Source organism: Cetorhinus maximus, chromosome 21 (genome assembly GCF_964194155.1).
Source record: "Cetorhinus maximus chromosome 21, sCetMax3.hap1.1, whole genome shotgun sequence".
In the NCBI taxonomy this organism is placed as follows: Eukaryota; Metazoa; Chordata; class Chondrichthyes; order Lamniformes; family Cetorhinidae; genus Cetorhinus; species Cetorhinus maximus.
The window spans coordinates 60909346-60981434 of record NC_135899.1 but is presented as its reverse complement, the minus strand read 5'-3'; the positions used below and the strand labels follow the sequence as shown (position 1 = coordinate 60981434).

At 43.7% G+C, this 72089-nt stretch overlaps 1 protein-coding gene across 1 annotated transcript; it reads right to left on the bottom strand.

Moving 5' to 3' along the window:
• Positions 1-17259: 17259 nt before the first annotated feature.
• On the bottom strand, positions 17260-27024 carry LOC144695899 (gap junction alpha-4 protein-like). The gene is made up of 2 exons (XM_078566976.1): positions 26901-27024; positions 17260-21076 (listed from the first exon to the last, which is right to left on the bottom strand). The coding sequence occupies exon 2, from the start codon at positions 21058-21060 to the stop codon at positions 19987-19989; it is 1074 nt and encodes a 357-aa protein (XP_078423102.1). The 5' UTR covers positions 21061-21076; positions 26901-27024; the 3' UTR covers positions 17260-19986.
• Positions 27025-72089: the final 45065 nt, after the last annotated feature.

Sequence of the window (72089 nt, the reverse complement as noted above, 5' to 3'; positions counted from 1 at the left end):
AGAGGAGCATTGTGCCCAAAAAAGGCCCAACATAGTCAACGTGAAGGCAGACCAATGGCCTTTCTGGGGTACAGTGGAGCAGAAGGGGGCAATTTCTGCACCTGTTGGCACTGTATGCAGCTCTTGACCAAGTTTTCGATTTCTGTGTCCATCCCTGGCTACCATAAGTAGCTGCAAGCCAACATTTTCATTCTAGATGTGCCAGGGTGAGCACTATCCAATTCGGTCAGTAACGGTTGTATTCCTCTTGAAGGCAAAATGATTCTTGCTCCCACAGCAAGATGCCACCCTGGCAGGTGAGCTCGTATCTCTTATTGAAATAGGGCTTTATTTCATCTGACTTTGGCTCGTTAGATACCGTCCCTGCAGGACTTGTTCCCTGATGTGAGACAAAACTGGATCACGGTCTGTCCACTCTCTTATTTGTTTGGCATGTACTGGTGACGAATCCAGAAAATTTAATAACAAGACAAGTTCTTGAGGAATGGAGATGTACACATTATTGTCTTTTAGAGGTAACTGGCTCAGTGCGTCGGCATTTGCAATCTGGCTCCCCAGCTGGTGGATAAAAGTATATTCCTAAACAGCTAGAATCAGTGCCCACTTTGGATGCGTGCCGAGGCAATTGGGGGCATTGCCTTATCTTCCCTGAACAAGCCCAGTAGTGGCTTGTGATCGGACATGGTGGTGTAGTGGTGACCATAGATGTATTGGTGGAACTTCTTAATGCCAGATACAACGGATAAGCCTCCTTTCTCTATTTGCGAGTATCTTCGCTCTGCCACCCTGAGTGTCCTTGAGACGTGACCAATGGGCCGTTCGGAGCCATCCGCCATCCAGTGGGACAGTGCTGCCCCTACTCCGTAAGGAGACGCATCACAGATTAAAATTAATTCTTTCTTTGGGTCGAAATGTACCAACATGGCCGATAAACATAGCAATTGCTTTATTGTCGTAAAAGCCTGTTGTTGTGGAGCTTGCCAATTCCACCTGTGGTTGTTCTTGAGTAACCCATATAATAGAGCCAGTACTGTCGACAAATTTGGGAGAAAACGGCCATGGTAGTTAGTCATTCCCAAGAAGGACTTGAGTTCTATGGCTTTTTTTGGTGTTGGCACCTCACGAATGGCTTTCACCTTGTCTTCTGCTGGGTGAAGGCCCTGCAAGTTAACCCTATAACCCAGGTAAACCACTTCTTTTGTTTGGAAGATACATTTTTCTTTTTTCAAACGTAACCTGACTTGTGAGAAATGCTTAAATACCTCTTCCAGGCTAGCCAGTGTTCTTCATCAGTCAGTCCTGTTACGAGGACATCATCAAGATAAACCACCACATGGGGTAGACCTTGAACTAAATTTTCCATAGTCCGTTGGAAAATGGCACATGAGATGCCTGATGAGACTCCGAAGGGTAACCTAGTATATTGGTATAACCCCCTATGTGTGTTGATAGTCACAAAATCCCGAGAGGCCTTTTCCAGCTCGACTTACTGGTAGGCGTGGCTCATGTCGAGTTTCATATATGCGGTTCCTCCTACCAGCTTGGGGTACAATTCATCGATTTTTGGTGTAGGATGCCTGTCAAGTCTGGCCACTTAGTTAACGGTCAACTTGTAGTCTCCGCACATTCGCACACTCTGGTCAGGCTTTGGTACTGGAACAATGGGTGCTGCCCATTCAGAAAATTGTACAGGTTGTAAGACTCCCAATCTTTCCAGCCTGCCCAATTCAATATCAACTTTCTCTTGTGACGCACAGGGGATTGGCCTCACCTTCAAGTATCTGGGGGGTTGCCCCAGGATCCATGTGGATTTTAGCTTGCAGCCCCCGAATCTTTCCAAGCTCTTCCCTGAACACAGAGGCATATTTCTGTAATAATTCTTGCAGATCTTTCATTCTGAGTTGAAAATTCTCGGTCCACTCCAACTTTATTTCCTTAAGTCAGTTTTGACCAAATAGACTTGGACCCTCCACCCCACCGTAACCACTATCAGGGGTAAATTAATAGACTGGCTTCCATACTGTACTGGAACCTTGCATATACCTCTTACACGTATGTCTTCACCAATATACGTCTTTAATTTAGCACCTGAGTTTTCCAGCTTTAGTGAGTGGCCTCCTCCATTCAGATTTGAATGTATGTTCCCCTATAACTGTTGTGTATGGCCCTGTACCCACCTCTATTTGGATGGGTTTTCCGTTGACTTCCGCTGTCATGTAGATTGGAGCAGAGTTTCTGCACCATTTCTAACCGGTACCTCCCTCCTGATGAGATGGACGGCGCCATTTTGCATACCCTTGATTGCTTCTGAATCCCTGACTGCGCTCTCCATTGCAAGCGCCAACTTCAGCACCTCGCTGAAGTCTAAACTCGTTTCTGACAGCAATGAATGGCATCTTCGTTAATTCCACACACTAATTGGTCCCTTAACATGTCGTTAATCGGCCTCCCGAACTCACAGTGCGTTGTCAGTTGTTTCAAGGCGCTACATAGCAAGCGACTGTCTCTCCAGGGGCATGACACCTCGAATTAAATTTTAAACGCTGCATTGTTACCGAGGGTTTCAGCTCAAAGTGGCTTTTCACAAGATTTACCAACTCATCAAAGCTCTTGGAATCTGGGGTTTTAGGTGCCGTTAGACTACAAATTAGGCCGTATTTACTGCCACATTTCGATAAGAGGGTCGCCTACCTCTACTCCTCTCCCGATATGTCGTTGGCCAAAAAGAAGAACGCGAGGTGTTCAATATAACGTGACCAGTCATCGGTGGTCTGATCAAACGGTGTGATACGGACAAACTGTGGCATATTGGACAGAGATAACGTCAAAGACTATGGTGACAGCTGTACTTACACTTGGCCTGTAAGGCACGGCTGATTCACCTCAGGGGAATTTTCGCGACTTTCCTTGGTGTCATCGACTGGTCGTATTTTGCTTCATCGCTAGTTGTTACATTCCTTCTGTTGGGTCACTTTGCTCGTGAACACTGTTGCACGCCTATCTACTAGTGGGTGAGTTGGCAAACAATATACTACAGATGCAGAGACCAATGTAAGATGAAGCAAACGCTGCTTACTTACACAAGTAACAGGGCACAAACACCTGTGTGCTTCCCCAACTAGACCCTATTCTAAACTACTGATTAACCTTGTAGCCCGTGCTACACAGCAATTGGGTAATACAGTCACGTGGTCAATCTGCTCACATCCTCTTAAAGGTGTATTGCACCTCAGATTACCACAGTCAGCCAACTTCTGCACCTGCACAAAACTGGCTGGGAGGTGGAGTAGAGGGAGAAGGGTAAATAGATCCAGGGGGCAAGTGTGGATTGACAGCAGGCTGGAGTTTGAATGCCCCCTTAAGGCCTGCTTGTTAGGTTACTCAGCATATGGTACAACTAAGACTAGCAGGCAAAGCACATTATAGGTAAAAAGGACACAGAATCACATGAAAAACATTTACAAGGATGGTACCAGAACTGAGAAATTATTGGGTATTGGAAAAGTTTGAACAGGCTGGGGCTTTTTTTCTTTAGAAAAGCGAAGGCTTAGAGGTGACCTGGTAGAGATCTTTCATATTATGAACGGGCTGGACAGGGTAGAATTGGACTAAATGTTTCCAGGTATAGGAGAATCAAAAACTACGGACCATCAATACAAGATAATTATGGATAAATTGAATAAGTGACGAAGGAGAAATGTCTTTACTGAGAGAGAGGTTAGACTGTAGAACTCAATACCACAGGTAGAACTTGAGGCAAGCCCGATAAAAGGAATAGAAAATTATGCTGAAAGACTAAGATGCAATGGATAGAAAGGGGGGCAGGGGTTGGGGGGGTGGTGTGGGTGGAGGAACTCATTTGTTATAGAAACCCTGCACAAATTGTTGGAGCGAATAGCCTGTTTTGATGCTTTATATGTAATTTCATTTAGGGTCCTGCAACTAGTGTAAGGCCAATATTTGCATAGCCTCCTGCCTGTTTCAGACAGGAGTGTTAGGCACACATTCAAATGTCTGTGAGAATTAAACCTGGCAAGCAGCCAATATACCTCCATCAGTTGGCTACCCAGCTGCCAATCAACAATATACAAGATGTTTGAACTTTGCAAGGGGAGGTGGTGGCATAGTGGTATTGTCACTGGGCTAATATCCCAGGTTAATTTTTTTTATTATTCAGTCATGGGATGTGGGCATCACTGGCTATGCCAGCAACTATTACCCACATCAGAATTCCACCACATCAGATGGTAAAATTGAATTCAATAAAAATCTGGAATTGAAAGTCTGATGATGACCACAAAACCATTGCTGGTTGTCAGGAAAAACCCATCTGGTTCACTAATGTCCTTTAGAGAAGGAAGACTGCTGTCCTTATCTGGCCTGGCCTACATGTGACTCCAGACCCATAGCAATGTGGTTGACTCTTAAATGCTCTCTGAACATGGACAATTAGGGATGAGCAATGAATGCTGTCCTACATCCCATGAATGAATTAAAAAAAGCTGAGTGTCTGGCTGCTTTTTCAGGTAGCTGTTTGTATTGGACTGAAAATCATTTTTGGAATTGGAAAACATCTTTATTATGAGGCTCTGTATGAGAAAACCCTCATTTTTAAACCAGTGCAACCTTGAAGAAAAGAAGCCAATGGCACAATGCTTCAGATATAACTTTCATCTTTGCCACACTTGTTTCGGATTGCGGACGTCCGCAGATAGCTGGATGTCCTTGCATGCCAGTAACCCAGGAAACCATTTTGCTTGTCTGCATGGAGAAATGGAGCCTTCAAGCAAACTATAACTAGACAATATGGCAGCCAATCATTGTAACCCTGTAATACACCAGGTAACAACATGGGGTGATGTCACTGGATTGGTAGTCCAGAGACCTAGATTAATGCTCTGAAGGCATGGGTTTGAATCCCACCATAGTAGTTGGCAGAGTTTAAATTCAAGCAAATCTGGAATACAAGGCTGGTATCACTAATGGTAACCATGAAACTATCATTGATTGTTGTATAAACCAATCTGGTTCACAAATGCCCTTTAGGGTTGGAAATTTGCTGTCTTTACACATGACTCCAGACCCATAGCAATGTGGTTAACTCTTAACTGCCCTCTGAAATAGACTAGCAAACCATTCAAATGGAGGGTTAACAAAAATAGCCTTGTCAGTGATGCTCACATCCCATGAAAGAGTAAAGAAGAAAATACCAGGTAGTGTACAAAAGAAACTTTTCACTCAGTGAAATGTATCGTCACATAACAATTATCAGAGTATCATAAGTTACTAAAGAAAATAGCATTGTAGGACATATAACCTAGTAAAAAGGTAAAATATCTTTCTGTGAAACATATTTCCTGTTATGTGAGAAGGTGTTAGGTTTTATTTTCATTTGAAATCCCTGGTTCACGTCAAAACATTACAAAGGTCTTCTTCTTCAAGCGATGTGAAGTAGGGAAATTTGGCTGGAGTAATGGAAATTCTGAGATTCAACAGCTAAAATCTCCTAAAATGGGGAGGGGGGTGGGGAATAACATTGAAAAGTGGATAAGTTATAAAAAGACTGCTTTGCTATGTTCTGACCTGTTACTAATGGGCCCAGGTAATTGACTATTGAAGAGTTACACATGCACAGCTTGTGATGTGATAGAAATTCCTTGATGTTTTATAACTTTACGTGCACTCACTGATTGCTTCACCCAGTATAATGAACTGTGCGTTATGGTGTGCTTACTGTAATTGTGGAAAATATTAATCAATCATTCAACCAAAGGTAACTAGTTGGCAATTTAGCTCATTTATAGAATGCTTTTATTAATTATAATGACTGTTATTACATGTAGTTATTTCCATGGTTTATGTGGGTACATTTATTAATGAGAAACATGTGATACTCAAGTGGCTGTAAATGTGGCCAAACATGAGGAAATTGCAGAATTTGTTTATACCTTTGGACATATTCTCAATCCCAGTCTTGCCATTTCAAACTATAATCATCAAGACTTAGGCACATAGGAATAGAGGTTGGCCATTCAGCATCTTGATTTTGTTCCATCATGCAATTAGGTCATGGTTGATTTGTATCTTAACTTCATCTACCTGCATTTGCTCCATAACCTTTAATATCCTTGTCTAACACAGATCCATCCACCTCCATTTGATATTTTTAATTGACCCAGTAGTGCCCAGTATGAATACAATGCTTCAGATGGGTTCGAGCCAGAGCTCTGTACAGGAGTAACATAGCTTCCACTCCTTTGCATTCTAGCTCTCTTGAGATAAAGGCCAACATTCCATTAGCCTTTTAAATTAATCATTGTACCTGTCCACTAGCAGTCAGTGGTTTCTGTACTTGGGCCCCTAAATCTTTCTACTCATCCACAGTTCCTAGCTTCTTGTAATTGAGAAAATCTATCTTTCATAGAGCCAAAGTGGACGACCTCTTCCCAGATTATGATTTGCCTTTGCCCACTCGTTTAACCTGTCTGCACCCTTTGCAAATTTCTGCTCCAATCTACATTATTTGCCGTGCTACCTAGCTCAGTGTCATCAATGAACTTACTTACATGACTCTACACTCATAGGGAAGAATTTTCCCCCCCTTTGGGGGGAAAGTTGATGAGCGGGCGCATGTGGGCGCGCTTCCGATCAGCGCCTCCGATCGGAGGTGCGGCGCCAATTTACGTGAGCGGGCCAATTAAGGCCGCCCAGTGTGATGTCCACAGGAAAGCACTATGCGCTCCCTGTACGGGTGGGGGGTAATGCCTAAAATTGAGAGTGTGCTCTTTCGCGCATGCACACGAAAGAGCGCACTCATCTCCCTGAGGCTAAGTGCTGCCTCAGGGAGATCGCCTCTACTTTCAAACATATTAAAAATAGAAAAAAAAAAATTCCTTTACATGTCCCCTCATGTGACAATGTCACATGAGTTGGGACATGTTCATAATTTCCAAAAAAAACTTTATTAAAATTTTAAAAACCCTACATGAAACCTCATCCTGCCTGTGGATGAAGCTTCATGTTTTTTCCACTTCCCGCTGGGGCTCCTGGCCTGCCCACCAATCTTAAGTTTTAGTTTAACTTAACTTTAGTTGATCTATCAATGGCCTCAATTGGCCATTGACAGGTCGGCGGGTGCGCAGCTGATTTTGCTGCGCCCCCGCCTTCCTGAAAATTTAAATGGGGCGGGGGACATCAGGAGTTCAGCCCGATGTCACTGTGCGTCATTTTATGCGTCGGCGAGTGGGCCCCACCCCCGCTCGCCGACGGTAAAGTCCTGCCCACAAAGTTAGAATGATAGAATACCAGGAGGGAATGAGGCCATTCAGCCCATTGTGCTTGTATCTGTTCTTCGTTTGTCCTATCCAGTTAAACTCCCTTGCACTTTCCTCATTACCCTGTAATTTTTTTCCCCTTCAAGTACTTATCTGATTTTGAATGTTACTATTCTGCTTCTATCAGTCCTTCAGGCAGTGCATTCCAGATCACAGCTACTTGTTCTGTAAAAACAAGTTTCCTCATGTTGCCTCTGTTTCTTTTGCCAATCACCTAAAATCTGTGTGGGGTCTTCAGTGCTCATCACAAGAGTGGCTCGGTAGCACAACTATTGACCGAGCTGGCCGAGTCCTGAAAGACATATCTGCCAGGCTGGGCCTGCAGCAGGTGGTGAGAAAACCAACAAGAGGGAAAAATCTACCAGACCTTGTCCTCACCAATCTAACTGTCTTAGATGCATTTGTCCATGACAACATAGGTAGAAGAGGCCACTGCACCGTCCTTGTGAAGACAAAGTCTTGCCTTCACATTGAGCATATTCTCTGTTATATTGCTTGGTACTACCACTGTGCTAAATGTGATAGATTCAGAATAGATCTAGCAGGTCAAAACTGGACATTCATGAGCACTGTGGGTCATCAGCAGCAGCAGAATTACACATTCTGTAACCTGATGGCCTGGCATATCCCTCCTCTATCATTACAATCCAGCCAGGGGATCAACCCTGGTTCAATGAAGGTTGCAGGAGGGCATGACAGGAGCAGCACCAGGCATATCTAAAAACTAGGTGTCAACCTGGTGATGCTACAACCTGCTTGCCGAAGTAGAAGCAGCAAGCCATAGACAAAGCTAAACGATCCCACAATCAACGGATCAGGTCAAAGCTCTGTAGTCCTGTCACCTCCAGTCTTGAACCCTGGTAGCTAACTAAACAACTACGGGAGGAGGAGACCCCACAAATATCCCCAACCTCAATGATGGGGGAGCCCAGCACATCAGTGCAAAGAAAAGTCTGAAGCATTTGCAACCACCTTCAGTCAGAAGTGCGAAGTGGATGATCCATCTCAGCCTCCTCCTGAGGTCCCCAATATCACACATACCAGTTATCAGCAAATTTGATTCACGCCACGTAATATCAAGAAATGGACGAAGGCACTGGATACTGCAAAGGCTATGGGGCCTGACAACATTCCAGCAATAGTACTGAAGTATTCCAGAACTAGGCATGCCCCTAGCCAAGCTGTTCCCGTACAGCGACAACATTGGCATCTACCTGACAATGTGGAAAATTTTCCAGGTATGTCCTGTCCACACATCCAATCAGACCAATTACTGCCTCATCAGTCTACTCTCGATCATCAACAAAGTTATCGAAGGGGTCATTGGCAGTGTTTCCAAGTGACACTTACACATTAATAACTTGCATATTAATGCTCAGTTTGGGCCCCATCAGGGCCCCTCAGCTCCTGACCTCATTACACCCTTGGTCCAAACATGGACAAAGGAGTTGAACTGAAGATGGGAAGTGAGAGTGACGGCCCTTGACATCAAGGTAGCATTTGATCAAGTGTGGCTTCAAGGAGCCCTGGCAAAACAGAAGTCAAAGGGAATCAGGGGGAGAAATTCTCCACTAGTTGGACTGACACCTAGCACATAGGAAGATGGTTGTTGGAGGCCAATCACCTCAGTTTCAGGACATCACTACAGGAGATCCCCAGGGTGCTGTCTTAGGCTCAACCATCTTCAGCTGCTTCATCAATGACCATCAGCTGCCATGGTGGAATTTGAAACCAAGTCCCCAGAGCCATTAGCCTGGGTCTCTGGGTTACTAGTCAAGTGACATTATCACTATGCCACCATCTCCCCAAGTTCTGTTTACCCTGATCGGCATCCCCTCTTTCTAATGATGGAATAGTGCCCCTTATTGATATTGCTACTCCTCCTTTCTAATACCCCTGTCCTTCCTGAAGGCCTTATCACCTGCAATATTTCTTTCCCAGTCATGACTATTGTATCCAGGTCCCTGTGATCACAACAGGCTTGCAAGGGGAGTTAGCAATGCTGAATGGACAATGAAATTGATTAGCTTAAATGAGGCCTTAGAAATTGAGTGATAAATTGATGATAGCAAAGGACTGGAAGCTGTATGAAGTTAGTGCATCTTATGTTGTCAGTTAACAATAATTTTATGACAGCATGTCTATGGTTTTTGGGTTATTGCATAAAGTGATAGGGCTTTAGTAGTTCAAGTGTAGTGATATTTCTCTGACAAGATGACAGTTAAAAACATAGTAGTGATACTCAGTGCCACCCACCCCCCCCGCCCCCCCATTCCCACCCCCCATTTTCCGATGTTGGGTCCCTCAATCAGGCACAGAGTACCTGACTACAAGGAATGCCTCCACTTCCCCACTCCCAGAGGCTGCTGGCAAACCCAATGGGGTTTGCTGGGCAGCTTTCCCAGGTGCGGGAAAACTGTGAGGCTCCCATTATATCTCTGGGTTGCCACTAAGTTGCAGTGGGCTCATGGGATAATGGGTGTCAGTTGGATAATTGATTTACTTAATTGACACCCCATCGCTGGCAGCTATGAATCCTGTGTTAGCCCCTTTCACCTTCCTACTTAATTGGGAGAAGGTTTTGTTGCTGCTGGGAGGCTGATGCAAGTCCTCTCCCGCAATTAAGTAAGCCTGGCTGCCATGGTTTCCAGCATTGTATCCAGCCCTTTGAATGATTACAGAGTTTATTCCAATCTCCACTAACCTACCCGTTCCAAGCATTAATCAGTCTTAGTTCTCTTTCATATCAGCGATTATCAGTAACTAGTTATTGTCAGGTGGTACCTACCTCACCTTATCCTGTATTCATGGTTTAACTTGAAATTGTGCTCAGGACTAATTAAGCTTTTCACTTTTTGTATCTTTATACAGCAAAAAAGGTTCATTTCCTATTTGCCTCCTTAAGAGCCCATTTGGCTGATTTAGCTCCTTTCTCTGTTGAGCGCAAGTTATGCGGAGCACAACAAAAGTATGCTTCAACTGAATGGACCTGAAATCATCTTTATTTCCATGTGCACACTATTGGCCTGACCCTAATCTTCCCCCCAGCAGTTGCAGGTATAACCTTTGGAATATAGCATGCACTTAAAAAGAAAGGGAGGAATGTATTCATGGATAGTAAATATAACAAATGGTCAAAAAAAAAACAACAGCCCAAGGACTTCCAGCCCATGAATCTGGTCCTAAACAGAAAGCACACATGTTTAGTGATACAAGGGAGATGCTTGCAGCCTATTCTCTAATTCTTTATTCTGAAGAGTTTGGACATAACCATCAGGCGCACTTTCAGTTTCAAGAGGGTTACCTCCACCGCGTTCAGCCAGAAATGCATGTGAAGTTCAAGGTGAGTCTCTGCTCTTTACACCCAATAAATAGATAATCCTGGGACACAAAGTAGAGGAAAGTTAGCCCTCAAGTTTTTCTGCCTTTTCCTCATAACTCTGTGGAGTGACACAATGACCCTTTCAAGCATTCTTGCGGCATTTAGATGTTTCCCTTCCTTTTGACCAGATGTTTCCCCCGGACCAGAACTGAATAAAATGTTCAAGATGCAGCCTGATTGCATCACTATCCAGCTTTAGTATGACAATCTCAGGTTTATACCCTACTGGCTTGCCAAAGTATTTCAGCAAACCTTTTTGGTTTATTTATTCTTGTTTTACAATGGCTGGGGACAGTCAATGCTGAGTTTACTGTCATTCCCAGATTTCTTTCAGTCTTCCCTGTAGGCAGCTTTACACCACTTGCTAAGTATAAGGATCATCACTTCATAAGTTGTGGGTTAAAGAATCAGAGTTACATTTTCATTGTCCCAAATTTATAGAATCATAGGATAATTATGGCAAAAAAAGAGACCATTTGGCTTATCATGATCATGCCAGCTCTCTAAAAGAGCTACTTCCCCTTTGTTGTTTGGGGTGCATTTATGGAAGATGGGATGCTCATGTCACACAAGGTTAACCCACTAACTGGAGACAACTTTCTAGCTTTGAGCAATTATTGTATTGGAGGCAGCTTGGCCTCTACAAGAGATTCCTACTGAAAAGAGGATAGAGAGGATAGAGTTTGATTCAGATGGCTCAGAGGTTCTTTCCCTGTGTGTGGATGCAGTCTCCACACTGCCTCCAAAACAGCCATTCCTCATGCTAAAATGTCATAGGCCACTCCACTGGCCCCATCTTGGACCTGTATGAGGCAGTGCTAGATTTTGGAGGTTTCATTGCATGAATTGCCCCCATGCTTCAGCTATTAGCCAGTCAACACATCCATCCTTGTGACGCACTGCCTTCATACACCAATTGGAAAGCAAAAAGGCTCATTACACACAGGGGAGGTGATGCCGTAGTGATATTGTTGCTTCACTAGTAATCCTCTGGGGACAAGGGTTCAAATCCCACCACAACAGATGGTAGAATTTGAATTCAATAAAAATTTTGAATTAGAAGTTTAATGATGACCATAAAACCATTATTAATTGTTGTAAAAACCCACTTGGTTCACTAATGTGCTTTAGGGAGGGAAATCTGCTTGCTGTCCTTACCTGGTCTGACCTACATATGACCCCAGACCCACAGCAATGTGGCTGACTCTTAAATGCCCTCTGAACTAGGGATGGGTAATAAATGCTGGCCTGGCTAGTGATACCCACATTCAGTGAATAAATAAAAAGGATGATGCTTGACTGTCAGCCAAGCAGCCTTTTCTCCCCCCATTTTCCATATTTTTATATCTCGGAAAGAGAAATGTATGAAGAAAATGTAAAAAAATGCCTCGATAATTTTTCTCCAGGATTGCACGCAGCAGTGTCCTGGAGATTGATTTTCAATTCCTGAAAGGTTGGCAGCCCTAGGCAGTGCTCCTATGAGTTTGCACAGGTCCTGACTGCTCACAAATGCCTGGCTCTCTTGATGCTTACCATTAACTGCTAGACGCATGAGCAGTCCCTGTTGATCGGCATTTAATCAGTACAAAGGGCAAGAAACAATGCAAAAAATAAGGTGGAGATTCACCCAAGTTTGGACACAATACAGCACAATCCCAAGCATTTTTCCATTCCCAGCTGTCCCACGACTGCTCAAATTCTGTTAGTGGGAGAGGGGAGATTGGGGGCAGTGGTGGGCCCAAAGGCAGATTCTAATAAACTCTTTGCTTATTATGTGCCACACTGCACCTTACCATTAAAATGTTTCTGCAGGCTGAAATAGCTGAAATGAAGTGCACGCAGATTAATTTAATCCATTGTTTTACTGCCTGCCTGTGATAGATTGTCCCAATCATCTTTCAAGAAAAACATGTTATTTGTTCAATGCTCACATGAGTGATGAACCTAGCACCTCAGTATAATGGTGGAGGTGACCAATGCTATAAAACATGATGTCTGATTATCACCTCATGACCTGTGAGAAAACAAAGTGGGGAAAATCTAGCATGGTGTGTTGATTTTGGAATTCGAAGAAGGAGTCTTTGCACAGCTGTTGAAGCACATTTCAAACACAAACTACTATCTATGACATGTGTGACTGGTATTCAGCTCACTCCAAGACTTATCATAACATGAAAACAATGGAAAAGATTGTCAGAAAATAACTTTTGCTCCCTCTGAAACACCAAGTGTCAAATTGATTCATGTTGGAGAAAATTAATCTCATTTTATGAAATTCTTGTAAATTTATGGTTGTTTAATTACTGACATTGCTGTTATTTGTAACAAAAGGGATTTTTCTGCCAATGGCAATATTTTTACTGGAGGTGCAAGCTCAATACAGCCAAAATATCTAGTAAAATGGCATTATGTAGGTTAAATGAGATGGTGTTATTACGGTATTGTGTTTTGCAGAATACCTTATTGTGTGTAAATATTAAAAACGTTCGGCGACCCAACTGGTCGGTCTTGCATCAATTCCATCCAGTTCTGCTTCAGAGACTTGAGCGCATTACCTGAGCTGACACTCACTTTAATACTGAGGGCGTGATGCACTGCCAGAGGTGCGGCCTTTCGAATGAGACCTTACAGTGATATTCTGCCTGCCTTTGCAGGTGGATGTCAAAGATTCAGAATTTGTATAAGAGCCTGGGAGTTCCTGCTGGGGGCCCTGGCCAATATTTATACCTCATCGCTAAAACAGATTGCCTGATTGTGTATCTCATCTCTGTATGTTGGGGCTTAAGTGCACAAATTGGCTGCAGTGTTGCCTTATATTCTCACAGTGACCATATTTCAAAAGCACATTATTGGCTGTAAAGCAATTTAAGTGCTTTCCTTTACGTCACTGCAAAAAATTTCTTATCTCTGTATCAGAGAAATTGGAGCTATATTGCAAAAAGGTTGTATTGATGGAGTTTGATTCTGCCATGCTGCATAGCATGTCAACCTTACTTCAAATTGAATCTACCCACTGACTCCTCAAATAGCAACACTTACCTTTAAAGGATGTGTGTAAGATCAGTATCTTAAAGGATGTGTGTAAGATCAGTGTCTGTTCCTGATTTGAGTAAACAGCTATGATGCGTGGGGTGAGGACACCTTTGTATTTCTTCTACATTTGAGAAGCCAAATCTGAAATTTAGATCCAAATCCCAAAAACTGACAACAAAAGTCACAAAGATCATTACAAACAAGGGCAAATCTTTCTACTGGACCTCAAGAGACAGCACATCACCTTCATATTGTGGATCATTGTACACAAATTCCATAAACCAATCAGTTGGATTAATTCAATAAAGAAAGTGTAACTTGTTACAACAATATATATTTGGATAGCACTGTTTGTGTAAGAAGAAAACCCGAGATATTTTACAGGGGGAGGGATTAGGAAAAGAGCTATGGAACAAAATTGAAAGAAAGCCCAAAGAACTATAATTTCAAGAGGCTTTTGAAGATTAGCAAGATGTAGGAAGCCAATGGGATTTAGGATGGAAATTCTAGAGAGCAGGTCTGTGTTGGTAGGAGGTTTGCCATTGATTGTGAAGCAGGCAGTGATGGGGAAAATAGTGGCAGAGCAGAGGATGGCAGAATAGACAGTGGATGTCCAACTTCCTGACTGTTGTGAGGAAGTTATATCCCAAGTGACTGTAAAAAATGCTATGATATGGTACTCTTACGGCTATAAATTGGTTAGCACCTATTTACGTTTGCTTGAGCTGCAATTTGCAAACTGCCCACTGCCATTCCCCTTGAGGTAGGATGCACACAAACTTTGTGATGCTTCCTGCTTGAAAGATTTCAGCAAGCAGCACGATCTGCATTGTTGGCTGGCTGCACGCTCAACAGGGAGCCCAACAACTTGCAAAACTTGCAGGTTCCAGCTAGCCTCCAGCTCTTAAGGATAGCCTGCCCCATTGTATCACCATTCCTTCACTGCCACTGGATCAAAAAACCTGGAACTCCCTTCCTAACAGCTCTGTGGGTGTACCTACACCAGATGAACTGCAACGGTTCAAGAAGGCTGCTCACCACTGCTTTCTCAAAAGCAACTAGGGATGGCTAACAAATGCTGACCTTGCCAGTGACACTCACATGCCATGAAAGAATGAAAAGAAAATCACAGCAAATAGGAAGAAACTGGAGGAACTGGTAGAAAGTGAGCCTCTTAGCTTTGAAAGGAGACCACTGAGAACTGATCTTGTAAAATGGGACATAATCTGGCAAAGTCTACTTCGAAAATGACTTCAAACTAAACTAAAATTAAAACAAAGGAATGCAATTTCCAATTTTAGGGCTGATGACAGCAACTTATCCGAAAAATGATCAACTGAAATGCTAAATATTAAAATAGTCAACTCTTAGAATGGACCTGTGGGTAAAGAACAGAAAGAAAGAACTTGAACTTATAATGCGCCTTTTCAGGACCTCAGTCCATCCCAAAGTGCTTTGCAGCCAATGAAGTACTTTATGAAGTGTGGTCATTGATTCAGTGTAGGAAAACATAGTAGCCAATTTGTGCATAGCAAGCCCTCATAAAGAGCAACGGGACAATGAACAGATAATCTGTTTGATTTTAGTGATGGGGGGGTAGGGTGGTAAAATGTAGGGTGGTAAAATGTAGGAATCATGAAAGTGCCAGTAACAATTGAGGATTTCTCTGGATAATGGTTCAAATGGCCTTTTTGTTCTAATTTATTTTTAATCTTATTAGAAGAGGTATCTCAAGGACAAAATAGAACAAGGTTAATTTGTCTAAAGGCCTTTTCTATATGGTTGATTTTTATATACTTTTGAGTTGCATTCCATCTTTCGGTATGAAGAATTCTGTAACTCTAATTTATCATCTGTTCTGGCTGTATCAATCTCAAGGTTAAATCTTGAATAGTGAGTGGTCGGATAATAATGTGACTCAAAAATAACCTTTAATAACCTAGCAACATTGACACCTGAGTGAGGCTGCCAGATTCTTACAGCTATCGGAAAGAAGAGACTTCGATCCACTGGTGTCAGCCGTGGCTCAGTTGGTAACACTCTCGTCTCTGAATCACAAGGTTGAAGTTCCCACTGTAGGACTTGAGCACAAAAATGAAGGCTGACACTCCAGTGCAGCATGGTTTTGCTGCACTGTTGGAGATGCTGTTCTTCAGATGAAATGTTAACTTGAGGCCTCACATGCCTGTTTAGGTGGAGGCGAAGGATCCTATGGCGTTATTTTGAAGAAGAGCAGGGGAATTATCCTCAGTCTCCGGGCCAATATTTGTCCCTCAATCAACATCACATAAAAAACACATTTGGGCAAAATTTTACATCCCATGGGTGGGCGTGTGGTCGACCCGATCAGGCGTAAAATAACGTGCGATGATGTCGAGTGAGCGTCCCGATGTCATCGTGCACTCGTGATATTTCGGTCAGCGGGCACACGCGAGAGTCAGCAGTGCACCTAGTAAGGCCACTAAACTAGCAATTAAGACAGGTTACAGTTGGTGGGTTGGCAAATAGGCCAGACAGCCTTTGCATTTTTGAAGAAACCTCATCCATGGGTGGGATGAGGTTTCTGACATTAATTTAAAAAAATTGTTTTGACATAATTTTTATTATGTTTATTTTCATGTGAGTGAGTCCTATGTGGGGGCATTTTATTGGATTTTCCACATCTTTATTTTTGATTTTAAAATCCTTCAGCTCACTGAAGCAGCTCCCTGCCTTCAGGGAGTTCTCAGTGCGCGCTCCCCCGCGCACATGCAGACTTTAGCGCTCGCCCTCCTCCTGCCGCCACACCCCACCCCCCCTGCCCCCCGGCAGCGCTGAGCTTCTCAGCAAGCCTTTCACGCTGGCTGCCTGTTAATTGGCCAGCCAGCGTGAAATTGCAGTCGGGGGCCGATCGCGGGCGGTGGGCTTTTTCCTGGCCGCTCCAGGGCCCACCCGCTGCACCTGCCCAATGACCCGACAATCCTGCCCATTATCTGGTCATTATCATGTTGCTGTTTGTGAGTGTTTGCTGTATGTACCTACACCACATGGACTGCAGCGCTTCAAGAAGGCAGCTCACCACCACCTTCTCAAGGGCAACTAGGGATAGGCAATAAATGCTGGCCTAGCCAGCCAGCCCACATCCCGTGAATGAATAAAAAAAGTTGTAAATTGGCTGCCATGTACAGTACAACAGTGACCACACATCAAAAGTAATTCATCGTCTGTAAAACACTTTGAGATGTGTGGTGCTGATATAAGTGCAATCTTTTTATTTTTTCTCTATTGATTTGGGCTAAATTGAAGATCTAAGTCTCAGAGGGTGGTACTGTGCTAATCCTCTGCACTGTTTGGTCCCTGGGATCATATCACTGTGTCAATCTCAAATAGAGTTCTGTGGGAACTGGTGTCCACTCCAATCAGGAGACCTGCTTCCCAGCTCCGAAATTAAATCCACAGACACATAAGGGGTTAAAACATTTTTGATTACAAAACCAGACAAAATAAACTGCAGAAATTGCATGACTGGTATTTAATTTTTAAAAATTTTATTTTGGTCAGCAGTTCAAATGGCACCAAGAATTAAAATAAAATTCAACTTGTACAATACACTTTAACAAATAATTGATTGAATCACCTGATTATTTACAAAACTAATAGTTGTCTGCTTTTCCTCCAGTTCTCACATTTCCGTGGAATGGCTAGGATTGTGTGACGAACACAATGAGTTAAACTTGCTGGAGGTGGTCATGAGTGTTAGCTCAGATTCCAAGAGTCTGGTCACACACGTAGCCATTTTTATTTCTTGATGACCTGTGCAAGGCCCCTTCACTCTTTAAGGTTTGCCATTGAAGTTTATATCAATTTTGCCTTATTCTGTTCATGGAGTTTTTTTGCTGAGAATATGATGCTGACTTGATTGTAATTGTTTTAGCTGACAGGAACGTAGTACTTTGCTGAGAAAAGTGCTGGTGTGGGATTTGCTTCTGTATATTATAACATACCTTAACCATAGAACTTTCACTGGAGCCTTGAGGCTTGTGGTAGCACTTTCAAATTGAAATTATGCAACAAATAAATCTATAAATAAGGAGTAAAGTATGCCATTTTCTTAAGAAATGTGGTGTGAAGCTGTCAATTATTTCTTCCAATTCTATTCCATAATATTCAAGATCACTGCCTTGAGGTTACAGAATAGAAAATGTGCTGTATTTAGTAAAGATTAAAAAAAATATTATTCAGAAGTCTTCGTGAAAGGCCCATGGTATGGTGCATCATCACATTAGAAAGAGATGAGCAAACTCAACAATAGGTGACACCACATTTGGTGAGGAAAATACTGCAGACTTAAGGGGGAAGGAAGACTGATGGAGGTGAGAAGTTCCACAGTTTTGATGTATTTGGACAGAACGAGTGGGAGACATTGTAAGGAGTTTTGATTTGAACGCCACAATGCTGGGAAGGAGGAAGAGCACATCTTCGGAATTGAGGGAAGGACACGAGGTACAATCTAATTGATAGTAATAACACGGTAAATCAGAAGGGAGGTGCTATCAGAGAGTTGGAGACCAGGGGCAAGGGAAGGATCAATTATTAAAAGGTGATAATTTTTTGTTGTTTTTGAATTGCTTCATAGCAATCCCATATTAATTAATGCCTGTGAAACTTTCACTTTCTTTTAGTTGTCTTGTTCTTTAATACATATCATTTTTACCTTGTTAAATGTGTAGAAATATTTAAAATGACTTATACATACAGTACTTTGAGTTGCCTGCCTGTACTATTTTATGTGTCTATTTTACATTAGTTATTACAATATACACTCAATGCGTTGTATCTCAATAACCAACCATCATTTACTTCTCAATAAACTTAGAGTAGAATGCCTTTTTAATTATTAATTTTGTATGATAGTCATCACCAGCAGAGACTATGGAACACACTACAGTCTGCAACTGCACTGTCAGCATAAAACCGATCCCACCAAAGAATAATAATTCACACAGGGCTGCCCAGACAGTAGGTGCAAGGAATTTAATCTTGGGGTTCTGACCAAGGTGATGGTTATAAAATGCCTAATCTTTGCTCTAATGGTTTGTGATGCTTTCAGCCGGTTTATTGCCTCCCAATCCCTGGTGAACCAAATTCCCTAAATCAAAAACAAAGCGAACGTTAAAACTGATTAGACAATTTACATGATGCCATCTTGACTTTAATTGCTGTTTTTTTTTCATATTTTGGTTATATTGAAGAATTCTGCAATTCTAAAATATGCGCAAAACTTATAACTGGATATCCACCTATTCACGGTCATTGAGTGGAAAATCTAACCTGTGTCTTGATTGAATGTAACTGAGACCATTGGTAATATTATGTTGTCAGCACCACATCATGTATCATTCTACTAGTGCTAATAAATAAAATCTATTCGTACCAAGCTTGATGTGTGTAATGTCATTAACTATCTACTGCTATTCATTAATTAGTGATTACTCTTTATTGAATTGTCCTCGACTTGATTGAAATACTCAGTTTTCTCTACCTCGAATGCGCTAATGTATGGGGATGGGGGTGAGGGGTGGATGGTACTAAAATGAACTCCCAAGACTACCTCAATCAAACCCATTTTTGCATGCCTCTGGCTGGTTGGTTACAGAGCAGCACTGGCAAAGGCCTGACACCAGCTGTCACACACTCCAGCATCTCAGTCAGGAAATGGCACAAGACAGGCACCCAAATAGGAGGATGAGAAATATATTTACAATATGGATGCCAAAGAAAAGAAAAAAATATATAATTAAGACATCAACATTTTTCGACAAACCTTTTCTTGAGGGTTACTGGCACATACTGGAGGAATGTGTGTTAGTTAGAAACGCATTTAAATAAAACCTTAAAGGTGTGCTGAATAGCCCTGTTTGCTTAAAACTCATTGCTATGTTTCATTCAGTTCAAGGGCATAATTCAACCTCAGAACATCAACCAGGAAATCAGAAAGCTCACAGTAAGTGGGAAATAAATTACAAATGTGATAATAATTCAATGCAATGATTGAGTCAGAGACATGTATTTGTCCACTATTCAGCACAATGGCATCCATCTTAATACTGTACCTAAAATATGTCAAGTGTGTTAAAATTCACCTTGGATACTTATTCAACTTCTCTCATAAACTATTTCTAAAAATCTGAAAAACCGGTTTGTCAGACAAAACCATTCTTAGATATTGCTCATTCAGAACTTGATGTTCACCTGAAATCAGATTGCAATGTCATTGTCCCTTCTTCTACTGCCTACACTGCTGACTGGACTAACTGGCCTTTGCTCTTGAACTGAGTTTTGGTCTACTTTGTCAGGGACTTCTCTAAAGAAGTTAAATGGCTGCAACTGCCCTTGTGGTGTGGGATTGACCTTTTGGCCTGCCAATATCTGCTCCGTGTTATAGTTCGTCCAATTCTGCTCAGTAGAGGACTTGTTGCAGCTCTGGTAAGGTCCCTGAGTCCTTTCCACAGGTGGGTACATATACTCTATTGGTATTGACTCCTTTTCAATGTAATGACCTCCTGGAAAGTCAGATGATTTTAGATAGAGTTGTTTCTTGGAACTGGTCTGAATGTTTCTGATCATACACTTGGCAATGAGGTGGAACATTTCCAGAAAGTTTAGCAGGACCGATATCAGAGCTACCACAAACATAAATAAAATGAAGATGGTCTTCTCTGTGGGACGAGATATAAAACAATCTACTGTGTGTGGACAGGGTAATCTTTGACATGCATAAATGGCAGGCATCATAAAGCCATATAAGTACCACTGACCAAATAAAAAGCTCAGTTCAAATGACATTTTGAAGATAATGCTGATTGTGTAGGTGCACATCAGTGCTCCCCTAATTTTGACCTTTCCTGTCTCATCAATGCTATACTTTAACTTTTTTCTTGCAATCTCTTTTGCAATAAGTTCAGTTTGGCTGTCTTTGCTTGGCAGGGACCTCAGTGCCTCCTCTCGCTGCTTCAGCTTTTCTTCCTGCCTCGATATATGCATCACATGGCCCAAGTAGATAAGTGTTGGCGTTGACACAAAGAGGATTTGCAGCACCCAGTAGCGGACGTGTGAGATTGGAAAAGCCTTGTCGTAGCAGACATTCTCACAACCTGGCTGCTTGGTGTTGCATTTAAAGTCCGACTGCTCATCGCCCCACACATATTCTGCAGCTGTGCCCAGGATCAGAATCCGAAATATGAAGAGGACAGTGAGCCAGATCTTGCCAATCACGGTTGAGTGCTCCTGTACTTCATCGAGGAGTTTTTCCAAAAAGCTCCAGTCTCCCATCTTTTGGATCCCTTTCCTGTCAAACATAAAAACAGTCACTCATTGTCAATCATGGGTAATGTTTTTGCATTAATTCAACTACCATCACATAGTCCAGAAATGGTAGTTATTTAACCTTTAGTAGCCAGTTGTACTATGCACAGAGGCTAATTTTGGCAGTGTGTTAGTGTAACTTGCATGATAGTGAATTGTCAGTCCTTTCTTTATCGACACCAATTTTTATTTCCATTGAATGCCTCATTTTGTAATTGGAGTAAATGTAGGGATTTGATCACTAAATTTATAATTCAAGAGCAGATGCTGTAATTTTATTAGGAACATAGGAATAGGAGTTAAGCTTCTTGAACCTCTTCTTCCATTCAGTTAAATCATGGTTAAATTGTAGCTCAACTCCATTGATTTGCCTTTTTCCGTAACCATTAATACCCTTACCTGACAAAAGCTCCGTCTTAGAAATCTCATTTGTTTCAGCCTCCACAGCTTTTTAGGTGAGAGAGTTCCAGATTTCCAATAATATTTATGTGAAAAAATGCCCGCTGACTTCACTCCTAAATGACCTAGCTCTAATTTTAAATATTACACCCCCTTGTTCTGGATTCCTGCACCAAAGGAAATAGTTTCTCAGTATCTATTCAATCGAATCCTTTTCTAAACACTATGATTAAATCATCTCTAAACCTTTTAAACGCAAAGGAATGCAAACCATAAATATGCAACTGGGCCTCATAATTTAACCCTTTAAGTCTTGGCGCAACTTCAGTTACTCTGCCTTGAATTCACCTCCAAGGCCCATATATCTTTCCTAACATTCGGGAGGGAAACCTGAACTCTACTTCAGGTGGCGTCTGAACAAAGCTTTGCACATCAGATGCATCACGTCTTCACTTTCGTATTCTGAACTTCGTGAGATAAAGGCCGACATTCCATTAATCGATGAGGATTTCATAGCCATTTTTGAATCTCCGCAAACACAGTAATATAGTAGTAAAATGTATAATTATATCCATTATTTTTTAATGTAACTCAATAAGCTCGATGGAAAATTTCTAATTCAAAAGATTTAAGAAAGTTTTAAAGAGTAAGGAATTCTTTCACATTTAGATGATCAGATGAAAAGTTTTGCTTTTTTATTGCTCAGGATGTGACATTGAGTCATAGTTCCATATGGTATTCTGATGTCAAACGTGCCAGAGGAAGATGAAATCTATGAAATTTGTTGTGTACAAAATCAGGCCTTGGTTTAATGAACCATCAGAAACATTTATATTCTTCAGACATCATTCATGGAAAGGTAATGGACCCCTTACAAACCCTTGTTGTATATATTAATGTGGAGGTGTGTTGATGTCAAATATTAAATTTCAATTTCATCTGCTGGACTCAAGTATGGAACTTTTTAAAAAGGGCAGTTTCAATTGTTAAAACAAAAACGTTCTCTTTAGAAGTCTGCCTGATATGTCTACAACTGCAAGTTTGTCAAGCTTCTAGAAGTTTCCAATGTGGATTACAGCTAAGACATATCCTGTGGAATTTCACACCTGCTGATGTCAAAGATCTTACTTCAAAGATGGACTGAAACTTAAAATGGCTGTCACCATTTGTGTCACTGTAGAAGCCACATTCTGTGCTGGGCTAGAGGTGGACAGGTATGATGGCTGTTTTGGAGGTGTTAATATATTCTTCCTGGCTCATTACTTGGAAGAATGAGTCATTCAGAAATTCTAGCTTGGATATTTTTAAAAAATCACCTAGGCTGTAACAGAATAGCCAAGGTCTATCCAAACATGAACTAATGAATTACCTTCTGTGGAATACTCAATCAATATGGAGAGAGAAGTCATGTAATTGGGATCAACATTTTGAAATGTCTTGTATTACAAAACCCTGCTTGCTAAGGGCAGTCTAGAGAAGGAACATTTGAAGGCAGCAACAAAGCTGCTTGCCTCTCTCTATCCCTTTCAACTAATGTGAACTCCGCTTGCTTATAGTATACTGTGGACAGGAGACAGAGAAATTTGAAGACTTCAAATTCCAAAACAGCGTTTTCAGGAAATAAAACAAGGATACAGCTTTAAGAATTGCCTTAGCTGTGAACAACAGCAAAGGACTTATAATCAGGGAACTCTTTATATCGTTTAATCCTTTTAAATCTTTTATTGTTGAATCTTAATTTGGCCAAAAGACAACCTCCTCTGCTTTGTAACGTGTGGTGTGTGTGTGTGTGTGTGTGTGTGTGTGTTTACCTTTTTTAATTTATTTACCTGAATGGGGTTTTAGCACAATAAAAACTAACCCCTTACTCGTTTAAGCTCAGGTGAGCCTGTTGGGCTGAGTTCTTTGTAATCAATGCACAGATAGTTAAGTACATACACTGAATTGTCAAATTCGTTCTTGTAAATTTCAAAAAACCCTGTTACGATCAACCATGAAGTGGCAAAAAAAGAGGGGAGTCCTTCACCCCATCCTCACTTGGTCGTAACAGTATGTTCATTATTTTTGCACATTTAATATTGATGCTTCATATCTTTAGTTAAAGTAAATAAATAATTTACAGCTACACTCTGTATTTAATTTATAAGATTATATAGCATGAGAATACTTTAAGTCCAACAAGTTCATTGCTGCAACTATGATTGGGTAAACAATAAAAGTAGCAGAATGCAGTCTCCACATTGTAAAGGACAAGGCTTGCAAATGGGATCTACTGCTAAACTGTTAAGAAAAAAAACACTCCAATAAACCTCCAATTGTAGCAGTTAGCTGTTTAACCGCACAAGCTGTTGTTCTAGTGAAATTGCACATTTAATTGCATTTTTTATATTGTTACTGTCAATCACACACAATCAAACTATCATAGGAATGCGCAACACTTGACAGTAACCATCTCGTCCACAAATAACCTTTGAGTCCCTCTCTGGGAAAGAACATGTTAATTAATGTGAATTGATCACTTTTGTGTATCACTGAAATTGGGCCAAGCAGTGTGGAACCTAACTTTGAATTCAACCGTAAGAGAGGCTGAACATTCACTCTCAAAACAAGGTTTGGGCTTCAATGCTCTCCCTTTCTGTGCAGCATTGTTTCCCACAGTTGTACATTGTGATGATGCTTTTGCACCATACACCCATTACACCTGGGATCTATATCTGTAACTCTCAAGTTATTTTCACTTGACTGGTTACTGTTTCTGAGGCTGTGGAAAGCTTTAGGTTTATTTTTAGGAGTTGAAGAATTAATCTTTAGGCAGTTCCCTCCAGTGAAAGTTTGATTCTGGTGTTTCTCAAAAACTTCTTGATTGTGTAAATTCTCTCAATGTATGATTGATGCACACCATGTGAATCAACCAACACAGCCTTAAAATTAGGTTATTATTATACAATCATAGAATGATACAGAACAGGAGGCCATTTGGCCCATTGTGTTTGTGTCTGCTCTTTCCCAATTTTTTTTTCATTTTAAGTGTTTATCCAATTCCCTTTTGAGTTATTAGTGAATCTGCTCCCACGACCCTTGCAGAGTGCGCTTTCCAGACATAACAACTTGCTGATGTATAATGCCTCTGGTTCTCTGTTAATTGCCTTAAATCTGTGCTCTTTGGTACCAGCACATTAGTCACTGAAACAGTTGCTCTTTATTTACACTCTCAAAACCCTAAATGATTTTAAAAATCTCTATAAAATCTTCTCTTAACCTTCTCTGCTCAAAGGAGAACAACTCCAGCTTATCTAGTCTCTCCACATAGCTGAGAACCAGAAAGGTTCTAAATCACGGAGTTGTCCGAACAAACACAAATTTTGTCTCTGGTTCTTTTCCTGCTTCAAGTAATTTTGCTGCTGTTCTCAAAGGATTAATGGAATTAATCACACTGCCATGTTTCAGCATCTTTTGATGAAGGCGCCTGCTTCAAGTTCCCTCTTTTTTTATTTTTCATTCACGGGATGTGGGCTTCGCTGGCTGGGCCAGCATTTCTTGCCCATCCCTCAACTAGGGATGGACAATAAATGCTGGCCCAGCTTGTGATGCCCACATCCTGTGAATGGATAAAAAAAAAATGAGGGTACTTGAAGCCAGGCGCCTTCATCAATAAGTGATGAGGCATGGCAATGTGATTAATTCCGTGGTGCGAAAAGGGTGTGGCTGGAACTATGGATAATTTAGTGAAAAGCCTTGTGCTTATGGGATTGGAGGCTTGAGGTTTACTCTGAGCCCCACATACAAAAGATTGTATGTAAAGTTTGGAGAAGTTCTGATATTCTTGAGGTCATGGAAGGGTTATCCAACAATGTGCATGAATGGAACAGGTGATCAGTTCTTGCTTCAGGAAAACATTCTCAAAAATAGTCAGAGTTTACCGCTGAATGGCTCTCTCCTTGATAAAGGGCTGCTCTTCATTGCAGGGAACTCCTCCTACATAGCTTGCAATATATGATCTTGGAATTGAGCTTCTCTCAAAAAAAATAGAGCCAGCCATAAGGGCAACTAGCAGTCCTTTAATAATTGTGGGTTCCTGCTAAGCCGTCCCCAAGTACCCAGGTTCTCTCCCAGCATATCATGTGCTATGTGATGAAAGAATTATTATTGAGCTGTCTTTGTAAAATGACATGATGATGGTTTGTAGTCCTCATTGCACAGCTCACTGTGCTAGATGAATATTATCCACTCAATGTCCCCTCCGCCAAGACCACTGCTGTAAAACTGATGTATCTACACAGCCCTGCATATGGAATTGCTATCAGCAAGGGCATTGCTTCTATCTCAACAAATGGCAATGGTAAATTTGCCAAGCTGTTTGTCAACTTTTCCTTTGTGTGGAGTCAGAAGTCATTGCGGTATGGCTCATGCATGAATAAAGCACAAAGGAATGATAGATTTAATATTTCTTCATTGTAATGAAAGCCAAGGTGGTGACTGGAGTTAGCCTGGCAATATAGAAATGCTGTAAACTCTGTGACTTAACATTCAATCCTCCCCATATTTATTCTGGTCAGTATTTCTCACAGTGGGAATAGCTGCATTATTCTTTGCTAAGGAAGAGACTCCATCTGACAATTACAGTGGTCTAAGGGTCTGCTTTTCAAATTCCTAGGGACTCCCTCTAGACCTTGGCTCACTCCATTCCTGCAGATATTAGCACACACCCAGGCATTACCCACAGCAGCCCCCCCACCCCCCAACACCCCCAACACCCCCAACTCCCCCCTCCCCACCACGTACAAAACTGACACATTTTCAGGGACCCCTTGTAAGTGTGGATATCCTCCAAAGAACTAACAACTGAAAAACAGTACTGAGCACCTGATGTTATCATGGGACAGAAATCTCCTTTTAAGATATTGCACATCAACAGAAGGAATGTATTAGTAAATTAACAAGACATGAAAAAAATGTAGAAGTTTGAACACCTCGGAGACCCCCCCCTTAAGGTTTAGAAAATCTAAACAACCTGTTTTGTTATCAGTTTCAAAAAACAAAAGAAAAATCCTAATAAAGGATTTCAATCCTACAATAACAACAAGTTCCTCCAAAATAGTGACAAAGACTTCAGCATGCAAAATTGAAGAAATTGAAGAAGTACAGTGTTATAGCTTCTATTTATCTCTACCTGTCAATCAAATATAAAAAGCACGGTATTAGTCTTTACATATTTACCGTACAAGGGAAACCCAGTTTTTAAAACTATGAAAGCACTTGAACTTTCAAGCCTGTGGAGGCACAGTAATTCATTTCTTCCTTCTCAAAGAATTCCTTTCAGGCTGTTCTGTAACACTAATAATATTGTCTTATTGAGTATGCCATCCTTCATCCACTAATTTAGCAGGGAGTAGAATTCAATAACTTACCAACAGTACGTTTAAAAAAGAGACAGGACGCTGTAACTTGACACCCAGCCTCCAGGGTTGTAATGCTCCACTTTCTGAGAGTTGAAACATTTAAAGGGAAACCTCCTTCAACGTCACCGCTGATGTCCGCTGCAGAACCAGAAGTTATATTGTTTTTAACAGGAGACGTAGTAGAGCAAGAATGTATGAGTCCTGTATGGCTGATTGTGTCCAGCAACAGGAAGGAAATCACCACCATTAACAACATTTGACTAATTCTCTCTGGATGACAGTTCCAGCAACGCTAACTGTAAATCCTGTAGCTCCAGCGTCACCCTCTGAGCAAGCAGCTCCGAAAAAAAAGTTTGATGGCAAATATTACGGACCCTTTAATCTTTTGTTCTTGAATCCAGCGTTCATTGTTGGAGAGGGGCTTCTGACTCAGGTGTTCAGAGTCCTTACAGGGGGGTTGGTAGGGGTGATAGGAAGGGGGTTGTTGGGTTGAGGAAGCTCACTCCGATCATAAGGCAGCCTCTTGCTTTCTGAGTTTAATCATTGACATTGTGAAAATCTTGAGGTTTCCAGCGATGAAGAGCCAAAGAGTTAAAGTTTACCAAGCGCTCCAGAGAAGTCTCAGCTGATTGGGAAGTATATTGAGGTAGGGATGATTAATTCAGGTCACCTGGAGTTGATGCTTTAGGAAGAGAGGGCCCATGATTAGGAGAGTTAGGGGAATCAGATTGTTGAGTGTCTGAGAGTCAAATGATCTTTCCTCATTTTTGATTTTCCCTGGGTTCATATACAGCCTGGAAAACATAAACTATCCCATGGAGAGTTAGTCAAATCCCCATGGCAGGGAAATAGAAGCTGCAGATGGATACTGCCTTGGTCTCTCAAGGAACTAACCCCTTCCTCAGATCAACAGCTTCACATGCCTTACTAAGCATGGCTATTTGAAGTTTGTATATACTGTTTAAACGAATGAACACAATGCTACTCATGGCATAAAAATAGCAGGACTTAAAATAGCCTGAGATTTTAGCTCATATAAATGAAGTTGTGGGAACAGATGTACTTGGCAAACTCAAAAATATCAATGAGAGTGGTCATCATCCGAGAATAACATCCAATTGCTGAGGGTCGATTGCTCCAACTGAGCAAAAGTGACACCTCCTGAGTTCAAGTACCAAAGATCCCAAAAGCACTCCAGGATTATATATTCTTAATTGACTTAATACGCATTTGTAGCTTGGTGGATGCTCTTTGCTGCTTGTTGATCGGTGGTTTTTTTTGGGGTGAGGTTTGTTTCCTAGGTTTGATGGCTGTTGCTGAGGCAACCAAGTCAGTGCTTTATTTACATCTAAAGAAGGCTATTTCCCGAGCGCAGATGTTGCCCCTGTTGTTAGCCACCAAGAGCACATGCAGGTTTGTGTGTAAGGTTGCCTGTCCAGTCTGCGGAGCTGTAATAGTGCCCAAGTTAATTTGGTGCCTCTCAATAAAACTCTAGAATTCGCCCCCCTGCCTCTCTCTCCTCCTTTATGACAGCCTTTAAAGCATATCTCTTCGGCCAAGCCTTTTGTAACCTGTCCTAATATTTCCTTATGTGACTTAAATGCCTTGAGACATTTTACTACATTAAGGTGCTATTGGATAGAGTTTCTGCATTGGGCACTGTAGGGTGGCCGAGTTGCCTATTTGTAATAGCGTTCGAAGTGCAGGCGCTACTTAATTGAAAATATTAAGTTTATACACAATATACTCAGCAGCAACCACACGTGTGCTTTCAGCTTCAACTCTATCTCTACACTAACTGTGGAAGTAGATTGCTCTCCTATTGGTTCCCATAGATCATGTGATCTTTCCTAACACGTATTATTCTTAAAAGTACATTACACACTAAAAAAACCCATAATTACTACATTCCTCCCCCTTTAACTCAGCTGTACATATTATATTTACAAGTAGATATTTTTCAAGACAACATAATATTTACACTGGGTAAGGAATTTACAAGTTCAGCCTTTCAGGTGGTTTTCTGATCTGTGTGGAATGTCGCAGCTCCACAACTTCAGGATCTTTGTCAGGAACCTCCTTTTCTGGAGTTGCCTGAACATCAGGTGCTTCGGTGGGCACTTGCTGTTCTGTATCATCAACTCTTACAGGAACATCAGACATGTCAGTTCTGGGGTGTGCATCTTCATTAGGAAGCGCAAACCCGGTCATGGTCACTGGTGGAACCAAATCTTGATGATTTGTCTCTCTCTTCCTTATGTGGTCCACATTTTTATGGGTGATCCGGCCTTCCACCTCCACTTGGTAAGATAGAGGTCCAGTCACTAGACTTATTTCACCCGGTAACCACTTTGGCCCTTCCCCGAAGTTTTTCACGTATACCGGCTCTCCCACAGTAAATTTCCTCTCATGACTATGCCAGTCGTGTCTAGTTTTCTGGCTACCCTGACTCTTTTCCACCTTCCCCTCTAAATTTGGCATTTTAAGCTCAACTTCATCCTAAGACGGTGTTTCAACAATAACTCTGCAAATGTGACACTTGTTATTGTGTGAGGGGTGGTCCTGTAATGAAAAAGAAAGCGTGCTAGCTTGGTGGCCAAGGAATCACCAGTTAGCTTTTTCATGCCTGCTTTGAACGTTTGAACCACCCTTTTGGCCAGTGCGTTTGAGGAAGGGTGGTACGGTGCAGTTCTCACATGAGTGGTCCCTTTGAGGTTGATAAACTGTTGAAACTCAGCACTCGTAAACGCTGTGCCGTTATCTGAAATGACTACTTCTGGTAATCTGTGAATGGCAAAATTTTGATGTACTTCTTCAATTGTAGCACCCGACGTTGGTGACTTCACCTCATATACACCAACCGCCTTGAATGGGCATCGACAATGAGCAGAAGCATTGTTTCCAGGAAAGGTCCAACGTAGTCAATAAGTAACTGCACCCAGGGTCTACCTAGCCACTCACATGGATGTAACAGAGCAGTTACTGGCAACTTCTGCAGTTGCTGACATTGCACACAGTGCTTTACTAAAGTCTCTATATTGCCATCTATCCCAGGCCACCAGGTGGATGCATGCTATGGTCTTCATTTGAGAAATTCCTGGATGGGTACTGTGTAGTTCAACTAAAAGTGGCCCCTTCCCTTTGGAGGAACTATCACTCGTGCACCCAACAATAAGGTGCCATCCTGGCTGGTTATATCACGCCTTCTGTTGAAGTATCATTTCATTTAATCAGATATGGGCTCCTGGGACCAACCATGTAGCACTTGTTTTCATACCTGAAGTAGGATTGGGTTCTGACTTGTCCAGTTTCTGATCTGTCGAGCATGTACTGGCGAGGAATCTAAGAAAGTTAACAGTAAAAAAGGTTCCTGTGGAACTGTGACGTGCCCATCATTTTCTTGTAAAGGTCAACGACTAAGGGCATCAGCATTTGAGATTTGATTGCCAGGCCAATGTACGAAAGTGTACTTGTATGTTGCCAGGATTAAGGCTCATCATTGTATTCTTGCTGAGGCTATGGGTGGCATAGCCTTTTCCTCACTAAACAAACCTAACAGTGGTTTGTGGTCTGAAATTATTGCAAAATGGCAGCCGTAGACGTACTGGTGAAAGTTCTTGACACCAAAGATGATGGTAGACTTCCTTTTTCAACCTGCGAGTATCCCTTTTCCGCTGTGATAAGCGTCCTTGATACATAACCTATTGGCCATTCCGTGCCATTGTCCATCTGATGAGAGAGCACTGCTCCTACTCTTTAGGGAGATTCATCTCATGTCAGCACCAATTCGTTCGTCCAGTCATAATGCAATAATCGATTTGATGAGTGCAAAAATTGCTTCACCTTTATGAAAGCTTCTTTCTGGGGCACCTCCCAAGATCAGTGTTGGTTCTTTTGGGGTAGAGAATGCGGGGGGACCAGAACTGTAGATAAATTGGTTAAGAACCGCCCATAATAGTTGATCACTCCTAGGAATGATTTGAGCTCTGAGGCGTTCTTTGGCACAGGTGCCTCTTTTATGGTTCTCACTTTCTCCTCAACCAAGTGCAGGCCCTGTGAATCTACCCGGTGACCCAAACAGATTACCTCCCTCGCTTGGAACCTGCACTTTTCTTTTTTCAGATGAAATCCAGCTTGCAAGAAACGTTTTAAGACTTTTTCTAAGTTTGCCAAATGCTCTTATCCAGTGAATCCTGTCACCAATACAAGGTCTAAATAGACTACAACCTGGGGCTGTCCCTGCAGTAAGCTTTCTATTGTTCTCTGAAAGATGGCACAAGCTGAGGAGACACTGAAAGGCAATTGAGCATATTGGTACAACCCTTTGTGGGTATTAATTGTGACAAAATGCCTGGAGACATTATCCAATTCTAGTTGCTGATAAACATGACTCATGTCAAGCTTTGTGTATGTTTTCCCTCATGCCAGCTTGGCATCAATTTTTGGAATGGGGTACCTGTTCTGTTTGGCTACTTTGTTAACTGTTAGTTTGTAGTCCTCACAAATTCAGACGCTTTTGTTGGGTTTAAGGACGAGGACTATGGTGCTGCCCGCTCTGAGAACTGAACAGCTTGAATAACACTCAGTTTCTCTAAGCTTATTCAGCTCGGCGTTGAATTTTTCTCTCAGGGCGTTTGGCACAGGTCTCACCTTCATGAAGCGAGGGGTTGCTTCCGGATCTCCATAAATCTTGGCCTGCAGGCCCTGGATTTTCCCCTTTCACCCTTGAAGGCAATGGCATACTTTCTAAGTAGCTCTGGTAGTCCACTTGCTGTCAACTGGAAGATTTTGGACCCAACCTAACTTAATCTCCTTTAACCAATTTCACCCAAGGAGGCTTGGACCTTCACCTGCTACCACCATCATGGGTAGCTGTGTTGATTGGCTTCCATAATGGATAGTTACACTGCTTATGCCTTTTACTTGAATGTTTTCACTAGTGTTTTAGCTTGGTGGTTGTTTGTTCTAAGCTTAGTTGATGTTCACCATTAATTCAAACATCTGAAAGTATGTTCCCCAATTACGCTAGTGGAAGTTCCCATGTCTACTTCCATTTTAACAGGTTTGCCATTTACTTACATTGTGACAAATATTGGTTCTGTCTTTCCAACTTTCAAATTAGGCAGTGAGTAAATGTCAGAATTTGTTATTTCAGGCTCTTCTACATTGTAGATTTCATTGGGTTTCTCCATTTGTTTACAAGCCTGCTTGAATCTTTTCTTGCACTACCTCATCATATACCAATTTCTGTGGCAATAGTAGCATTCAATTTTTTAAACTGCCAATCGCTAAAAGACTGATTGTTTCCACCTCTATTAAAATTATTCTTCGATTTTGCTGCTAAGTTATTTTTCTTTGTTCTTCGTCTACCGGGGGCTGTTTCCCGCTTCTCGGCAGAGTCTCGCTTTTTTGCGTCACTTTTGGATGAGGTTCCCCCTGCCATGTGGAGGACGGCGCAATTTTGCACACCCTGTATTGCTTGTGAATCTCTTACTGCCCTTTTATTGGCCAGTGCTATCTCTAGCGCCTTCTCGAAATCCAGATTCACTTCAGACAATAATCTTTTCAGAATAGTGTCCCGTTTCGCACCACAAATTAAACAACCTCTGAGAATAACTTTCAGAGTCGTTCTGAACTCACAATGTTCTGTTAGCTGCTTCAAATTTGCCATGCAGCATGCAATTGTTTCACTTGGGGCTCTATTTTGTGAATTAAACCTGAGCCTCTGCATCGTGACTGGGGTCTTGGGTTGAAAATGTCCCTTCACGAGGTCCACTAATTCATTGAAATTCTTTGAATCTGGAGCACTGGGTGCCGTCAAACCTTGAATCAAACTGTAGGTTTTACTCCCACAAGTACTCAAGGGGAAGAATTTTCCCCCCGTTGGAGGGGAAGTGCAGGAGTAGGCGTGTGAATGTGCGCCTCCGATCGGCGCCCCTGACTGAGGGCATGCTGCCATTTCACGCGGGTGGGCCAATTAAGGCCCGCCCATCGTGACATCCGCCAGGAAGCGCTATGCACTCCCTGTGCGGGTGGGGCGGGGCAGGGCGGGATTCCCTCAGCTGGGAGTGTGCTCTTTTGCCCATGCGCATGAAAGAGCGCACCCATCTCCCTGAAGCTAAGTGCTACCTCAAGGAGATCGGCGCCAAATTCAAAAATGGTCAGTACACAAAATTAAAATTTCCCTGACATGTCCCCTCGTGTGACACTGTCACATGAATTGGGGCTTGTCCATCACTTTCATTCGAACTTTTATTAAATTTTCAAAAACCGACATGAAACCTCATCCCGCCCGTGGATGAGGTTTCATGCTTTTTCTGAAGCCCACCAGGGCTCCCGGCCTGTCCACCAACCCTAAGGTTGGATGGGCAGGTCCATTAACTAGCTCAATTACTTTTTAAATGGCCTCAATAGGCCGTTGACAGGTCGATGGGCACACAGCTGATTCGGCTGCGCCCCCGCTGACTTGAAAATTGAAATGACGCAGGGTGACGTTGGGAGTTCCACCTAACATCATCCCGCATCACTTTATGCGTCGGCGAATGGGCCCCTCCCCCCACCCGCTGACCTCAATATCCTGCCCAAGGGGATTGCTTGCCTCTTCACTTCCCCCGTAATCTTGTTCACTTGAAAAAGAATGTGAGGCGTTCTATGTATTGAGACGAATTGTCTGTGACTGGTTCAAAAGGATGAATTTTCCCAAAATGTGGCATTTTGAGAGAGGATAACTTCTTCAATTCTAACGGAGCTTGCTACTTAGAATCACTGGGCAAGGTAGAGTGTTGATTTCTTTCTACCTTGACTCCTTCTGTTCAATCCTGTTTTATCCTTGTCGCCAGTTTGTTGTAGGGTAGCCGAGTTGCCTATTTGTAATAGAATTGAACTGAAGATACTTCTTAAGTGGAAACATTCAATTTATTTATAATATACTCAGCAGCAACTACACGTGTGCTTCCAACTCCAACTCTACCTCTACACTAACTGCGAGGGTGTAGCCTGCGCTACTCTCCTATTAGCCACCACAGATCATGTGATCTTTCCTAACAAGTATTCTTAAAGGTACATTACACACTAAATAAAACCAGAATTACTACAGGCTCTAATCGGTTAGCTGGGTGCAAAGTGCACTTGATGTTTATAAACCAGCGTTAAAGATCACAAAACTGGATTTATGCTCAGTGTAAATTGCCCTTAAAATTCCATGACCTTTTATGCTGGTTTGACCGATTTTAGGTGACCAGCACTAACTGACAGAAACTCTAATCTTCTATAAAAATGCAAGAAGCTTTCAAAACAAAATTACTTCCACCTATCATTGCAAATTACTTTAAAAAATAATTTAGAAGATAGTAGTTAGTACAAGACATGGAAGTGGAAGGAGTGGGGAGGGAAGTAAGGCATGCAATGATCATACGTTCCACTTTCTCGAGCAACTCTCACCAATTAACCCTGGGTTTCAGCATTCTGTAAGGCCATGCATAGATGCAGAGGGTCAGAGCACCAACACATTGTGCACAGTGTGACTGGGTGTCAGTTTATATGTGCAATTCTTCATGCAGTGAGTTCACTCCTTCCACTCCTTCCACTTCCCCTCCACCCCCACCCTATCCAATTCTCTTCTCTCCCATCTCTTGTATTAGCACCAACTACTGTGGTAGTTTCCATAAGTGGCATCAACTCACCTTACTCAAGGGGACAACTCACCTTACTCAAGGCATAAGCTTATGTGGTAGGTATTTCACCATGGGGGAAGCATATCCCCACTCAATTCTATCCTTTATCTGAAGCACACATATCCTGCATTTGAATGCATTTCAATAAACTCAACTCAGACAATGAATGGGAACGGCGAGCTTGCTGATAAGAAGAATAAAAACAAAATGCACTTAAGCAAGTGTTTTGTCATTTTCCTTTAATCTTTTCCTTCTTTGTGATCTTGCTGTGCTGATGCTGAAATAGGTGACTTTGCCTCCAGTGAGTGTGGGAATGTGTTTGGGGAGGTTATTCTCCTTCTCGATGGGTTCACAATCTCTGCTTACTACAGTTCCTAAGAGGTACTGAAAGCAGAACTCACTGCATGGAGAATTGCACATATAAACTGACACCCAGTCACACTGTGCAAAAATGTATTGGTGCTCTGACCCTCTGCATCTATGCATGGCCTTACAGAATGCTGAAACCCAGGGTTAATTGGTGAGAGTTGCTCGAGAAAGTGGAACGTATGATCATTGCATGCCTTACTTCCCTCCCCACTCCTTCTACTTCCATGTCTTGTACTAATTACTATCTTCTAATGTCAGGAACTCTGAATCCTAATTGGTGAGATGTGCTGCAATGATTTAAACCTTGATATAGAAGGGTTGCGTGGAATCTCAGGAGGCTTTGCTGAACTTTCCTGTTCCACTGTGCCTTTTTAATCAGGGCAGTAATGGGTTATTGTTTAGTCTGATGGTTTGGGAAACGAGGCCTGTACTTCAGCGAAAAGGCCCTTCCGTGACTCGCCCATGGTTCCATGTTGATATAACAAACCATTTTATAAGACATCCTGTTGATAAGTTTTAATTCGACAGGATGTTCTGACCATGTGCATCTATTTGTAAACACTGAGAAATGGTAACTATTTTTAAGTGGTTTAAGCAGTTCTTTACATTATTCAATCCCGCATAGGGCAATGTTTTAACTCTAATTGATAGGACAGTGATAGGACAATAAATGCAGGGTAATTGGGTTTCAGAGTGCTCCTTGATCTACATGCCAGTATACATGGGAAGGCAGCAGGACAATCACGCTCCTCTGAACTCGACATACATGCACAGGCACACAGTGATATAGTCAGGTACATGTCGCACAGACTCAACCAATGTGCATGCAGTCAAAGAGCTTTTTGCGCATGAAGGACAAGATTTTCTTCGACCTGCACCTAGGCTATTGGGATGTCTGGGTGCGGTGAATTCAGGAAAATCAGGCAGAAAAAAGCGCACACCCCTATTAGATGCATTGCTGTCTGTTAAATTAAACAAATGGAATGCTCAGTGGACCCCTTTATAGTGTGGAGATTTATTTACAGCCCCCCCCCCCACCCTTGTTTCTGTAGACCAATAGATTAGAGACAAGATTGCACCTTACACTGCAATGATCACCCCCCATCGCCAAGCCAGGAAGCCAGTGTGGTGACCATGGGCAGCCTCATTCCATACATGGCTTGGCCTGCATAAAGGCAGATAAAGGTGCCAGCCCCAGCTGTGACTGAACATCTGCACTGTTGCCATGGCATTCTTGTGAAGCACCATACAGCCACAAAGTTCAACTCCCTTCCTTATCCCTTTAGTCCCAAAGGATCGTGTCCACCCATTCTTAAATTGAGTCTCCTTTCTCAAAAATCCACCACAGCAACAGGGGATGGAGGGTACAAATGATGGTGAGGAGGAGAAAAAACAGTGACACTATTACTTCCTTGTGACCAATGGTGATGATGAAATTGGAATCAAATCACATATGATTTCATGCAGTGACCCCTACTCCCCCACACCCCTCTGCCCAAACTGTAGAACATGAACAGCCAACTGCCTAGCGGAAGCACTAGAATAAATGCAGGAAAGGCACATGTAGACACGTAAGGAAAGTACAGGGTCAGGAAAGAATAGGTTGGCTTGTGTTCAATTTGGACTTTATTGTCATAAAATTGAATGCTCACTGACATTGTCCTTTGCCATTCATGTGGCTGGAGTAAAAGCGTGCTCTGCTTTTATTCATAGAGTCATTAGCACACAGAAGGAAGGCATTCAGTTCATCGAGTCCAAGCTTATTTCCCTCAAGTGACCATCCAATCATTCCTCACCTCTGCTCCCACCACCCTCATAAGCAGTGAGTTCCAGGTCATTACCACTCACTGTGTGACAAAGTTCTTTCTCACATACCCACTGCACCTCTCGTCCAAAACCTTAAATCTATGTCCCTTAGTCCTTCCATGATCAACTAATGGGGACAAACTTGTCATAATCTTGTACATCTCCATCAGATCTCCCCTCAATCTCTTTTGCTCCAAGGAGAACAAGCAAAGCTTCTCCAACCTAGCCTAGTAGCTAAAATTCCCTTATCCCTGGAACCATTCTAGTAAATCACCTCTGCACCTTCTCAAGAACCTCTATAGCATTCCTAAATTCTGGTGATCAGAACTGGTCACAATACTCTAATTGTGGCCTAACCAGAATTTTATAAAGGTTCCGCATAAGTTCCCTATTTTGTACTCAATGCCTCTATTTATGAAACCCAAGATCCCATATGCTTTGCTAACAACTCTCTCAATATGCCCTGCCACTTTCAAAGATCTATGCACATGAGCTCCCAGGTGCCTGCACAGTTTTTAGAACTGTATCATTAAGTCTATGTTGCCTCTCCTTTTCCCTTCTGCCAAAATGCATCACCTCACACTTCTCTATATTTAATCCCACCTGCCAGTTGTCTGTCCATCCTGCAAGCCTATCTATGTCATGCTGGGTTGAGTGGTATCATCCTCATTTTTTGGGGCTGACATTTAATCAGGTGCTAATTATTGACAGGGCAAAGCAGGCTAATGTATTGTCACATTCTGCAATTTATGCTGGGCTGAAAGATTGGCCCCAATTTTAACAGGGCTGCAGGAAAGGTGAGCTGCCAGTGATGAAGCAGATGGTGCATCCAAAAGTGTGAGTGGCAGACCAGCCCTCGCTTGTAGGCTGCTTGCAAAATGTCCAGGGAGTCAATAGGAGCTGGTGCCCAACCCTTAAACTCGTGCTGCTTGGATTCCCATTCCAAGAATGGGAAGGTGCTGTTCTTGGCACTAAGGGGAATGGTTGAGGTGAGGGCTCCCCCATCCTGCTCCATCCAGCGCACATTCTGTTTTAATATAATAAAGTCCAAAATCATTCATGTCATGACAGAATTGGAGCCTAATTTGCATATCTAAATTGGACACCACCAGCTTGGAGTCCTTTCTTCCTGTGATTTTAAATCAAAAATGATTGGGGGTCTGATCAGGATGTGAAAGGAGTGAGCAAATCCCTCACTCTACTTTAACTGTTCTCCTTCCTGGCTTGTGCACCGCTCTTATACACATTTCCACATGAAGAGCAGCTGGAAATTCAATAGAGGGGCCGACCATTCTCTTTAAATGTTCCATCCCATGCTGCTCACCCTCCTTCTCCATAATATTGATATATATGTACATAAGGAATACTTTTTCTGTAAAGTCTCAGGATGTGTTTACAGTTGGAAATATTCTTGTGATCTCCCATGACCTGAACCAATTATAAACAAGTCTGGGTTCTGTAAGGCAGAATACCAAAAATAATCACTGCAGGAACTCCTTAGGCTCATAACCTCCTCATGACCGTCTGCCTCTTCTGATCCAGGGAACAACCGTCCTTTTAATTCATAGTTCAATCCACCCTGAGTACATTTTAAGTGTAAAAGTAGAGCTGCAGTGCTGATGGATATATGCAAATGAACTCATGAAGAACTTAGTTGGTGGGGAGTTCCAAAAAGCATGAAGGGATTCAAGGGCATTCAAGCTAGGAATCGGTTTAAGGCGGATAACTGGCATAAACGGCTCCCACCCCAGTTTTGCTGCCAAAATAAGTGACTTGTTCCAGTGAGGCTTCTGGCTGATCTTCTGATGTCAACAGAGAATCCCGAAGCAATATGAGGGGCACCGCACTTCTGGCTGGAAATGTGCATGTTCACCATAATGGAGACTCAGAATGCCGTTTCGTGCCCAGACATGAACGTGGCATGCAAATCTTTAGGTTTGTATTGTTAGGAGAGGGCCATTAGATGTTATTTTGTTTTGTTGGGGTCACTCTGGGAAGTGGTGCACACTGTGTGGACTCAGAAGGCACCCTGGTGGAAACCTTCAACTGGGGAGGAGTGGGTTAAAATGCCATGAGGTGGTTAGTTAGCACCATTTGTGCTATGTTGTTTAATCTGTACGTTATCTATGCCCAGGTTCTCTGTTCCCTTAGGTAGAAACACAGAAAGTTTATTTCAACAGAAAACTCATGATTGGTTATGCTGCCATCAGTGCTCATACAGCTTGCTTTGTGCTGCTGCGATAAGATCACATTCAACAAGGAAAAAAATTCCACCAACCCTTTCTGTCACGTTGATCATGCATCATTCTGCTTACCGTAAACTTTGATGATTGAGGAGATCCGTACATATCAGCCATGCAGAAACACAGAATGCCAGACTGAGACCTCGACCTGCTTGCACTGACAAATGCTGCCATTAGGGATCGGATATGGTCTGACCATTGACTGCAATGATATGGGTTACACAGCCTTAAATCACCCTGCTCCCCTCCATCCCTCAGCATTACCACAGACCATTCCCTGACTGACAAGTGTGATCCAAGCTGGTAAATGGGCATGCCTGAAGCCTGACTAGATCCAGGCATAGGTCAGGACTTCTCCATTGGTATCAGGAACCTGTGGCAGAAATGGTTAAAAGCATAAATGTCTTATTTACATTGAGCTTCTTGCAGAATGCTTTTCCAATTTTGGTCTGCTCTAATGCTTGGCTCGCCATTTGCTGAGCTCACCCAGCAACTCATGGTGCTAACAGCAGGAAGAAGCCCTCACCAGTGTAATTTAAAGGGATCACGCTGTGTTTAAAGGATAGTCACTGGTTTGTTATTTCTGGCTGCTGGTTAATTCTGAGCCTGTTTTCATCTGTTCTATTGGAAAAGCACACTTTTCCTCCTCCCTCCACACTCTCCTCATGGGAGTCAGATTGCGATCAGAAACCCAACATGTAGGGATTTGCGTCATTGCCCACTGGCACAACCTCAAACCTGCCACTGCCAGCCTTCTCTTAGTGAAATCATTCCAGCCTTCCAGGGTCCAAAAAGGTCAACTTGGGGCTCCGCTGCCGCACAGGTGCATAATGCCCTTGCGAGACCGCATTCAGTTCTGGGCACCACACCTCAGGAGGATATATTGAGCTTAGAGGAGGTGCAATGTTGATTCATCAGAATGATACCAGGTCTAAATGGGTTAAATTATGAGTAAAGCTTGCAATAATTGTATTCCCTTGCATATAGAAGATTAAGGGCTGATTTAATTGAGATGGTTAAGATGATGAAAGGAAATGATAAGGTAGATAGACAGAAATTACTTCCTCTGCTGGAGGAACCCAGAACAAGGGGCATACTCTTAAAATTAGAGCTTGACTGTTCAGTGATGATGTTAGAAAACATTTTTTCACAGAAATGGCTGTGGAAATCTGGAACGCTTTCCGTAAATGGTTGATAACGTAAGGGCAACTGAAAATTTTAAAACTGAGATTGATAGATCTTTGATGGGCGATTGTATAAAACGACATGGAACTAAACAGGGTAAATAGAGATACACATCTAACATGATCTAAGTGAATGCTGAAAAAGGCTTAAGAGGTTGAACAACCTACTCCAGGTCCTATGTTCCTATAATCTAACCCAATATTATCCAGTGATCTGCTACAGAGTAATGTCAGCTTATCTGTTACTTGAGAACAGAGTCAGGCCAACCAGGGATGCCCTCCACAGTTGAATAGCCTACCAAGGTTCACTCTCCTGGCTCTCACATGAAGAACCATCACAGAGGGCAAAGTAATGAATGGCAAAGCCACAGCACGAGTCAGCGGAAGTGGGGAGAAAACCAGGAAAGAGACATGACTCAGGGTGGATTGAGTTAAGTAGATGTCTAGAGTACGGTGAAAGTGGACAGACTTTGGAATTCTCACGGCAGCAACAGTCAGAGCTGCCACAGATTACATTGTGCTACCATTTCCTGCCCCATTCACAGCCGTGAGCCCTGTGTCTTTTTAATCAGATACTCATGAAATACAGTCACATGCAGCAGCCAGGGCACAAAAGCAACTCCGGAACAAATTATTCCCAAGGGAAAATATCTCAAAAGGGTTTTTTATTTCTGCACAAAAATAATGCAGCATATTCTTTGTTTAAGGATCTGACTTGTGCCAGCTTGGCTCCGCTGGTAACTCGCGTACCTCAGAATCAGAAGATAGGGGGTTCACTCCAGTGCAGCGCTGAGGGCATGCTGCACAACTGCAGATACACCCTTCAGGAGAGTTGCAAGAGAAAAAGTTCATGAATTACAGAGGCAGCAAATGTTCAGTGGGTTTGGCGAGGATGAAAGGCGCAAGATGGGGTGATGGACTGCAGAGGCTGAAGAGTTGCAGGGTATGTTTTCTGAAGAGAGAAACTATCATATGGGGCTAGAACAGAAAGTTGGATGATCATTAGTTTAGTGGGAATGGGGTTCAAGGGAGCAGGGGGTTATGAACAAGATAGACGTGGAGAGGGCATGGGTGAAGGCAGGTGAAAACTGGAGAAAGGTGTAGATTTGGAGCTAAAGTCAGGAAGAACCTGGCTGGAGGCATGGCATAGAGGGCAAGGAGAATGGGGGAGCAGCTAAATAGATGACCTGAATCTTCCTGGCAATTAGGTCTATGAGCTCCTCAAAATTGCTGTTGGAAGTTAAGCATATGGGCTGGGGAGAAAGGTTTAAGGAGGCAGTGAGAGTGGAAGAAAGAACCTTGGGTTATCTTTGCAATCCAGTCTAAGATTGGTTAATCCAGTGCAGAGCAGGAATAGAATTTTGGAGTTTTCCAGTTGAAATGGCTCCGCACCATGACATTTACTCAGTTAGCCATCAGATGAGTTACATATTGTTGTGATGCCAGTGTAGACAATGACATGTAACTTTAAGAAACTGCATAGCGACATCACTATGACACTACCGTGTGTAAGGCTGGAGGATAAAAGCCTCCATGTTAGATGTTCACAATTATCCGTGATCTCTACTGCAGTTGTTCACCACTGTCTGAAACTCTGGATTAGTAAGACTTTATTTATACCCTATGAGTCAGGCATATAGACGAGTAATCAGCCTATGTAATTGTTAGGACCCAGGCTGGATCAAGGCCGGTACAGAGCTGTATCTAGTTGTTGCTAGTAATAAACTTAATGTAATTGTGTTTGACCAGAACCCTCATCAGTCTCAATGTCTTGCTTAGTATAGATAACATACAGACAGATCCCTTGAGGTCTACATCGAAACCCTCAACATATATGTTGGCAGCAGATTGTAAGAGACCATGACACATACAGTTTTAAAAATACTTTGGTTCCTTTGCCTCATGTTACTGGAGTCATGGGGGTCAGAGGCTGACTGTGTCCTGGATTTCTTCTGCTGCTTTTAATGAAACTGTTAGGAATTGCCCAGAAGTGGCTTAGAGTGACTCTTACTTTGCTTGTGTTTTCTGTCCTGTCAGCGGAAACAACAGAAGTAATTTTCAACTTCACCACTTGGGGCCATCTAGATTACTAACCCATTTTAGAATTCAACTGATTTTTATCTTATTGAAAGCAGGAACAATCTGATGGCTGCCCGAGCAGTGAAGATTAACATGTCTGCTCTGTGCCTACTAAACACCAAACTACCTAGCACTGAACATTGGTGCAAAAAACACTTACACCATGCCTCCTTAACACATGCTGCTTCCAATATCTGAATGTTCAGAATGGAAGTTTGGCATTGCAGAGATAAATGTCAAATATGATTAATGTAAGGGTTAGGGACAAAAGTCAGGAAGCTGGATAAAGATGATGAAATGGGTGTTGAGACTGGATAAGTTTGTTACATATATATAGCAATACCCACTAAAACCAATAACGAGGTGGTGGAGAACATCTGCTAATTTTACTGAAAATGTAAATGCATATTTAAAAATTGTTTATGATTTTACAACAAGCAGTCAACACATTTCCTGTGTGTGGTGAAAATGGTGATAAGCTATGTTAAGAAATGGATATATTTGTATTCCAATGCACAAGAGAGTGGTCCAAATATCCCATGCTTGTGCCACTCTTGAGTTATGTAGCTCACGCCAATTGACTCTTTATCAATCACTCATTCCTGAGTTTGTGAGTAAAACACGTGGCTGTTCACCTGTGACAGAGATTTTAACAGCTTTAGAAGCTTTATTGATACTGCTTCTGTTCTCCAGTCCCCATTTTTAATGTCCCTTGAGAGTTTTTGCAGTACATTCAGAGCTTTATACTGGTCTTGAACTCTGTCTCAGGTTGAACAAGGCCAATTTTTACATTGTTTCAACCCCGGACTGAAATTTAAGTCTCATGTCCTGTCCGCCATCAAGATCATATCCTCCAATTCTGCAGCAAAGTCTTCCTTAACTGCTCTGCTGCAGTGACCTTTAAATGGGCTGATGTCACCTCCAGATCCAAATACTGTTATGCTGTCATAGCACCATAAAATCTTACAGCACAAAAGGTGCTTTGTTGGCAGTTCGAAAGCCCCACACCACAGCTTTTGCCTCAAAATTGGATTAATCCCCTTCAAGTACATGTCCAAATGTGTCTTGAATATTAATATGGAATTTGATTTCACCATCCTTTCAGATAGTGCACACAAGATCTTAACAACGCTCTGTGTGAAGAAATTTATCCTGAGTTCCCCACTTGTTCTTTGGCCAATTATTTAAAATCTATGACCGTTGGTTGTTAACAACTTGCCTAAGGAGACAGTTTCCCCCCACTTGCCCCATCAAAACCCCTCATAATTTTGAATGCCTCTATTAGGTTTCCCCTTTACCCCTTCTGTCCTGAGGAGAGCTTCTCCAATCTCTCCACATGGCTGAATCACCCCTGTTATCATGGTAAATCTCCTCAGTGCCCTCTTCAAGGCCTTGATATCCTCCCTGCAGTGTGGTGTCCAGGGTTGTACACATTAATCAAGCTGAGGCCTAACCAGGCTTTAGCATGATTTTCTGTTTTTGCTTTCAATTCTCATATTTACTGTCCTTGCTCAGTTCTTATCCTACATCCTCCAAAAACTCTAACCTGTTCAGTGCTCTGCTGCCTGTAACCTGTCCCGTAATAGGTTCTGTTCATCCAACACCTCTATCGGTGAGAAACTACATTGACTCCGAAAGCACATTCGATTCTAAATCATTGTCCCCATCGACAAATTCTTCTATGGTCTTGCTCCAACCTATCTCTTTAATCTCCTCCACCTTAATATCCATTCTCAAATGGTCTGTTCCTCCAATTCCTTCTGTTTATTTCCTACCCTAGGTGGGAAAGTCTAAGGTGCCTTTTGAAACACTCTCCCTGAACATTTCTGTATCTGGACCTCTATCATCTCCTTTAAATCTTCCTCCTCTCTTCGATCTAGCTTTTGACTACCACTCAAATGCTTCTTCCCTTGTTTGGTGTTTATTTCAGAGGTGGCGGCTTTCAGATGAGACATTAAACCGAAGCCTCATCAGCCCTCTCAAGTGTAAAAGAAGTGGTGACATTATTTGGAAGAAGAGTGGAGGGTTGGGGGGAGATTCTCCCTGATGTGCTGGCCAACATTTATCCTCCAACCAACATCGCTAAATCAGATTATATGGTCATTGTTGTTTGGGGTCCTGCTGTGTACAATTTAACTTACATTATAACCATGAGTATTTCAATAAACATTTAATTGGGTATAATACTCTTTGGGGCTTCCTGAGGTCATGTAAGGTATTAGATAAATGCAAGCCCATGATTCCTTTTTTGCTTCTTTGTGAAACATCTTAGGATATTTTTATAGGCACTATGTGAATCTAAGTTATTGACAGAAAAATGGGGGTCTTGTATTCCTCCTGAATTTGCACCCAGAGATGTGTATCTGGTTTGCAAACCAATTAGGCTGCCCAAAAGATGAAGAATTTTGGGTGCAAGTGAGTTTTGCATGTAAGTACAATACGCCCAAATCTTCGCAATCTACAGTCGCCTATCAATTCCTTGGCCTGATTGCATCACCGCCCATAAAACTGGCTGCACTCCAAATGTTCAAAAATGAGTATCCTGCAATTGTGGCTAATTTAGGGTCTCCATAAATTACAATCAGATACTTGAAGTGTATGGGCACCCACAGTCACCTGCAGTAGACCCAAATCAGTTGACACAGGAAGCATTTAGAACATTATCACCATTTTCACCGCAGAAAGCCATTTTATACTCAATTATAATACAAAATAAAAATAAAATTAGCTCTCTGCCTAGCTCTACCCTTGCTTTATATTATAATGGAGGAGGAGGAAGGGACGGAAGAAAACCAGATACGGGAGGCCCGAAGAGCAAAACGCCACAAGTGATGATAGCAGTCCATAGGCAGGTAGCTGGTCCAGTGAGTGAAAAGGCCTAGATGGACCTGTGATGTGTTTCACAGAGGAGGCCATAGCTGACTTTCTGCGATATGATTTCAAGCCTTGGTCTCCATGGTGCAAAGTCTTTACTGCGGGAGGGTTGGTGACCATGGCCCTACAGTTTAGATACTTCTAAGCACCCACTGGAAACCCTGTAGAAAAGCCAGTGAGGGCCATTTGACATCAGACTGATGCCCTGTTCTATATTGTGCTGGGACATTCATCAGATTCTGAACGTGTGCAGTGGAACAAAGGCAGAGGTCGTTAAGTTCTAGAGGATTACTGGCGTTGGGAATGATTGATGGAACACTCAAGACACTGAAGACTCCCCTTCAAGTTACGCAAACAGAAAGGGCTTCCACTCCCTCAATGTGCAGATGAAGTGTGATGCCTGCCTGCACCTCTTTTATGTGAAAGTGCAGCATGTGGTTTCGTGTCAAAATGTGTTCATGGTGAGTAAATCACTCATCATGCTTGAGGATGGGGCCTAGGAAAAGGCTGGACAAGCAGCGAGGTGGATTACCTGCTGTTCCTTTTCTTGTATCACAGACTGAGGCTTTGGAGGGGTACAAACAGATTTATGGCATTCAACAAAGTGTTGAAGAGCTGCTTCAAGTTCTTGTTAAGCTCTGGGATTGCTCTCCAGAGAAGGTTGTGAGGATTGTTGCCGTGTGTTGCATCCTGCACAACTATTGCTCTGAATGAAGGTCTGAACCTCAACCTGTTGGCAGAGGAGGCAATAGTTGCAAAAGGTCCTGAGCTTTTGGGACTGAAGCTATGAGATGTATGGTGACCGCAGGGGTCATTAGAGGAGCAGGTTTTTACCCAATGCATACCCATACGAACATACGAATTAGGAGCAGGAGTAGGCCACTCGGCCCCTCGAGCCTGCTCTGCCATTCAATAAGATCATGCCTGATCTGAATGTAACCTCAACCCCACATTCCTGCCTACTCACGATAACCCGTCACCCCCTTGTCAATCTATCTAGCTCAGCCTTAAAAATATTCAAAGACCCTGCTTCCACAGCATTTTAAGGAATAGAGTTCCAGAGACTCACAACCCTCTGAAAGAAAAATTTTCTCCTCATCTCTGCCTTAAATGAGTGACCCCTTATTTTTAAACAGTGACCCCTAGTTCTAGATTCTCCCACAAGAGGAAACATCCTCTCCACATCTACCCTGTCAAATACCGTCAGGATCTTAAAAGGTTTCAATTAAGTTGCCTCTTACTCTTCTAAATTCCTGTGGATGCAAACCTAACCTGTCCAGCTTTCCTCATAAGACAACCCGGCCATTCCTGGTATGAGTCTAGTAAACCTTCTTTGAACTGCTAATGTATTTACATCTTTCTTTAAATAAGGAGACCAGTACTGTACACAATTCTCCAGATGTGGCCTCACTAATGTCCTGTACAATGGAAGCATAACCTCCCTACTTTTGTAATCAATTCCTCTCACGATATGTGATAACATTCTATTAGCTTTCCGAATGACCTGCTGTACCTGCACACTAAACTTGCCGACCTGCAGAGGTCACAACCAGAAAAGTCAGACACGGATTCCTTTAACTTCAATATGTTGCATTGCAAAACTGTTTCATAACTGTAAGTATAGATTGTTACGAATAAATACTGAAAATATTAAACCATACTTAGAAATTTTGAGTAATTTTGCATAACTAGGCCCTGAGAAACTTTAAATCACAACCGTTTATTGAAATGTTAAACTCTCTTTAGAAGTTTGAAGAACTCATTGCAAGAATAAACCTTTAGTCATCAATAATGAAAGCTAGAAATGTGAGTAAACAAAGTAAAATTTTGAAATTTTGTACTCCTTTTGCAAAGTTTGAAGAAGCGAAATAAAGAAATTATGTAATGATGTAAAGGAATGATAGAAAAACCCAGCAGGACATGGCTGCAACTCCAGCCAAGCAACCTCCCCTCTTCCTGCTAAAGGAGCAGAAAGAGGTAAGAGTCAGGGTTTAAATTCAGTGCTGCCACCATCTGCTGCATTGATTCTTGTAAACTCCCGCATTGCCCCTGAGCATTATAGCCAAACCAGAGGCTGAACCTCAAGCAGTTCCTTGGGTGCTACTGATGGATCTCAAAGATTCATGCCCCACTGATATGCCATCAGTCTGCCCTCATGCCATCAAGATGCACTTCACTGACTCACCTTTTCCATGGTCACTTCCTGCCAGTTATTCTGGGGAGGTGGGCACCCTCCTCTTTCCCAGAGTGCCCCCATTTCCCAAAGCTGGCGTCTTACACTGGAGACCCCAGCTGGTGTTGAGGTGCCCGTTCACCCTGGGGAATGTGATCATGCCGGGACCAGGTTTAGGAGAGCTGCCCTGGTTCTGCCCTGATTGGGGGTGGGGATGGGGTGGACAGCATAGCTGGGTGGTGTGGATTGGTCATAAAAGCAGAGGTATGTAGTTTTGGATTTCCAGCAACCCCTCATAGCTGGCAGCACAATAGGCACAATGACACAACCATTTTATCAATCCCATTGGAAGCTGCTCTCTCTTTTCCCTCCTCCTCCTCCACCTCCTCTTCCTCCATCTCCCAATACTGTCTTCCGGTGGCTTAGCTGACCTGTGAGAAGGAAAGAAACAGAAGATTAGAGGGTTGCCTTTGTCAGTTCTCAGATCCCCCATGCTGGGAGGTGAGGTGGGTGGGGTTGGATAGGGGTGGGATTCGTGGGCCTCTGGCCTGTCCTGAAGCAGTGATAAAAATCAAGTGGAAAACTCCACAATTAGTTTCTCACACTTTCCCATTCCCTTTTGGCCTCCATTGGCACCATAGTTGTGCAGCAGCCCAGCAGCTCCACCACTTGTGGTGGATTATAATTCTAACCCCTTTTTGGGGCAGTCCCAGATCAGACGTGCCTCTCAGGTGATTCTTCTTAACATTGGGTTGGGAAAGACAAATCCTAAAGACGCTAAATGGATCTGAAAGACTGATCAATCTCTCCTCAAATAAAAAGCTCAATGAGAGTATTACCATCCTCCAGATATTCTCCTTAACAAGTTTCAGCCAGATTATAATATCCTGGATACTATTAGGATCTGGGTATAACTCCTCAGCAATGTAACACCTCCCCCCCACACCCCCCCCACCAAAGAGGATATGGAGTCAGGTTCACGAGTTAGCAATACAGAAGACTATATAAATTCTAAACTACACAGATGTTTATTAATGAACTGAACATGTAATTCACATTTGGGTGAAAACAGTCAATTGTAATGTTAAATAGGTTCCAGGAAGAGAGAGAAAATACAAATATTTCTAGCAGAGAATCCTGTTTTGAAATTCAATTATTGTCACAGTAAAGTATTTTAAATAGGATATCCACCAATAATTAAAATAAAATTTACCTTAATCCCTGAGTGAAAGCTATAGAGTTAGCGAGATGACTCTCTCCCTTTTAAGGAGAGAATTATCTTCACTGAACTCCAGTAGCCGTACCTTTACCATGAGAGATGCTCAAGTCAGTCAAGTGAATCTGAAAATCTGATGTTTGCTCCAAATTTTATGGTGCTTTTTGAGGCTGCATAGTTAAATTTTTATGTATAGGTGTGTACCTTAATTGTTACGTTTGGTTCAGCCTTTTTATGTTCCAAACATGGCTTTGATCACTGTGAATTTCCAAGTAGGTCCGGCCCTCCTTGATTCTAAGAAAGTTTATATAATTGTTAAATTCAATGTAAGGCCTGCATCTTACTGATTCTAGGGAAGTCAAGCTATTAGGGCTCATGGTGGTCAATTTTCATTAGTCTTGTAGTCTGGGTTTTATGATTACAATGTAGCTCAAGGGTTGTAAAAATTCCAGTTGTCTGTCGAAGAATCTTGCCATAAAGTGGGCTTTGTAGTCTCGAGTATATTAACAGCCAGTCTTTATTAACAACTCCTAACTATATACATATATATAGTAGAGGGGACAGGCATGGAGCTGACTCCATCCGAGGTCTTTACCTGTATCTATGTCCATCTCTAGACTGACCCTGGTTCTGGATCACATGCCTTCTTAAATCACTGTGTGGGCGGTACAGTACTTTGTCTCACATTAACCCTGAATGTACCAGGTCCAATTACTACATTTGTGGTCTAGGGTCATCAGTATATACTAATCTTATCGAACCTACTGTGCAGGCTTTCTTGATAGTTTGCCACAAAAATGTATTATGCTGCAATTTTTGGATGTGTGTGGCTCTTACCAGAGATTCTCTTATTGCTATAAGAAGACACAAGTCTCTACATGCAGAGCCCTGTGGTCAGGCAAATTGAACTGCATGTTTTTCAAAAAATGCACTCTTTTAAATTCTTTAAGCTCTTATGTATAGTAAAGTGGCTCTTTTGTTCTTTTAACCCTTCATTATCACCGGATTTCTTTACATGAATTCCTTCACACACATTCCTCTCGTGGGCAATGGGGTGGGGGGAGTTGTGGCAGGTTTGGTGTTGTTTTACTCCATCCCCCCCATTCTATGCCCCCTCCCAGGTGCACCATCTTGCCCTGCAAAGACGATAATACAGAAAGGTTAGGCCGGTGGTCATTCGACTGCGTGAAACAATTGACGGTACAGCTGATGTACATCTTTCTGGAGATTTCTGCTGAACGGTCTCTGATCAATTAATTCCAGCTCAGAGTGTGGCACTGACAGTCAGCAAGTAAGAAAGGTAGAGAATGGTGAATCTCACACCTACCCTGCTCTCGTTAGAAGATTGGGCTTCTTGCTGCATTAGTCCACCCTCCTGTCCACTATGGATGTGGCTCTCAATGCCTCTGGTCACACTCGCCTCCTGACCACACCTGAGGGCTGGGATGTGGGGTTGATGAGGGGCTGGCCCTATCCTCTCTCTATCTCGTTCATGAGTGCCTGCAGGATTTCTTCAGCAAAGTTGAAAGCACTCTTCCTGGCAGCCTTCTCTTTGGAATCGGTCAAGGGAAAGACAAGTGAGTGTCTCTACAAAACAATTTAAATTAATTAGTTAAAAAACTTCATGGCAGCAAGCTATGTGCTGTTTATCTCACACTCTACAGCCTCACAGTGAAGTAAAATACCTTTTTTCTCCTCCAACTTTGATAGTCCTCCCAGCGCCTTGAAACCTTTTGATTCTGTTCCAATCCCATTTGAACCCTGCTGGTAAATTCTCCAAATTTACAATCATTTTGTGTTCAGATGGACATATTCCAATGAGATTGGCAGGAGATTTGAGCATAACTTGATATCAGAAAGATGGGTGCAGAACAGGGCATATATTCAGGTTGCGCCATGGAGAAAACTGCAGAGGCTTGTGGTGTCATTACTGTTTGCCGTTATTAATCTGTGCACAATTACAAATTGTTTGAATTGAACATTTTATGAGAATAATAGACATGTAGCACGTGGCAGCTTTTCTATGGAAGAACTGCTCTGGTTGCCATAGGTTACTACATCATAAACACTCTTTTTGAATGCACTAGCTGTACTGAGCCTCACTGTGTCTTAGTTCAGAAGTGTGGTTGAACAATAAGATTGTGCACAGCACCATCCAGTGGTGGAAGTAGTAAGTTTGCAGTAAGTTTGACAGGCCATGGTTGTGAACTTTAGAGAGCTCTGCAAAAGGACTAATAAGATGATCTGTGAAATCTTTATCATTATTGCTGTGCCTCAGATTCACATTATAATGTGAACACGTGTGCAACTGGATTAATTGAGCGCTTTCTGAAATTTGTGGCTTGCTTTTGTAATTATGCTTCTGTTTGTCAGCATAAAAAGCCGCCTTAACTATTGATGTACACATTGGCCAACAACTCTCTGGCCTCTGTTGATGGAAAGGGAATTAAAGCTCTATTTTTGGGGAATGATCTTAGTGAGCAATTATTCGCTAGATGCTTCATGGTTTGGACACCTCTCTAAGTCGTGTTTTTAAAAAAAAATTATCCCAGAACATTGGCCTGGGCCTCTGGATTACCAGTCCAGTGACATTACCACTATGCCACTGTCTCCTTTAGTTGCTGCAGTGCATCTTGTAGATAGTACACACTGCTGCCACATTGCACTGCTGGTGGAGAGAGTGAATGTTCAAAGTAGGTATGGATGCTAATCAAGTGGGCTGCTTTGCCCTGGCTGGTGTTGAGCTTCTTGAGTGTTGTTGATTGAGAGTAGACTGATCTGGTAATTGGGCGGATTGGACTTGTCCTGTGTTTTGCAGACTGAACATACATGAGTGATTTTCCGCTTTGTTGACAATTTGGCTAGGGGAGCAGTTAGTTCTGGAGCACAAGTCTTCAATACTATGGCTGGATGTTATCAGGCTCCATAGCCTTTGCTGTATCCTTTGCACTCACCTGTTTCTTGATACCATCTGGAGTGAACTGAATTGGCTGAAGACTGGCATCTGTGATGCTGCGAATCTCAGGAGGAGGCTGAGATGAAGCACTTCTGACTGAAGATGATTTTAAATGCTCCAAGCCTTGTCTTCTGCACTGATGTGCTACCTCCTGCCGCCGTTGAGGATGGGGATGTTCATGGAGCTTCTCCTTTGGTTAGTTGTTTAATTGCCCATGATTCATGACAGGATGTGCCAGGGCTGAAGAGCTTTGATCTGATCCATTGGTGGCGGAATTGCTTAACCCCATCTCTAGCATGCTGTTTTTGCTGTTTAACATTCATGTTATGTTATGATCCTGCGATGTCTTCAACAGCTTGGCACCTCATTTTTAGATATACCTGGTGCTGCTCCTGGCATGTTCTCTTGCACTTCTCCTTAAACCAGAGACGATCTCCTGGCTTGGTGGTAATGGCAGAGTGTGGGATATGATGAGCCATGAGGTTACAGATTGTGGTTGAATACAGTTCTGCTGCTGCTGATGGCCCACAGTGCCTCATGGATGCTCAGTTTTCAGCTGCTAGATCTGTTCTGAATCTATCTCATTTCGCACAGTGGTAGTACCATATAAAATAATGGAGTGTGAACTCAGTGTGAAGACAGTAGTTAGTCTCCACAAGGACCTTGTGGTGATCACTCATACCAATACAGGTGCATCTGTGCCAGGTAGATTCTATGGATGTGGTCCAGTAGGTTTGTTCCTCATGTTGGTTCCCTTACCACCTGCTGCATGCCCAGCCTGGCAGGTATATCCTTAAGAACTTTGCCAGCTTAGTCAGGAGTGGTGATGGGCATGGAAGTCCCCAATCCAGAGTATATTCTGTGCCCTTGCCATGTTCTATGCTTCTTGCAAGTGGTGTTTCAAATGGAGGAGCATTGATTCATCAGCTAAGGGAGGGCAGTCGGTGGTAATCAGCAGGAATTTCCCTTGCCAGTGTTTGGCCTAATGCCATGAGACTTCATGGGGCCTTGAGTCAATGTTGAGGGCTTCCAGGGCCACTGTCTCCAACTGTGCTGTCACTTCTAGTAGGTCTGTGCTGCCAGTGGGACAGGACATACCCAGGGACGGTGAGGGAGGAGTCTTGGACATGAGCTGTAAAGATATGATTCAGTGGGTTGCCAGGATGTTTCCAGGCAGGCAGGGAACTGGGGGCTGGTAAAATCATGAGGATGCACACTGACACCATCCCACTGCTGGACCATTTTAGCTGTGGTGGTACTGGATATGGAGAGGCTGCCTGCTCTGAGGAGGCAGACAGCTGACTTGCATAATTTAAAAGCCCTATTAAAGGCATTTTTACAGAGCCACTGGCAATTTTTTGACAGCGACATGAATCCCCCACCACCCCCCTCTAAGGTGTGGGGAGGTCATCAGTTAAATGTGGCAACCTCCCAGTGATAGCTGGGGCAATGAGGGCCAGGGTCACTGACCCAAAGAGGGGGCATGGAAGGCAGCCCTCGTGGCCCTAACAATCTCCCCGAAGGGGTTACCTGTCCCACTCTTGGGCCCCTGAGTTTTCTTTACTTAGCTGGATCAGCTCCCGACTTCTCCTGAATACTCTCCGGATGGCACTGCTGGTCCTCTGATTGGGTCTGCTATATCAGGAGCCTGCCCGTTGTCCTTAATTGGATGGTAGACCCGCAGGCAACCATTGAGGAGGCTGCCTGTGGTAAAATTGCCGATGTGGTCGGCAAGTAAGGGCTTGGTATCCTGATGCACACTGTAAAATTTAGGCCAGGCTGGCAGTTTAACAGGCCTGTGTGACAGCTCTCCCAATTTTGCTGCAAGACCCCAGATATTAGTGAGAATGTTGCAGGGTCAACTGGGCAGGGTGGGCCTTTGTTGTACTCGGTGCCTAGGTTGATGGCTGGGTGGTCTGTCTGGTTTTCTTCTTGTTCAACTTTTCCAGAGGGATTTGATACAATGGAGTGGCTTGTTTGGCTATTTCAGAGGCAAGTCAGGGTCAACCACATTGCTATAGGTTTGGAGTCAAATCAGCCAAGACTGGATAACAACAACAGATTTCATTCCCTGAAGATCATTAGTGAACCGGGTGGGTTTTTAAGACAATATGGCAGTTTCATGGTCAGCATTACTGAGAAGAGCCTTTATTTAATTAATAAAATTTAAATTCCCCCAGGATTTGAATTTAAGCCTTTGGAGCATGAAGCCAGGTCTCCAGATTACTTGTCCGGTAACCCTGCAACGTTACCACTATGCTACCTTCCCAGCAATGCTATGTGACTTTCTGTAATATATTTTGTGTGTATGCAGATATTTTAGTTTTTTGGTTAATGGACATTGCCCTATGCCAAGAGACCACGGGCCGGATTTTCGTCTCGGGCTCATAAAAGACGAGTCAAGTCCTTTCATGGCTTTTGATAAGTGAGCTTGCCTCTGAACTCAGTTTACGCTGCAGATTTGTATCTCTGAGGTTGTGGCAGGTTCCGGGTGCAGTTTGTGAATTGTGCTTGGCTTCGGGCCAGGAAGAGGTCAGGGGCGGGTGCAGGTTCTTCCTGTCCTCTGCCCAATAAAAGGGCAGTTACTCGAGGTGAACTGTGACCCCTGCACGGTCAGTACTGTTGAGTTAGATGTTGGGCTGGAACATTGTTTCTGTGTGTGACCTGTCCCATTGACTGCATTCCCTCAGTGAAACCAACAGCTATTGTGCGTCCACGCTTGAAGCCATTGTTGTCACACTAGCCTACCTTGAGTACCCTGCTGTACCCAGTCTCTGCTGCTCACTCCTGAAACTCACAGACTTTTAAAGAAACATCATGCAGCAGCTCCACAGCTCTGCAAGTCGCCATAGCAGCACAGTTCATTCGCTGCACCCCTCACTCCAACTCAGGTCCTCTGACACCCACAACACCCATCTCAATGCATTTTCCTTCAGACAATTTAGCAGAGTGAACACTCCCAGGCTTACGCTCCACTAGCACCGTAAAGCAGGCCACGAATGCCCTCGGAACCCCTAGGGCCAATACTGCAATTGTGACCTGTGACATGGCCTGCCACTCTGCCACTGTAACACAATGCCGAGGCTACCATACCTGTCCTAGGCGAACTCTATTGCTCTCATGCCACACACAGAGCAGCACATTCCTCCCAAAAGCATTACATCCCATGAAGCTCATGTTAAGGGAAAGCTGTGACCACACATGCTGATTCATGTGCCTTCTATCCCCTTCTACCAGGATGGCTGATGCCCAGAGTAGCCAGGAGTCATGGGACAGAGCAGCATCCAGGTTCTCAGGGCAAGATTTGGAGATCCTGCTGCAGCAGGTGGAGGCCCACAGGGATGTCCTATTAGCCCCATGGCCCAGGCTGCCTCCCAGTGCCACCAAAGCAGTTATGAAGAAGCGTCATATTGGACTTGAAACATTGACTCTGCTTCTTTCTCCACAGATGCTGCTGAGATTTTCCAGCACTTCCTGTTTGATTTCAGATCTCCAGCATCCAGAGTATTTTGCCTTTATCTACCTGCTGTCCTTACCCGGTCTGGCCTACATGTGACTCCAGAGCAGTGTGGTTGACTCTTAACTGCCATCTGAACTGGCCTAGCAGTTCAAGAGCTTCATGCGTCTTGGGTGGACATAGGGTGCACGATGCTCAGAAGTGCTGTAGCAGCATGTGTCCGTGACCAAGGTGCAGCAAATGGTGTCAATGGTAAAGGAGGTCATTGATGAAAATAAATTGGAGGAATTTCCTTCCAACATATCAGAGAGACATCACATCAGTGGAAGAGGACCCGCAACGGCCATGAATTGTGCAAAACTTGGAGTGGGACCCCAAAGATGTGAGAGATCAGGCTTGTGGAGGCGAGGGTCATTTTGATCCTGCGAATGTCGTGCAGGGAAAGTGTCGGTAATGGTAAGACCCCCTCCCAGCTGCCGATGGCTGTGGTGTTGATGAAGCTGCATAGGTGGCCACGGGGGCTGATGGGGGGAGGGGAAGGGAAGGTCTTTGGGGATGCCATATCGGGCACTAATGGGGATGTGTGAATCCAAGCTATGACTGTGCTCAGCCTAGGAGATATCAATGGGCGGCTGGCCCAGATTAGTGATGGCTTTGGGAGAATGTCAATAAGAACAGGGACGCTATGCAGACTGTATCTCATGACTGCCTTGTGTTTCTCTCATATCTCCCAGAGCTGCAGCCCCACCCTCAGACATGAGGGGAGACACTGTGTCCCAGCATGCGCCTTCACCACCTTCTGAGGCAGCATATATCAGCACAGTGACATACACAGTGTGTGTGTGCTCTCTTACCGCCTACAATCTGTATGTTTTGCATGGAAAGAGGTGTGCCTTTTCTTACTCTTGGAATATGTATTACAATTAAATAAAGGCTGTGTTTGTTGCCAAAGCCGTGCAAGTGCAGTCCTAGTGCGGGGTTGAGGAGCATAGGGCGGGGCTATTGTCAGGAACCCAGGAATTGTGGATTTCTTCGACCGTGCTCTTCCCTCCAGCCGCAACGTTAATATTACAGTCTTTACTGGGGCCTGCCCTGTCTGACACATAGCCCAGATCCCCCAGGGGTGGGGTGGTGGGGTGGTATCCCGGGCAAGGGCAGGGGTCTTTGTGCCCTGTGTGGGGATCCCATCTGAACTCCCCACTTCTTTTACCCCTTTATCTATTTTTCTTGAATTTGTAGCTGTCCATTCCTAACTCTGTTCTAACCCTGCTGGGAAGACACTGTTTTATGATGGAAAGTCCTAACAGCCTAAGGGAATTGCGAACCAATGCCCATCTTCTTCCAGACCACGACTCCACTGCTGATGCCAAACTATTATTTCCCTGATGCTGGATCCCTGTTGCATTGTCCTGCTGGTCCCACAGACATAACATCATTCAATTTCTGCACACCAGTGCGCATGTGCACTTGGGTACTGGCAGCCATCTTGGCTGGCCATCTTACAGGAGACACAGTGTTAAATAATTTAGCAGCAAGCATTCACAAGTTTAAAATAAAGAAACTTATTTTTTGTCACACACTTACCCTGAATTAATGCAATGGCGCACACTCAGTCTCATGCATGTGCACACACACTCACAAAGTTTGGATACAGGTACAGATAGCACAAGTTTACAGATTACAGTTAATTCAGTCTCTGATTTATGATTTCCAGTCTCCCACTTGGTAGGCCTATGGTTTCTTAATGGATTCAATGATTTAAAGTTGAAGTAAGGTCTTACAAAGTGAAGGGTTCAAAGCAGGTTGTGAGGTTTCTTGTAGCTGAATATCTAGGAGGTTAGTTCCCAGCTGACTTTTGAAAATGGAACAGGTTAAATTCTTTGGCTGTTTGATGACTTGCAACTAGTTTCAGAGTCTGGTTCTCAGACTGGCTGATGACTAAAGGTTCTGCAAAAGCAAAGATGACACTGCTTTTTCTGCAGTGACTATCTCTTCAGTGTTTTACTGCAGACTGCCATGGCCTCTCTGAATCTTTAGGTAAAACCTATCTCAAGCCAGTTTCAATCATATGGCCAATACTGGCATCATCCAACAGTCCAATAATAGGAGATAGATTAAAAACAAAATACTTCAGATGCTGGAAATCTGAGATAAAAAAAGAAAATGCTGGAAAAACTCAGTAGGTCTGACAGCATCTATGGAGAGAGAAACAGAGTTAATGTTTCAAGTCCATATGACTTCTTCAGAGCTAAGCAGAAGTAGAAAGTGATGGAATTTATACTTGGGGATGGGTGGTGGTGGGTGGAGCAGGTAATAGGAGATAGATGGTGGTCTTTCACATTTAACTTGTGGATAACTGGTCTCGCCAGCTTTCTTTTGTTAAATTGCAAACCTGGAGACCTGATGTCTAGGAGTCCATTGACTCTGTGTTTTGAGTAAGCTTCGAACCATGGCAGGTGTGAATTCCACAGAGGGGCCCATTCCAGGGGGAGATTCCACACCGAGGATGATTCAAGTAGAACTTTCTGGAAGCTTGGAACCCTGTGTTGAATAAGCAAAGGCCACTTGACCTCTTGGCAGCTATCTTAACAATTCATCTGTGTCCATTTGAAACAAATAAAAGACAGTTCCAGATAGGACAGTCAGACTAGAACAGTCCATGTTTAAAGTTATGAATAGGACAGGCCTTTACTGGGAATGACATGCCTCTGCTGTACAGGAAATTAATGGGTGCTCAGAGGCAGGGGGAAGTCCTGGTAAAGCAGGAGAAACAGAATCATGTCTTCTGCACTCATTCTATCATCTATGCATTACTCTTCTACTGAAATTTTCTGCAACAATTTTATTTTCAAGTTTAGGGTTCTCATCATCACTCTTGGGATGAGGCTCAAATGTAACTGAATTTTCATTTGGTGTTTGGGTCTGGCTCAAAGGAGGCTTGTATTCAGGGCTCTATATAGACTGATAAGTCCCCGGTTCCTGTTGGACTTCATCCTAGGATCTTAAAAGAAATGGCTATTGAGATAGTTGGCACATTAGTTTTAATTTTCCAAAATTCCCTGGATTTGGAGAAGGTTCCATTAGATTGGAAAATAACGAATGTAACTCATTTATTCAAAAAGGGAGGGAGACAGAAAGCAGAAAATTACAAGCCAGTTAGCTTAACATCTGTCATAGGAAAAATATTAGAAGCTATTATTAAGGATGTTATAGCAGGGCACTTGGGAAAATTCAAGGTAATTAGGCAGAGTCAACATGGTTTTCTGAAAGGGAAATCACGTTTAACTAACTTATTGCAGTTCTTTGAAGAAGTAACATGTGCTGTGGATAAGCGGGAACCGGTGAATGTACTGCACTTAGATTTCCAGAAGGCCCTAACAGCACTGTGGGTGTACCTACACCACATGGACTGCAGCGGTTCAAGAAGACAGCTCATCCCCACCTTCTCAAAAGCATTTAGAGATAGGCAATAAATGCTGCCATAACCAGTAATGCTCACATCCTGTGAAAGAATTTTAAAAATTTTAAAAAAATTTTAAAAAAGCTGCCACATCAAAGGTTATTACAGAAAATAAAAGCTCATGGTTTGTGTGGGGGGCTGGGTGACATATTGGCGTGGGTGGAAGATTGGCCAGCTAACAGGAAACAGAGCAAAAACAGAATTACCTGGAAAAACTCAGCAGGTCTGGCAGCATCGGCGGAGAAGAAATCAGTTAACGTTTCGAGCCTTCATGGCCCTTCGGCAGAACAGAGAAACAGGAAACAGAGAGTAGGCAGAAATAGGTTATTTCCTGGTTAGCAAATTGTAACAAGTGGTGCACCGCAGGGGTTATTGCTGGGGCCTCAACTTTTTATAATTTATATAAATGACTTGGATGAAAGGACCAAAGGTATGGTTGCTAAATTTGCTAATGACAAAAAGATAGGTAGGAAAGGAAGTTATGAAGAGGACATAAGGAGGCTACAAAGGCATATGGATGAATTAATTGAGTGGGCAAAGATTTGGCAAATGAAGTTTAATGTGGGAAAGTGTGAAATTGCCCATTTTGTCAGGAAGAATAAAAAAGAAGCATATTTAAATGGTGAGAGGTTACAGAACTCTGGGATGCAGAGGAACCTGGATGTCCTAGCGCATGGATCGCAAAAGGTTAATACACAGGTACAGCAAGTAATTAGGAAAGCTAATAAAATGTTAGCATCTATTGTGAGGGGGATTGAATGCACAAGTAGGGAGTTTATGTTCAGTTATATGGGGCCTTGGTGACACCACATCTGGAGTACTATGTACAGTATTGGTCTCCTTATTTAAGGAAGGGTGTAAATGCGTTGGAAGCAGTTCAGAGAAGGTTTACCAGACTAATACTTGGAATGGGCGGGTTGTCTTATGAGGAAAGGTCAGACAGTCTAAGCTTGTATCTGCTGGAGTTTAGAAGAGTAGGAGGTGACTTGATTGAAACATATAAGATTCTGAGGAGACTTGACAAGGTGGATATGGAAAGGATGTTTCCTCTTTTGCAGAAGCACAAGGTGACACTGGACACAGGGGCTTGGACTTTTAACTGTGGTAAACGGAAATAGTGAAGGGCGATGGTGGACCTCTATTTGGTTGCAAGAATGATGTGGGAAGGATCATCTGAATCATGAATGTATAAGAGCTGTAAGATTTAAGGTTTGTGAGTCACAGGTTATTCAAAATAGGTGCTCGGGAATTCATAAGTCATTTTAAAGCAGTTTATTAACTTTATTAAGAAGAGCTGGTTTAGAAGTGATGTATCAGCAAAATAGATAGGAAAAACATACGACCCGGGACAGCTGAGAGCAGTTTACTGATCTCAGAGGACAAACAGGTGGATGAAGCAGTGTGTGTTGATCTCTGTAGCTTCTGTAGGTAGCCTTCTGCTTAGTAGCTGAAGTGTTAGGAAGCTCTTCTCCCTGACTGCTTCCATCTTCCCTGGTCTTCCTCCATCTGAGTATCAGGCAGCTGCCTGATGAGGACTGCCCACTGCCTCCGAGCACCCATTAATATACTTTATTTCTAGGGGCTGGTTGTTTGAATCATTTGTTCAAATAGCTATGGCCACAGGCCAAGGTGTCACCATCTCCCTATCCATCACTTTTGCTCAAGGTCATTTTTTAGTTTTCTTTATGCTGGGATCTATTTGTTAGCCTTTACTAGATGCTTGTATAGATTGACATAGGAATGTCAACATGGAAGCCTGAAGCAGGAGACCTCAACATTTCTAGGGAATGTTTATGTGTTTTTCAAAGAGAGAAGAGAAACAACTTTTCTGCCAGGAGGCCTCATGCTGTACCTGCTAATTCCATAGGAATTCTATAATATTATGAAACATATCATTTCTTTCAACACCTTCTGAGCCTCCCTTCAGTCTTCCATGTGGCTCCTCATGTCCTTCTGGATGCTACAGTTGGTCATCAGCTTCCTCATCATGCTCCTCATCTGAGGATGCCACACACTTCAGCATACTCGTATTGACCCGGGTTTCACCCATCTTGCAGTCCCAGGTTGTGCAAAGTGAAGCAGACCACCATGATCCAGAAGATCATTAAAGTGCCCCACCGGAAAGATCCTGGAAAAGATACACTTGCACTGGAGGTGGTACAGCGAAGGTTCACTAAATTGATACCTGGGATGAGGGGATTGTCCTATGATGAAAGGCTGAAATTGAGTCTATATTCTCTGAAGTTTAAAAGATTGAGAGGGAACCTCATTGAAATGTACAAGATTCTGAAGAGGATTGATAGGGCAGATGCTGAGGGATTGTTTCTGCTGGTCGGGGAATCTAAAACATGGGAGCACAGTCTCAGGATAGGGGACCGATCATTTAGAAATGAGATGAGGGGAAAATACATCATTCAAAGGGTTGTAAATCTTTGGAATTCTCTACCCCAGAGGGTTGTGGATGCTCCATCATTGAAAACATATAAGGTTGGGATAGACAGATTTTTGGTCTCTCAGGGAATTAAGAGATATGGGGAGCAGACTGTACAATGTAGTTGAAGTCAAAGATCAGCCATGATCGTATTGAATGGCAGAGCAGGCTCAGTGGGCCATGTAGTCTACTGCTGCTCCTGTTTCTTATGTTCTTATGAACCTGGATCTCATCTTTAGGCAACCTACAATCTGTCTGATGGTGGCTTGGGTTGTGGGTGTTATATTTTCCTTGTGCCTCTGTCCTATGGTCCCTCACTGGAGTCAGTAGCTATCTCTTTAATACATGTCTCTTGTTGCCAAGAATCCAACATTGAAGGCACATGGAGGGATGGAAATCTCAGGAACCTGGGAGCGGCTGAGTATGTAGGCGTTATCACTGCTGCCAACGTATGCATTGAGCACACACCTGCAGGATCTACTGGCAGTGGTCACAGACCAGTTGAGCATTGATAGAATGCAATCCTTTCATGTAAATGAAGGTCACTGGCTGGCCTGTGGGAGCCTTGATGGCCACATGCGTGCAGTCTATCACACCTTGCACCTGGGGGAATCCAGCGATGGCCCTGATTCCTCTGGCTCTCTCAGACTGACTGTGCGGATCAGTATGTTAGTGGATGTGTTGGCTGGCCCTCCTGAAGAAGACATCCATCACCACCTTGGTGCAATGATGCGTCCCTAATTGGGAACTGCCACATGTGTGTCTAGTGGGTCCCTGGAATGAAACAGAGGTGTAGAAGTTAAGGGTCATTGCGACCATCACTGGCACTGGCATCAGTTAGCCACTGACACTATTGGAATTCAGCTCGCCTGTCAACATGGCACAAAAATCTGTGACAGCCTCTCGGAAGAGATGCAGTCTCCAGTGACACTGCCACTCTGACATCTGGAGGTAACTCATTCATTGTCTTTACACTCTTGCTGCAGGATGCCTTCTTCTTGGCACTGGAGCCTGCTCGCAGTCCCCTCTGTGATCTTGTCCCACATCTGCACACTGAGTATGCGGGTGGTGATAAGTTTGCTGCTGTCTGGATCCGTGCGGCTGCAGGTCCTTCTCTCTCAGATTCTCCTCCATGCTGGAGGACTTGCCTCCTGAGTGCACAAAGCCCATGGCATTTCATCACTCCGGACTCAAGGGCCACTCTCCCAGGTCTCCTTACTCAGAACTCCCTCCTTGCAGAAATTTGCTATGGCCATGCTTATCTAGACCGCTTGTGAAGTCATACTGTCTCACCCGATAGCTGTCGAGTTTGCAGTGACACCCTACTACTTTAACACACTGTGGTCCCTAGTGCACCTCATGTAAAATTGGAACTGGCATGTAAAATCCCAGTTAATTGACACTTTAAGTGCCTTACTTACCTTCATTTCAGATCCCTGTGCTGTTACAACTCAACATGTCATTCACCCCTTATAAAATCCCTACCTGGCATGATGATATTGGAACAGAATTGTTCCCCTCCCACCATCTCCAAGCCTTTCTGCAAAAGGTTGAAAAGTCCTGGCCACTGACATACCTTCCTCTCTGTTACAGGATAAGGAATAGAATTTTATGGCCCCATTCCGGGGGTGGGGGGTGGTGTCAGGGCCGGAAAATGCGGCGAGCTGTTTAGAAGTCCATTGACATCAGCAGGACCGGAAAGTCCCGCCAGCGGGAGGGGCTGTAAAATTCACCCAAGCTGGTGCATAACCAGAGGCAGCAGCACCTGAACAGCAACAGACAAGCATGGCTGTATATCTTACCCCTATGCGAGAAACAGGAGTCTCCATCATTGGAGCAGACATGGCCAAGGCCGTAGCCAGCAGCAGGGCTGAAACCATCAAAGATGGTATATTCCTACCTAATCCCCCTTCGCACATCCCACTTCCTCCTCATCTCACACATCCTACCCTTGTGCTTTTCTTCCTTCAGACATACAAGAACTGCCACTGGCCAGGCAGTGATACAGAAGCAAGAAGCGGAAGAGGAAGAAGAGACTAATGATGAACACCAGCATTCAGTCTCATACACAAAGCCAACAGCTCAGATACTGGCACTGCCCTTACTTTAGAGGGTAGCTTAGAGGTAGGATCAGTGTATAGTGAGAGACCTGTTGCGTTATGGGTTTGTTTGATGTCTCAATGATCTTGAGACTTGTATGTTTAAATGTGAACCATTCATTAATCTTTAACTATGTACAGATCCCAGTTAGTGTCATGCATGCTGCTGGTGCCTTTTTTTGCAGCTTTTTTTTTTAACTTGCAGCTGTTTTCCAGCTTCTGCAATTTGCTGAGCCCCTGGGACTGCCACCTATTCTATAATGTAAGTACAGCTTCTTTTTTGTAATTTTTGCTCACCATCTTATGCGTTGACCAGGTTCTTTGACTCTGCGTTACTCAGGTTCTTATAATTCTTTTGTATTTTTGCTCACCTGTCTTTGTGATCGGACTAGATTTCTTCACTCTGCATCACTCAGGGGTCTTGCATTGGGCCTCCACTCTGTTGGATTCCTTAACTTTCAAGTATGTAGCAAAGCTTCTTTGACTGTTTCTTCAATTTTTCTTCAGAGATGCACTACTCTGTCATCTGGCTCCAGCTGCATTTAGTTTTTCATATCTTGGGATTCTGTTCTGGGTTCATCATTTAAAATGCCACTTCCCATATCACTGCTGATCACCATGTTGTGTACCATCGCTGATCACCATGTTGCATATGGGTTTGTTTGATGTCTCAATTATGAGGTCTTGAGACTTGTATGTTTAAATATGAACCATTTATTGTTAATCATCGACCAAGTACAGATCCCAGTTAATTTCATGCATGGTGCTGCTGCCATGCAGGCTGGCTGCTTCTAGGCTGTTCTACCAGCCTATTACCATGTGACTCTATACATCATACCATGTACAACATCATACAACACTGGGCATGAATAGTCTGTAGCCAGTGCAGGGGGAAAGACTAGCGCAGTTGCCAGCTCAGCAGAGGGCAAGGTTACACACTTTCTCTTACAGAGGACTCAAATGAGGATTTTTATGGGGCGGTATAGAGGAGAGCACTGACGGATTTTGTTATGACCAGGTGATAAGGGTGAACTGGATCCCCTCTACTCAGCCTCCCCAGTTGGTCATGAGAAAAGTTTAAGTTTCTTTTTCCCAATTCAGAATGTATTTAACTTTTTATTGTGGCGAAATTCAAACTCAAAATACTTGCTTATATCGGCAGCCAAATGCCAGGAACTACAGTTCCCACTGGGCCTCAGGACACCTGTGCGTGTGCTGGCCGGGAGATGGCCGCACATGCGCAGTTGAAGTCTTTTACTGTCTTTAGGTCGGGAAATCGGGTCTCCTGCGCATGTACTGGCCGGGAAAGGGCTGCACATGTGCAGTTAGCCTCGCTTATATTCTTCAAGCTGGGAGACGGCCCTATGTACATGCGCAGAAGCGGTTTTGCCTTCTTCAGACCAGGATCTGGCCCTGTGCACATGTGTAGGATGGAAAAAGAAGAAGTGAAACAGCATGAAAAGCAGGTCAGGTGGCCTGAACCAGAGCACCGTTCGAGATGGGGAGGGGGACATGGAAAAAGTCCCAAACCAAGAAGAAGGTCCCAAACCAGGGAGTGAGATAGAAAGAGGTCCCAGAAGAAGGACTCAGGCAGGGACAAAGACAGGGATCATAAATAGATCCCATTGAGTCAAGGTAAATGACAAGAGCAGAAGAAAAGGCCCCAAGTTAAAGTAAGAGCTGCGAGGAGCAGACTTGAAGCAAAACAGGCTTGAGAGTAGCCCAGAAGATCCGAGAAGGCAGCTGAAGGTTGGTGACACCACACTGCAGGCTATAAGGGCAAAGGTACCCTTTTGGTGCAGTGGTGTTAATACACTTGTTCTAATTCCAAAAGAGAGAGAGGGAGGGGGAGAGAGCTTTCAGCCTGTCTCTTCTGCTGAAGCCTTTGTTGTAGCTTCTCTGTCTTGGCTGCAGACTGGCCTGTTATACTTCACACATTGGCCAGAATTTTCCCCCCGTTGAGGGGGTGGGGAGTTTAGGAGCAGGCGTGTGGAGGCACACCTCTGATTGGCGCCCCCGATTAGGGGCGTGCTGCCATTTTACGTGGGTGGGCCAATTAAGGCCAGCCCAGCCTGACATCCACAAGGAAGCGCTATGCGCTCCCTGTGCTGGCGGGGGGGAGGGGAATTCCCTAAGCCGAGAGTGCGCTCATTCGCGCATGTGCACGAAAGGGCGCACTCAGCTCCCTGAGGCTAAGTGCTGCCTCAGGGAGATTGGCTCCTATCTGAAAAAATAAAAAAAACAGAAGAAATAAATTTCCCTGACATGTCCCCTCATGTGACACTGTCACATGAGTTGGGACATGTCCATCACTTTCATTGACAATTTTATTAAAAATTTTAAAACCTGCATGAAACCCCATCCAGCCCATGGATGAGATTTCATGTTTTTTCTTAAGCCCGCCAGGGTTCCTGGCCTGCCCGCCAACCTTAAGGTTGGACGGGCAGGTCCGTTAATTACCTTAACTACTTTGTCAATGGCTTCAATTGGCCATTGACAGGTCGGCGGGCGCATAGCTGATTCTGCTGAGCCCTCGCCTACCTGAAAATTGAAATGAGACGGGGTGAGGTCGGGAGTTCTGCCCAACGTCATCCCGTGTCATTTTATGCGCTGGCGAGCGGGCCCCGCCCCCGCTTGCTGACCGGGAAATCCTGCCCGTTGTGTATTTCCAAAGGGTTTCGGGTGGGTCTCTCTGTGGCAGCCATTGTTTCAATAGCCGACACTTTGCATTTTAATGTCTCTTCCTTAGTGAAAAGTTTTGATGGATCTTTGAATTATAGGAAATGTCCCTGTCTTCACACTCCTCTGAGGGTGTCTTGTTTGCTTTTTCACCTTCACCTTGGAAGGTGGCCTTGTAGTTTTAAGAAGTTTGTTCTGTCTCATTTCAAATTGCAGGGTTTGAATTGTAAGTCCACATTGGAACCTTCCAGAAGCTGGTACAAGACACCCGGTTACTGTGGCAGTCATCTTCAGTGAGAATTATTTTCTTGCCTTTATAAAATCCTTTTTAAACAGTTCAGTATATACTTGATCAGCTGGTAAAGTTACAGATTGGTTTCACTCACATACAAATCACCTCATTGTGACACCTCCCAATAACAAAGGATGAAACATCCAGGGTTTTCCGGACTTGGTCCCCGGCTTTGTCTTTACGGGAACATGTTTGCCCTGTACTCTCGCTGTTTCCTCCTTGAATGCCTCCCACTGCTCTGACACAGTTTTATCTGCAAGCAGTTGCTCCCAGTCCAATTGGGCTAAATCGCTTCTCATCTTAGTAAAATTAGCCTTTCCCCAGTTTAGAACTTTTATTCCCGGCCCAACCTTATCCTTTTCCATAACTATCCTAAATCTAACTGAGTTATGGTCACGATCTCCAAAATGCTCCCCTACTGATATGCTTTCCACCTGCCCGAGCCCCTTTCCTAATATTAGGCCCAGAACTGCCCCCTCCCTTGTTGGGCTTTCTATGTACTGGCTAAAAAAGTTCTCCTGGATGCAACTTAAGAATTTTGCTCCCTCCCTACCTTGCACATTAAAACTATTTCAGTTAATATTTGGGTAGTTTATAAAATCCCCTACTATTACTGCCTTATTATTCTTACACTTCTCTGAAATTTGATTATGTATTTGATCGTCTATCTCTCCCTGACTGTTTGGGGGGCTATAGTACACACCAACAGCGTGTTTGCCCCTTTTGTGTTTTTTACTTCTACCCATATAGCTTCATTTGATGATCCATCCAAGATATCATCCCTCCTCACTGCAATAACTGATTCCTTGATTAGTATGGCAAATCCCCTCCTCTTCTATTCCCCTCTCTATCTCGCCTGAATACCCTATAACCAGGAATGTTGAGCTGCCAATCCTGCCCTTCTTTTAGCCAAGTCTCAGTCATAGCTATGATATCATACTCCCACATGCCTATCTGTGCCCTCAGCTCGTCTGTCGTATTCCTTAGACTCATTGCATTAAAATATATTCCAGTTAGCCTTGCTAAACTCAATTCTTTCTTGCCTAGCCTATGTTTCCTCTGCCTTCCAGGCTCACTCACTAGCATTTTAACTTCTAATTCCATCTCAGCTTCTCTCCCCTCTGGACTACTTTTCAGGATCCCGCCCCACCTGCCAATTTAGTTTAAATACACCCCAACTGCATTAGCAAACCTCCCCGCAAGGATGTTGGTCCTGCTCCTATTCAAATGTAACTGCCCAACTTGTACAGGTCCCACCTCCTCCAGAAACGGTCCCAATGCCCCAGGAATCTACAGCTCTCCCTCTTCCACCATCTCTCCAGCCATGCATTTATCTGCTCTATCCTTCTGTTCCTATACTCACTACTGCGTGTCACTGGGAGTAATCTGGAGATCACTACCTTTGCAGTCCTGCTTTTCAATTTCCTACCTAACTCCCTAAAGTCTGCTTGCAGGACCTCATTTCTCTTCCTTCCTATGTCATTGGACCCAACATGGACCATGGCCTCTGGCTGTTCTCCCTCCCACTTCAGAATGCCCTGCAGCTGTTCCATAACATCCTTGACCCTGTCACCTGGGAGGCAACATTCCATCCTGGAGTCATGTCTACGGCCGCAGAAGTGCCTGTCTACTCCCCTAACTAATGAATCCTCTACCACTATTGCCCTTCCGCACTTCTTCCTCCCCACCGAACCAGCTGACTTCCACAGAGGAACCGTCACTCTCACCACTTTCCAAGGCCAAAAAACAGTCTGCAAGCGAGATGCACTCGGGAGATTCCCTCACTACCTGCCTGGTCCCCTTCTTCTGTCTGGCGGTCACCCATTCCCTCTCTGCTTGCACTTCCTTAAGCTGCTGGGTGATCATGTCCTGAAACGTGCTATCCACGAACCTCTCAGCCTCATGAATGCACCGTAGTGCCCCCAGCTGCCGCTCGAGCTCCAAAACCTGGAGCTCGAGTTGCTCCAGTCGGAGGCACCTCCTGCACACATGGTCATCCAGACCACCAAGAGCATCTAGGATTTTCCACATAGTGCAGGATGTGCACGTCACAGGACTGAGCTCCCCAGACATATCTTAACTAAATAGAATATGGACCCTTGCTTTTATTTTACCCTTACTCATACTTGAGTATAGAATGGGCGGTCCCTAACCTGTACCATGTCCCCGGGAACACTACTGCCCCCAAGTGGATGTTCAGCTCCTGCTGTACTCCCCTGGGGCTCTTCAACAGAATGAGCCATCACCCTTGCTCTTTCTCGATCTATTTGGGAACTTCCCTGGTCCCCATTTAAATTTGCCATGGACATGTCTGTTAAGCAGATCATAGTCTCTCTTCTTCTACCCTTTTTAACTTTTACAGGGCCTTCATGGATCTCTTTTACTTGTGCTGGCCTGGCTTTGGCCCTTTTAAATTCAAATGGCTGTTCCTTAGCCGCTGTAACTCCCATGGGTTCTATTTTGATTCATTTTACTCCTGCTAATCAGGTCTTGGTCTTTTTAAGTCCCGGTAGCTCTTTCCTAGCTACTCCAATTCTCATGGGTTCTATTGTACCCTGTGGGACATCCAAACCTCTCTCACTTGCCTGTACTCTTACAGATCCCTGCTGGCTTTCCCCAGCCTTTTCACCCTCTCTGGATTATCCCTGGCCTTTCGGGAGCACTATTCTCCTGCCTGCCTCGGCTGCCTCTAGATTCCCGAGAAAAGGTCTCAGCTAGCCAGATGGTAGGGTCATCTGTCTGCAGTGCCACTTCAGCCTCCTCTGACGGAATTTGTCTAGCCATAGACCAGGTTACCACACGGTCAGGGAAAACGCCAGGCACTTTCTCCCGCAACTGTTCTGTCTCCCTGACGTCGGTCGGCTCCTCTGAGACTTCTGGGGATGTTGTCACTTTTGATCCCAGCAGGTCATGCCAAGGAGCAGCTCAACCCCATCCACAGGCTAGCTGGGGACAACCCCCACAGTCACTGGCCCTGACACAAGGTTGCATTCCAGGTGCACCTGGTATAATGGGATGGGCATGTACCCTCCTTCAATACCCTCCACCAACACCTCGGCACTGACTGCACTCTCTGGCGGAAAGGTCATTCCTTTCCCCAGCAGTAGAGTTTGCCTGGCCCCTATATTCCTCAGTATCACTAAAGGCTTATTTGCCTCACTCTGGGGAAATGTGGCCACTCTTTCTTTTGATACAAAATCCTTATAACTCTCAGGGATCTTTTAAAACTCACCTGCACTCACAGTAGTGTGTATACAGCGATGTGCAAACTCAGTCAGAGCCATAGTCTGGTCTCCTAGCCCCTCTGTCTGACTCCCATTTTCTGCACAGGGTTTGCGTACCCCAACAAATCTCACAGGTTTCTCCTGTAACCTCCAGCAACCAGCACAAAAGTGTCCTACCTTGTGTAGGTTAAAACACACAGGCTTCTTGGCCTCACTCCTCTGCTCAGCATCATCCTTTCTGGCCTGAGGACGGCCCCCAGTGTTTCGAGCTGTCCTTTCTCTCCCATGCGTGCTCAGTTTCCCATTGCTTTTCCACCTTCTATCCTTCTCAGTTGATTGGGGTTGACTAGGGAAGGGTTTCCTTTAGGATGAGGGTTTGTGGATAAGCTCATAATCATTGGCCAGAGTGGCTGCCTGCCTGGCCCCTGTTACTCTCTGTTCCTCTACTTGAGTTCTTATCTGGAAGTGTATGGAGCTTTTGAACTCCTCACGGAGAATTGTTTCATGAAGGTTTTCATAGCTGACCTCAAGTTTAAGCGCCTGTAGCTACTGGTCAAAAGCAAGCTGCTTAAGCTGTTCAAATTCCAGGTATAACTGGTTAGGCTGTTTGCTGAGGCTACAGAATTTCTGATGGTATGCCCCAGGCACTAATTGGTACGCACTTAAAATAGCCCTTTTTGCTGCCTCATAACTTGTTGCACTTTCCTCAGGTAAGGGGGAATAAACCTCGTGAGCTTTCCCAGTCAGCTTACTTTGTAACAGTGGTTGGGCTGGCCACTTTAACTGCTGTGCTAACCTTTCAAAGGAGATAAAGAAGGCATTGACCTCTTTGTCATCAAATTTAGGGATTAAATGAGCAAACCTGAGTCCTCAGGTTAAGCCTGAGTGAAGGGTGTCCTCAATGGGCAAAATGGGATCCTTCCTTCACAGTTCGAGCTGTTTCCATTTAAATTCCCTCTACTTTTCTCTTCTCTTTTCTAGAATTCTCTCTTCCCTTCCATTCCTGCCTCTCTTTTTCCCTTTCTTGCCTCTCTCACTTTTACTCTTCCTTCATTCCAGTTCCAATTTTCTCTGGTCCGATCTCACTTCCTCTGACGCTAATTTATTTGTTTCAGTGTCCTCAATTTCCAACTCTAGATGTTTCACCATCCATTTTAAGTTTCTGTTTTTCTGGCTTTTGGGAGGAACGCCACTGCTAGGTGCCTAGCTACACCTTTTCATTCTTCCAAGGGCCTTTCCCTTAACATCTCGTCAGTTATCTCATCTTGCTTTATGAAAGCATTGACACTGAATGTGGATATTTTAGCACTTTGGCATTACAAACCCAAGAAAATCTTTTGCAGTTTTAAAATTATTTTTGAAGGAACAATTTAGTTTCCCCCCAGTCCAATTCTTTCATAGGTCTGTGGGAACAAATTCCAGATACCAACCCCCAACACTGCAGCTTCCACGTTAGCATTAGCAGCAGCCACCTAATGTCTGAATGCTGCAGTTTAAGCACAGACTTGTTAGCTTGCTGCCTTGGATCTCACACTGTTGCAATCATGGCTGCAGATGTGTTTAAAGACAGTTTTAACACTGGTTCAGTAATCCATCCTCCAGTACATTGCTAGGATTGTTGAGGCCCTGCCTCCCGGGGTGTGGTAGTGGTTCCATGGAGCACGAACCTGTTGCCCCCTTTCAGGATGACAGTATTATCCACCCCCACTACTACTGCCCTTGCAGTTGCCTGTCAGCCAGCCAGCCCAGACTGCTGCAGCCCATGTCAAATCCAGGCCCCGGGCCGCTCAAGGTCATCTTCCAAGGCCTTCTTCAGCCTTCCTCACTGAAAGTCAGCAGCCATCCACCAGCTAAACTGCAGCCACTGGGGTAGTACTGAGTAGGAACAGGCAAAGGGGCCTGCAAGGCTGGCACTAAGGGACTGCACAAGGGTGGTTAGTTGCTTTATTTTATATAGAACATTGGATTAGTTGATTGGTAATAATGGTTTAGAATGGTTGGTTTGTCATAGTTTTTTTTTTCAGTATTGTGTCCAAGAGGACACAGTGATGGTCAGCAACAGAGGAATCTTAAGGTGTGGAATTGTTGGGGAATTGGGATTGTGTTCACTGGTGTTGTAGTCAGAAAATTAGATCACACACGGTCCGACTAGAAAAAGGGTGTGTTGGCTGCCTCCTCCCTTCCTCCTCCTGTTCGTCTCCAGCTGCTTCCAATGTACATGGTGACAAGGACTGGGGGATGCAGCACACCACAGTGAATCATGAAATGAGCTCCAATGAGGACTGCAGGGCTCCTCAGAGCAGCCCTGGCAGCCAAAGCATTGCTTCAACACCCCAATGGTCTGCAGACTATATTTTGTGTGGCAGAATAGCTAACATTATATGCATGATGCCCACATGTGCATAGTTTGATGAAAAGTCACAGGTCTGAAATGTTGGGCAGGATTTTCTGGCCCCGCCCACCGCTGTCAATGGACTTTCGGCTGGGCTGCCGCATCCCCCACTGTGGGTCCCGCCATGGTGGGGCTGGAAAATCCTGGCTGTTAATTCTGTTTCTCTCTCCACAGAGGCTGCCAGACTTGCTGAGCGTTTCCAGCATTTTCTGTTTTATTTCAGATTTCCAGCATCCGCAGTATTTAGCATTTGTTTTCGGAGTAGCCAGCTGCTCAGTGGATAGCCCTCGTCACCCAGCAGCCATCCACCGGCTTCTCATGGCTGATGGCACAGAGCGGACTAGCACAGAATAAAAGCATCATGACCGCTGCCAGAAAATTCTGTGTTGACTTGCATGTTACGCAGCATATGGCCACACACCCACTGCACATTGAGGGATCTCTTCATGGTTGTGGCGCATCTCTGAATTTACATGTGGCGCCTGCAAAATCAACTCGTGTGGAGTCAATGCCTCCCTGAATCATGGGGAAGCCCACTGTCCTGGTGAAGTTGTGTGCACTTTCATTTGCTTCTCTTCATATTTCCAGTGC

Excerpts from the sequence above, each read along its gene's own strand:
- LOC144695899 (XM_078566976.1), bottom strand. The coding sequence starts at position 21,060 with ATGGGAGACTGGAGCTTTTTGGAAAAACTCCTCGATGAAGTACAGGAG.